Here is a 71,944-nt window from a genome sequence, read left to right as displayed (position 1 = left end):
GATTCTGGGTAGCACACAAATGACCCCTTGCAGAGTTGGGGACATTCTTGAAGGGGCCTCGCCCAGGGCCAGCCTGCATTTCTCCTTTCCTTTGCCTCACACAACAATGCTGGCATTTACCGTCTCCTTTTTACCAGGAGGATGATGCGGCCCATGTTTGGCTGGAAGATCATGCATTTTAGATGCTCTCTCCTGAGTGGGTAGGGTTAGTATAGACGTCCTGCCCCTTTGGGAGCCCCCATCCGTGGGATGCTTCAGCAGGGCAGTCTTCACTCATCCATCAGACTTACCCACTAGTATCAGCTTAGAACCTTGAGGCCACTGTGCTCAGTTCCTTGATTGCGTGCAAAATTGTTTTTTGTGCAAGACTGGTTTAAAATGCAAGATCACAGGGGTGCCTGGGTGTCTCAGTGAGTTAAGTGTCTGACTCTTGATTTCTGCCTAGGTCAGAATCTCACAGTTCATGGGACTGAGCCCAGTGTCTGGCTCTGCACTGACAGTGAGGAGCCTGCTTGGGGTTCTCTCTCTTTCCCTCTCTCTCTGCCCTTCCCCTGCTCCTGTGTGCTCTCTCTCCCTCCTTCTCCCTCTTTCTCAAGTTAAATTAAAAAACTTAAAAAAAAAAAAGCAAGACCACAAAAGCACAATGATACCCCTTCACACCCACTAGGACGGCTATAATCAAAAAGGCAGATAATAACAAGTGTCGACAGAGACGTGGAGAAACTGGAACCCTCCTACACTGTGGGTAGGAATGTAAAATGACAAAGTCACTTTGGAGAATAGCTTGGCGGCTCCTAAAATGGTTAGGTATAAGTTACCATATGACTAAGAAATCCCATTCCTGGGTATATCCACAATAGAAATGAAAACATATTTCCTCACAAAAACTTATCACTATGGTTTACAGCAGTGTTTTTCACAATAGACAAAAATGGAAACCACTTGTATGTTCATCGACTGATTATAATGTAGTCTATCTATCCAATGGCATATTATTTAGCAATAAAAAGGCATGGGGTACTGAGGCATGCTATAGCATGGACGGACCTTGAAATATTGTGCTAACCACATGTTGTATGATTCCACTTGTAGAAAATGTAGTCCAGGAAAGACTGATACATAGAGACAGGAGGTAGATGACTGGTTGCTAGGCACTGGGAAGAAATGGGGAGTGATTGCTAACAGTTCTAGGATTTCTTTGTGGGGTGAAGAAAATGTTCCAAAACTGATTGAACAACTCTGCGAATATACCAAAAATCTTTGGATTGTACACTTCAAATAAGTGTGTGGTAGATAAGTTGTATCTGGCCAGGTACAATGACTAATTGGAAATATCCAGGTCCCTGGGGACTGATCTCTCCTTTTTAGAATTTAGGTTACAGGGGAGGAAGATGAGGGGACCACAGAAACATGGCCACTTTGCCTCAGGGAAATCTTGCATAGAATTTATCTGGAGAATCAGAGAAAAGAAGGGGGATATTGAGGAAAATTATCCCAGGGCGCTTGACTGGCTCAGTCGGAAGAGTGTGCAACTCTTGATCCCGGGGTTGTGAGTTCAAGCCCCCTGTTGGGTGTAGAGGTTGCCTAAAAATAAAACCTTAAAAAGAAAACAGGAGAAAAGAAAAATGATCCCAAAGTTGGAAATGAGGCAAAAGGAGAAGTCCACGCCCTTGTATTACAGACTGGAACGCTGTCTAACAGACCACCCCGAGATTATTTTGTTACCTAATCCCGCTGATTGATCCAAACTTCTGTTTGCTTTGGGGATGTACCTCTGCTTGATTTGAACTTTCCTTTTTCCCGGGGCCCTGATTCTATAAGGTTTGGTCGAATTTTGTTTGGTAGAGATGCAAATGATTTTTGTCAATAAGAAAAGATAACTTAGGGGCGCCTGGGTGGCTCAGTCGGTTAAGCATCTGACTTCTGCTCAGGTCAGATCTCATGGTTGGTGCGTTCGAGCCCCACATCAGGCTCTGTGCTGACAGCTCAGACCCTGGAGCCTGTTTCGGATTCTGTGTCTCCCCCTCTCTCTGCCCTTCCCCCACTCATGCTCTGTCTCTGTCTCAAAAATCAATAAACTATAAAAAATTGAAAAAAAAAAGAAAAGATAACTTAACAGGTTACAGTTTTCTTACCCTGTAGGATATGAGTCAGTTTTGCCTCTAACCTAGCATGCTGATTTTAGTATGTTTTCCCTGATGGACTGTAGAACCTCTTTTCCTCCTTTGGACCGGTTTTTACCATTCTGCTGATTCCCTCGTTAACAAGTTAAATGTATCTGGGGTACGTGCTTGTTTGCAGGAGTGCCGTGTTTTTAACAATCTTTAAGTTATACTTTTGACAGGGAACAGAGGTCATTTGTTGTATTTCAACAATGGTATAGGCAAAAGATCTCTTTATCTGCAATCAGAACCCTCTGGATGCACAAATAAGGAGCAATTACAAAGGACTCCAGTACTTAAGCAAGAAGATATATTACAATGTATCATATTTTTTAAAGGGGGTTTTGCTTAAAAATATTTGCACACACATAGGTTTATAGACATATATACGATCTACACAGAGGGAGAGAGAGAGAAAAAGACTGAAAGGCTGTCAAAATAATCACTAAAATTTTGTTATCAGTGATTATGGAAGGGCTCCAGAGGGAATATTTTAATTCCCTTCCCTGTGCTTTTCTGTATTTTCCAATTTTTAACAATAAATATGTATTACATTTGGAAGTTTCTCAAAATTCTATTTAAAAGCATTTTTTTTAATGTTTATTTACTTTTGAGAGAGAGAGACAGAGTGTGAGCAAGGGAGGGGCAGAGACAGAAGGAGACACAGAATCTGAAGCAGGCTCCAGGCTCTGAGCTGTCAGCACAGAGCCCGATGTGGGCCTTGAGCCCACGAACCGTGATATCATGACCTGAGCTGAAGTCGGACGCTTAACTGACTGAGCCACCTAAGTACCCCTCAAAATTCTTTATAAGGATAGCAGCAAATACACTTGATGGAGGGGGGGGTGAGAAATCTGGGAGTAAGAAAAATTAACCCAGGGCGGCTGGGTGGCTCAGTCGGTTAAGCATTTGACTCTTGATCTCAGTTCAGCTTGTGATCTCGCGGTTTGTGAGGTTGAGCCCTGAGTCAGGCTTCATGCTGACAAGGTGGAGTCTGCTTAGGATTCTCTCCCCCCCACCCCCCACCCGCCCTCTGACCTTCCTCTGTGTGCTCTCTCTCTTTCAAAATAAATAAATAAATAAATAAATAAATAAATAAATAAACTAAAAAAAAAAAGGAATGAAAAGGAGAGTTAACCCTACCTGGACACTCAGGGAATGGCATGCTGGGACCATACATCTCTCCTAGAAAAACCTAGGTAATGATTTGTAAGGGAAGCAAAGGGCGAAGATCCAACTCACCAGGTTACAGGCTGCCAAGAGCACTTTAGATCAGTTTATAACAGTGGTTTTCAACTTGGAGTGATCTTGCCCTGGGAGACATTAGGCAAAGTCTGGAGACATTTTGGATTGTCACCACGTGGGGAGGTGGTGCTACTGGTATCTAGTGGGTAGAGGCCAGGATGTCACTAAGCATCCTATAATGCACAGGACAGCCCACAACAGAGAATTATCTAGTCCAAAATGTCAGTAATGCCCAAATTGAGAAATCCTGGTTTTTAGCAATAAAGCCAAGGGGAAAAAGACAGAATCTGAAGTATGCATGCCGTAATGATCATTATGTACATATATGTGGAGTCAAGGATCTGGTTAAAGCTCTGTACACCTCATCCTCACCAGCCAAACCCTGTCTCTGACCTTGGGGTACTCCCTTGGGGAGTCATCCTGTCCCTCTGGGATAAAGAGTGAGGGATAGGTACTTCCCCCCCCCCCCTTTTCTCTCCTCTGGGATAGAATTCCTATTCCTCCCATGGAATGTTACCAGCTATTTTAAAGAATGAGGCAGATCTATATATATTGACATTGAAAAATGTCCAGAATATATTAAGTGAGAAAAGCTAATTCCCCAACAATTATAGTACTATCCATTTTTGTAAAAGTAAACTATACAAAGATTTACTAACACTTGCTTATGTGCATAATGAGGCATTATTGCAGTGATTTCTATTAGGGGAAAATATGGAAACATGGCACTTTTAGTTAATAGATTGAGGGGTACTTGAGTGGCTCGGTGGGTTGAGGTGGGTTGAGGCTCCAATTCTTTTTTGTTTTTTAATTTTTTAATGTTTTATTTGTTTTTGAGAGAAAGAGATAGAGACAGTGTGAGCAGGGGAGGGTCAGAGAGAGAGGGAGACACAGAATCCGAAGCAGGCTCCAGGCTCTGAGCTGTCAGCACAGAGCCGGACGCGGGGCTCGAACCCACGAACCGCGAGATCATGACCTAAGCGAAAGTCGGACGCTTAACCGACTAAGCCACCCAGGCGCCCCGCAAGCCTCCAATTCTTGATCTCACCTCACTTATTGATCTCAGGGTTGTGGGTTCAGAGCCCATGTTGGGCACCATGCTGAGTTTGAAGCCTATTCAAAAAAATAATAGGGGCACCTGGGTGGCCCAGTCAGTGAAGCATTCAACTCTTGATCTTGGCTCAGGTCATAATCTCATGGTTTGTGAGTGGTGCCCCACGTTGGGCGCTGTGCTGTCAGCACAGAGCCTGAACAGGACTCTGTCTCTCCCTCTCCTGGCCCCTCCTCTGCTTGCTCTGTCTCTCAAAATAAATAAACTTAAAAAAATGATTGAGGATATAGATTTTCCTTTGCCCCCTCCCCAAAGTCCTACCAAAATCAGAGTAAATGAACCAAAGAGTATTAGCTCAGAAAAGAACCAAAAAGAACAGGAGAGAAGGCAATAGCAGATGAGAGGTGTTGACAGTTGGGGGAGGTGGAGAGGAGAGGAGTTAGTAGAGTTGAAAATGCCTGCGGGGGGTGGGGGGGGGCGGCTACCACTCGCCCTCGGGCTGGGTGCACTGCCCAGCCTGCACGTCTGCGCGTGGGGGCCTCCCAAGACACAGGGCCACAACCCAAAACTGCCAGAATAGAGAGTGACATGCGGGAGGTGGGGAACGGCCGCCAACAGAAGCCGGGCTAGAACCCTGCGGGAGAAGCGGTGAGGCCGCTGCGGCAAGGGCAGGGGGCAGGCCGTACTTTCGAGAGGGCCACAGCGGCATCTCCCGTGCACCTGTGTTCCACTGTGTGCCTGTGACGCCCTTCCTCCTGAGAGACGGGGCCTATGTCCCCTCCCCTTGGCAGAGGAAGGCTTGCGACTTGCTTGTAACAACAGAATGCAGGGGCAGTGACACTGTGGAAGGTGTGAAGCTGGGACTCCTGGCCGGAAACCTAAGCCATGTGACTGTGCTGAGACCACCATGCTGTGAGGAAGCCCATAGGGAAGCGGCCCGGTGACGAGAGAGACAGAGAGAGAGATGGAGAGAGACAAGGCAGTAGATGCCTGGCCCTTCTTATTCCAGCTTCGATCACCTTCTGGCTGCAACCTCATGAGAGATTCCAAGCCAGAAATGCCCATTCTGAGCCTTTCCAAAATCCTTCAGCCACAGAAACCACTAGAGATGAAGAAGAAGAAGAAGAAGAAGAAGAAGAAGAAGAAGAAGAAGAAGAAGAAGAAGAAGGAGAAGATTGTTGTTTTGATTAGTTTGGGGTAATGTCTGACTTATCTCAAGGCCCCTTTCAGATCTAGGGCAGCCAATAAATTACCTCTTCCCAACCCTGGCAGAAGTTTGTTCTACAGAACAATGGGACAAGGGGCCTCTGGATCTAAGGACACTAGGCATAGCAGAAGGCAGGAGAGACACTACCTAAAACCAGGGATGTTATGTGAAAAGTCTGTACTGACCAGGAAGAACTCTTCTCCTCTGTCCCCCTGGCTCTAAGGATTCTGCCAGTTGGGCATGTGTTCTCATCACAGTGGGAAACTGGAGATCTGTGGAGAAACCCCAGGAAAGTAAACAGTAGATATTATGGGGCAAGGCAGGAGTGAACCTTTTTATTTTATTTTATTTTATTTTATTTTATTTTATTTTATTTTATTTTATTTTATTTTATATGTATGCATTTATTTATTTAAATGCTGATTTATTTTTGAGAGAGAGAGCACACATGTGCAAGTGAGGGAGGGGCAAAGAGAGAGGGAGACCAGGGATCCAAAGCGGGCTCCACACTGACAGCAGAGAGCCTGATGTGGGGCTTGAACTCATGAACCGTGAGATCATGACTTGGGCTGAAGTTAGATGCTCAAACGGCTGAGCCATCTAGGCGCCCCAGAAATGAAACTTTTTAAACAGATGTTAGAACTCACTATAATTAATACCCATAGAGAGATAATGAGGTATCACATCCATGAAACACAAATAAGATTCTATTTAAAAAGGAAAAAAAAGGAGTGTTTTGGTTTAGATTTTCCCAGATTCCCATTTCTGAGATAATGATTCCAGTGCAAGTGATTTTTGGCAGGTGATCCTGGAAAATATGGGTCAAGGAGTTGGGAAGTGAGGCAGGGAATGGAAAGAAGCCAACAAAAGGTGTGTTACCCTAGCCAGTTATCACTGTGGGCACCTGGAGCTTGACATTTCTGGAAAACCCTAGGAGCCGGTAATAGAACATGCCTCAGAGGTATCCCAGCCAGTGCACTAGGGTCCACTAACTGCCTCCAGTGGGGAGTGACCTCCTAACTTCCAGCTTGTCCAGCACTCAGGCTGAGGATGCTGGTTGGAAGAAAATAGCTCTTCGGCAGAGCTGCATAGATATGTGTAGTAAGCAGCTGGGGGCAGCACTCAAGGGCAAATGCCAAGCAAGGACCTATGCCAACAGTGTTTGCTGCAAGAAGCATTCAGAAAACAAGAAAGAGCTATTGTAAATTAAAAATGTAAGAGCAGAAATAAAACATTCAATGGAAATTTGACAAGGAAAAAGTTGAAGATAACCTGATTTAATCGATCTGGGATGGAGGCTGGGCTTCAGGATTATTTAAAGCTCCCTGAGTGATTTAAAAGCTCCCCGGGGGCAGTTAAAGTTAAGAACCACTGCTTGGCAAGAAAAAATATAAAATCACAGTGATGTAAACAGAGAGTACTGATTTTAAAAAGTTTTGTTTAAATATTTATTTGCTTTGGAGAGAGGGAGAGAGACAGAGACAGAGACAGAGACAGAGTGTGAGAGGGGGAGGGGCAGACAGAGAGGGAGACCCAGAAGCTGAAGCAGGCTTCGGGCTCTGAGCTGTCAGAACAGAGCCCGACACAGCTTGAACCCATGAACCTTGAGATCATGACCTGAGCCAAAGTTGGATGCCCAACCAACTGAGCCACCCAGATGCCCCACGAATACTGACTTAACTAGAAAATTGTCATGTAATTATATAGGAAGAATGGAGAGAGGGGAGGGAAGTGCATGGGTCTGGTGTGTATAAAACTGCCTCAATAGGAAGTCAGTAGATCATGTCTCAGGTTGATAAATCAAGAAATAGCACAGGGTTCCTGGGTGGCTTAGTCCATTAAGTGTCTGACTCTTGATTTCGGTTCAGGTCATGATCTCATGGTTGTGAGATGGATCCCCTCATAAGGTTCTGTGCTGGGCATGGAGCTTGCCTAAGATTATCTCTCCCCTTCTCTGTGCCCCTCACCCCTAAAAAACAAAAAGAAAGAGCATATGAACATTTTATTCAGAAATATAGAGGTAAATGCTAGAAGAAACAACTGAAAGAATAGTAATTTTTTGAGAAGCAGGACTCGGGTGTGTGTGTGTGTCTGTGTGTCTGTGTGTGTTGCATTACTGACATTTGCTAGAAACCTTGTAATATTATTTGATTTTTAATACCACAAACATGCATGCATTTGACCAAAATTTTAAAATTTTCAAAAAATTTTTAAAAAACAAAAAAGATTGTTTTTATAAAGAGACAGAAGAAAAACTAGAGAGCAACCTAACCATCCATCAATAGGGAAAAGCTAAATACTTTGTAATGTGTTCATTTAATGGACCACAATGCTATGCTTAGAATGAGGTGGCTGTATACATCCTAACATAAATGAATTTTCAAGACTTAGTATGACCGTAGTAGGCAAACAATGGATGTGATATGCCAGCATTTACATAAACCACATGCTCACAAACTAGAGCTATTGATTCCCCATGGAAATAGAAACATGTGCAATTAAAAACACACAGAGCAAGGTGGGGGAGAATATACTCAGAAGAGACAATAGGCATAACCCATGGGCTGCGGTGAGAGTGGACTCAGAAGATAAAATCAAGGCAGATTTTGTACTGTTTCATTTTTTCCCCACAGAAAATAAATTTTTGTATTACTTGTAAAATTAGATTAAATTTTTAAAACTGAACATTCATCAAGAAACTAAGACAAGTCACAGATTGGGAGAAAATATTTGCAAAAGGCCTATTTGATAAGGCACTGTTATACAAAGCGCTATACAAAGAACACTTAAAACTCACCAATATGAAAACAAACATCCCAATTGGAAAATGGGCCAAAGACCGTCACAGATATCTCACCATGGAAGATAGTCATAGGGCAAACAAACATGAAAGTTGCTCCACATAATATATCACCAGGGAAATGCAAATTAAAACAACAATGAGAAACCATTACCCACATTTTAGAGAGGCCAAGTTCTAGAACACTGACAGCACCAGATGCTGCAGGTGACGTGGGGCAATGGGAAATTCATTCATTGCCGGCAGGAATATGGAATAGGACAGTCACTTTGGAAGACAGTTTTACTATTTCTTACAAAACTAAGCATGCCCTTATCATGTGATCCAGCAATCACACTCCTTGATATTTACGCATGGGAGCTGAAAGTTTATATCCACATCCATGGATGTACATGGATGTTTAGAGCAGCTTTATTCATGATTGCCGAAGCTTGGGAGCAACAGAGGCATCCTTCAGTATGCAGGTGGATAAATGGTGGTCCTTCCAAACAATGGAATATCATTCAAAGTTGAAAAGAAATGGGCTATCAAGCCATGCAAAAACACGGAAGACCCTCGTATGCAGATTAGTAAGTGAAAGCAGCCAATCTGAAAAGGCTACCCACTGTATATAATTCCAACTATATGACATTCTGGAAAAGGCAAAACTGTGGAGACAGTAAAAGGATCGATGGTTGCCAGGAGTTGGGTGTGAAGAGAGGGGGTGAATAGGTGGAGTGCAAAGAATTTTTAGAGCAGTCAGAATACTCTATGTGGCACCAGAATGATGGATACATGTCACTGTACATTTGTCCAAATCCATGGAATGCCCAATACCAAGAGTGAACTGTAATGTAAACTATGGACTTTGGGTGAGTATGACGTGTAAATGTTGGCTCATCAGCTCTAATAAATGCGCTACCCTGGAGGGGGACGTTGGTAATGGAGTGGGCTGTGCATGTGGCCCGGGGCCAGGAAGTATACGGTAAGTCTCTATACCTTCCCTTCAGTTTTGCTGTAAACCCAAAACTACTCTTTAAAAAAATGAAGTCCTACTAAAGAAAATTGAATGCGCATTATACAGAATCTGGAATGTTCCACACCAAGCTATTAATAATGGATTCCTCTAGGGCATGGATTGAGTTGAAGGGCAGAGAGGAAGGGAAAGCTTTCTCTTTCCTCTCTGTCATTCAGTAACAACTGACAAAAACTATGATAGCATGAAGGACTTTTCAATAGAATGGGGTTCTGGGTCCTGGTAGTTTTGTCTGGCAAGCATTTTCTGCTTTCGACAGAGGAGGAGGGTGAGGGTTCCAGCTTGGCAGGGGTGAGGCCCAGCTCTGGAGGGATCTGGTAGAACCAGCTGTGACATCAGAAGGGCATGTTGACAGGGTGACTCACTTGTCGCGGGGGGGGTGGGGTGGGGGGGTGGAGATGGCTCTCTCCTCTTCTTCCATGTGAGCTGGTGCGCTGCCATTGGGGCTGGAGCCTGCAGAGCGCCCTGTTTCGACAGTCCTAAAAGAGGAGTTCTTTCCAAATCAATAGCAGCGGGGACTCTTTCAATCCAGGCCTTTACACAAAGCTATCTTGGAGCCAGCCTGGGTTGGAGGGGTAGGGGGGCTTATTGATCAATCCAGATCCATTGATTAGAGCAAAGGAAGAAGAGGAGGGATGGAGGAGGACTAGGGATGAGTCTTGAAAATAGGGATCTGGGGCACTTGGGTGGCTCAGACGGTTGAGCGTCTGGCTTCGGCTCAGGGCATGATCTCACGGTCTGTGGGTTCTGTGGGTTCGGGCCCTATGTGGGGCTCTGTGCTGACAGCTCAGAGCCTGGAGCCTGCTTCGGATTCAGTGTCTCCCTCTCTCTCTCTGCCCCTCCCCTGCTCGTACTCTGTCTCTCTCAAAAATAAAAAAAATGAGCATAAAAAATTTTTAAAAAAGAAGAAAATGGGGATCTGAGCACTCTCGGCCCTACATGTTTGGGGGGGCAGTTTGGAGATGGCAAATGCTTTTGATCATCCGTTGAGCTTTGTTAGTGACCTTTTATTTAAAAAAGCTTTTAAGTATAGCAATTTTCTTATTTGGCCCTCAGGACCACCTGTAAGGTAAATGGGAACTGAGTGTAAATAGCCCCGTTTTCCAGATGAGGAGACTGAGATCTTAAAAGATTAGCCACTCATCTGAAGGGCAAGATAGTAGCTGAGTGCAGGGTCCTCTCAGCTGACACCACAGGCCCTTTTTGCTTTTTTGTCTGCCACAGGGTCACTCCTTAAGACACAAGAAAGACACCTCTGTCCTGAGAAAATGGTTTCCCTCCTCGGGATCCAATGTTAGCTAAGCAGCCGGTGCTAGGCCAGCAGGAGCAGAGGGCCCCTAAGACAAGCTCTGCTCTGAGTGGGTCATTGCTCCTGCATCCACCCGGCATTGATGGAACACCCGCTCTTGGCTGGGCAGGGCGCCAATGCCCTACGTGCACAGTCTCATGTTAGTCTTACCACAAGCCTATAGTATAGGTGTTACCGTAGACAGGCTGGCCACGTGGGAAATTTTTGTAACCCTGTTTTTATGCTTCTTTATTTTACTTTTTAACATATAGGAATAACAACAGTTGGTCTTTCTTGATGACTGTTTGCCTCTGTTCCTTCAACATGTACTTTATGAGCACTTGATCTGGGCTGGTTTCTCCTATATGTGGGCATATGACAGTGGACAAAACGCAGTGTCCCTTGCTTCAAAGAGATTACAGTCTCCTGCTGGTGGGGTGGCACAGAGAGACCATAAACAGATATTATCACTCTTGATCTTCATGCCATCGCTGGTGATGGGGGTTGGGGGTGCAGGAGATTATCTCTAAAGTCATGCAGCAAGTGGCTGACAGAGGACTGAGATCTCCTGTGGCCAAGATGGAAACAAATGGAACCACAATGGGAAGGAAAGTGGTGCCTCTGAGGGCCCTAGAAGTCCCGAGGCCCCACAATGCACAGTAGGTAGAGAACTCCAGGCATCAGCCATCCCTCCCCATAGCCAATTTTATCCAATTCTGCTAGCAGCTCTATGGGAGAGGCAGGCAAGGGTTCTTCACTTAAGGGAAGTTCAGAGAAGTGGAGTCCCTAATTCAGGTCACACATAGTGGGAGATAGAAAAGCGAGGGGGTGGTTGGCCCTGGACTCCAAATCCAGTTCTCTTTCTCACTCTGTCAACTCAGTGGAACTCAGAGGAAGGAGGATGAAATTAGGACCAAGAGGGACCCTGGCCTCCCAGCCTGACGTCCCCACTATAGTCTCATGCTTTGGGATTGACACAGCACAATGACACTCACCTCTTTGTTGCCCTGTCTGGTCCTTCTTTTGTGGTTACTGAAGACCTCACCTGTGCTCCAGAGGTGAGCATATGCATGAGCAGAACACAGGTGACACATTCACCTGGGTTCCTGAGGAAAATATAATGAAGGGTCTTTTGACAAAGGTGAAGGCGGGAATCCAGGGAAGCCACCAAGAACTGGTGTAGTACTCTGCGCCTCCTGTGGCTAGGAGCCACCATCCCTCCTAGCCTAGAGAGGTAAGGAGATGGAATGACTGATTACTGGGTCCATGAGGAACAGTGTTATATGAAGATCCCAGCTCCTGACAAGGGACCTTCTGTGGACACGGACAGTTCATAGCAACCTGGGAGGGAAAGAGCTGGAAAATCCACTCCTGAGTGTAACATCTTCCTCTCCTCCAGTCTCTTGCATGTGCCTCCCATTTGCTAGCCCAACCTAAACCGAGAAGTCAATAGTGTCTGTTTTTGTGATCTGCGTGGGTTGGGCTCCCAAGGCACAGAGGAGAGTAGAAAGGTTGGAGAGTGGCCACAGAGGGGCAAATAGGAGAGATCTAGCACAGCATGTGACCCAAACAGGCCAATAGGCATCAGCCCTCGGACCTTTGCTAAAGCTACTAGGAAAGATACATGCTCTTTTCTGGGCTTGCTTAGCTGGTAGAATGTGAGGCTGGGGCCATTGATCATCTTGCTGCCCCATAAAAGTGAGGCTTTAAAGTGAAGCCAGTACAGGGGAAAACTGAGTCCAGAAGAGATGGAGGGTTTTGGTGGAGTAATTGTATCCCTGGATCGAGCCATGTCTGAAGGTTGAGAAAGGACCCTTGGAGCCAATGTGTCCTTACTTTGTGTAACCTGGTAGGAGTTGGGATTCTGTTACTCGTACTGGAAAGGGTCCCGAGTGACACAGGTGAAAGGGAGTGAAAGGTGTCTGGTGCACATGTGCCTGCAGGTGACCAGGACTGAAGATGGGCTGGAGTGGGCCATGATTTGTAGTTTGTGGGCACCAATCCTTGAGGGCCGGGGGAATCCTGAGGGCCCAATTTTAGTGGTGCACGTAGATTGGGAAGATGTCCCTGAAGGCAGCGACCTCTATGTGAAGTCAGGACACCAGCATAAAACTCTCACACGCTAGCTGCTGCTCCCTATAGATCAGATAGTGGCACCCTCTCCACAAGGCTCTGGGGGCAATACATCCCCATTTTACAGATGAGGAAACTGAGGCTAGAGATGTTAAGTCATTTGCCAGCACCAGGATTTGAATTCAAATAGCCTGGCTCTTCTTAACCACCTTTCCCACCCCACTGCCCTAAAACGTCCTCAAATAAAATGGAGTAAAATCCCAATCTATTCATATATAAGACAGTTATTAGCACAGCTGCTCTAGGGGTTGGGGGTTGAGGTCAGGGTTCAGGGAAGAAAGACCTGAGCTCCCTGGATTCACCATCCCACTGTGGGTCCCCCCCATTTAAACACTGTTGGTATAGGGCATTATGGAGCGTGCTGGGGAGGCATGGAGATGATTTGGACCCACATTCAGGAAGAACCTCAAAAGCAGACTTTTGATATAACTTTCTTATGAGGAGCACAATTATATTTGTATCATTCTTTTTCTTTTAAAACCATTCATTTGGAGGCACCTGAGTGGCTCAGTCGGTTAAGCATCCGACTCCTGATTTTGACTCAGGTCATGATCTCACTCACTGTTGGTGAGTTCAAGCTCTACAGCTGTCAGCTTACAGACTGCTTGGGATTCAATCTCTCCCTCTCTCTCTGCCCCTCCCCCCTCAAAAAGAAATAAACATTTTTTTAAAAAGACTTTAAAATCATTTAAAAAATAAATAAAACCGTTGATCTGTTATGTGTATACCCTCAAAACATCTACTATAATGTTTGTAAACCTCCCCGTACCCCTTTTGGGCATTTCTCCTCCTCCTCCACCTTTTCCTTCTTCCTCTCCTCCATTGTTTTTTAAATTTAAAGTATAATTTCTCCACTAAAAGAAACTAGGGTTGTTTGGAAAATTGGCTGATTCCAGATTTGGGTAAGGGAAATACACATGAACATCTAGTTTGCCGGAAAGTAAGCAAACACACAGAAAGTGGTGGAATCACATCAACGAATAAAGGAACCAGCTTTAAGGAGCTCCCATTGGCCAAGACTGGTATAATTTGAGCATCAAATTAAAGAATAATAGTAAAGGATTACAATTCAGAATAAAATAAGAATCCATGAGTTCATATTGATGTAAGTAAATAAAGTAGAATCCAGACTAATAAACCTAAAACGAACGGTGGAATTAGAAAAATCGCCGTTTGGCAGCTATCATAGTAACAATCTATTCAGGCAAGAATTACCAATGAATACTAAAAGTGGTGGGTGAGGTCTGATGGGAAACAGGATATTTATATAGATTTAAAAGTATCTCCCTACAAGATACTTATAAACAACAAAGAGAAAAACACTAATTTTACAGCTGAGAAACTTGGCAGGCACCACCTTAACCAAGTGATCAAAGTTGAAACCAGATGATACCAAACACCTCCTGACAAGTTGCCCTGAGAATGACACATCACTTCTGTGATACTCCTGCCCAAGATGCAGAACTGGAACGTCACCATGACGTAACGTAGGACAAGCCCAAATTGTGGAGCACTGTTCAAACTAGCCGGCCTTTATTCTTCACAAATGTCAAGGTCAGGAAAGACAAAGACTAAGACACTGTTTTAGATGGAAGGAAACTAAAGACACGTGACCATTTAATGCAATTGTGGACCAGAAAAATGCATGTTGTTATTTTTCTATGAAAGGCATTAGTGGGACAACTGAGAAAATTTAGGTTAGATCTCTATGTTAGATATCAATATGAAATCAATACTTATGTCTTAATTTTTATAATCATACAAGAAAATATTCTTGCTTTTAGGAAATTCACACTGAAGCATTTAGGGATAAAGGGGCACATTAGATCTGCAACTACTCTCAAATGTTTAAGAAAAAAGGAAGCATCTGGGTAAGGGATATAGATGAACATCTAATATATATGTACGTATAAACAGAGAATGATAAAGCAAATGTAGTAAAATATTAACCTATAGGGAATGTAGAAAGTCTGTGTAAAAGGTATATGACAATTCTTTATTAATATTTTGCAATTGAAATTATTTCAAAATAAAAAATTTAAGATAGCACAGTATTAAAAATATACCTCTTGGGCTGGGATTATTAACGTGATCTCCAAAGGGGTAATTTATGATCTGAGGCTAACATGGGAAAATTCATTATACATATTATTTTATCAGATAAAATAAGTAAATCATTGGCATGTTAACTTATTTGCAGGCTACTACTAATCATAAATAAGTATGATTCTAAAACCCTGAATTGTAGCATACATACAATAAAGTATAATTCTGCATTATACATCACATGCATACATAAACATACATATTTAAATTTTGCAAGCTCTGGTACCATTGATGTTCACTCATTTAATCTGTTCAGGAAATCAGGGGAGGTGAGCATCATTAACTTGTTTTACAGAAAAGGAAACAGAGGAAAATCACAAATAAGCAAAGGGTAGAATCCAGATTCAAACCATTGTCTTTTGAATTCCTAGACCAGTGGGTTTTTTTTGTTTCTTTTTAAAGTTTATTTATTTATTTTTGAGAGAGAGCACATTCATGTGTATGCACACAAGTGGGGAAGGGGCAGAGAGAGAAGGAGAGAGAGAATCTCAAGCCGACTCGGTGCTGTCAGTGCAGAGTCCAATGCTGTAGGGGTTTAATCTCATGAACCGTGAAATCATGACCCGAGCTGAAATCAAGAGTCAGACAATTAACCGATGGAGCCACCCAGACGTCCCCCAAGGCCTGTGTTTTTAAGTACTCTGCCACACCAATCATTGATGCTACTGCCGTCAACAAACATCAAATGGAATATCAGTTACTATAGCTCCTGTGCTTCAATTTCTATCTGTAAAATGGGATCATAATAACACGTGCTTACTGAGTTAAGACCTGTCAGGTGCTCGGAACCATGCCTACAACATAGTAAATGTTCATGTGTGAATTATGAGTATTTACTGTGCGTAAAGCACGGGGATCACCATGAAATCTAAAATGCCATTCTTCACTCTGGGGCTACTTCCCACAAAGGCAAAGAGCCACCATGGACAACTCATGCTGAGGACCAGCCACAGACCTCTGGTCCATAGAACCAGACAGAGGGATGCTTTGGAAGGAGTGACCTTGGCTAGCAGGACGCTGAGGGGGGCATGCCAGCATTGCTCCTTGGCCCGGGAGTACCAGCTGCTCCTATCTGATAGAAGTCCTCTGGAGGACTACCCAGGCAACCTAGAGCATGTGCAATGGCCACCCCCCACCTACATGTCTCGTCTGCTACCATCAGTGCAATGGGCTTTGTGAACAAGACTTGTCCTTTTACCCTGGGGCTCTCTATCAGGCCCAGTCAGGGTCCAACCTGGAAAAGGAAATCATTCCAAAGCATCTAAAAAGGGTATGATCACAGGGAATTGACTGGATGCATAGATGGTGGAAGAGAGGGGAAGCCTAAGAGCCACTGAGTGTAAAAAGCCACTGCTACCGGTCAGCTGGAGGGGCAGGAGAGCACATGATGTTACTGGAGCCCAAAGGCCAGGGTCACCTGCAGAAGCTGGAACCACAACAGGCCTGGCTTGTGGGAGCTGGAGCCATGGGAGACACATGGCCACAACCAGGCAGAGAGAGGGAAGAAGCCCCCACCCCCATTTTTTTCCCTTTCTCCTATCTGCTGAGCCCCAGCCCGGGCCCACCAGCTGACACAGGAGACTGGGAAATGCAGCTTGAAAGGCTCCCTAGGCTACTCCTGCCCTCCCCTTACAATGCGTTCAAGGCAAAGGAGAAAAGGAGAGGGATGGAGAAGAGATAGATCTCAGGGCACACAAGGCCAGGACTAGCCCATGGCACTTCCACCGTGGTCTTCTGATAGCTCATTCAGTGCCTGGCACAGACCCAGGCTTCCTAAATGTATGTGAATAAATGATTGACTGTCTGGAAGGAGGTCATAGTGTCCCATGTCACAGATTGTTTTAAAAAGTGAACACCTGGTGTCATCACTCTGGAAAGCTGTTTGACAGTATCTACTAGCTAGCAATTGCACTTCTACCTACATATATATGTGACAGAAATGTGTACGTATGTTCACGAGAAGACATTTCCTAGAATGTTCATAGTAACACTTATTACAATGCCTCATACTGGAAACTCCCCAAAAGCTCATCACCTGTGGAATGGACAAACACAATGCAATACTGGATAGCCATGAGAATTGACAATCTGATTACCCCCGTCAATGTAGATGACTCCCATCAACGTGATGGTGACTGAAGGAAACCAGACACAAAAGAGCACATGGGCTGCATGATTTCATCTGTATAAATAGAAACAGAGGCAACACTCATGTCTGCTTCAGAAGTCAGGGTCATGGTTACTCTGCAAGGTGGTGGTGACAGTTAGGGAGTATTTGGAGGGCTTCTGGGGTGCTGGTAATGCTCTGTTTCTTCGGCCTTGTGTTGGTTACATAAGTGGGTTCAGTTTTCGAAATTTTGTCGAGCTGTGCATTTATGATGTGTGCACAGCTTCCTGTGATATTCTTTAACAAAAAGTTTACTTTAAAGAAAGTGATCCAGTCGGGGCGCCAGGGTGGCTCAGTTGGTTAAGCGTCTGACTTCAGCTCAGGTCATGATCTCGTGGTCCATGGGTTCAAGTCCCACATCGGGCTCTGTGCTGACAGCTCAGAGCCTGGAATCTTTCAGATTCTGTGTCTCCCTCTCTCTCTGCCCCTCCCCAGCTCATGCTCTGTCTCTCTCTGTCTCAAAAATAAATAAACATTAAAAAAATTTTTGAAAAAGTGATCCAGTGAACAAACACTAATTTGAAAAGATATTTGTACCCTGATGTTTATCGCAGCATTATTTACAATAGCCAAATTATAGAAGCAACCCAAGTGTCCATTGATAAGATAGAGGATGTGATATATGTACATATATACATACGTACATACATATATATGTATATATACATACACATATGTGTCTGTATAGTGGAATATTACTCAGCCATAAAAAAGAATGAAATCTTGCCATTTACAACAACATGGATGGATTTAGAGAGTATAATGCTAAATGAAATAAGTCAGTCAGAGAAAGAAAAGTACCATGTGATTTCACTCATATATGGAATTTAAGAAAGAAAATAAACAAACACAGAAAAAGAGAGAGAAACAAAAGAACAGGCTCTTACCTATAGAGAACAAACTGGTGGTTGCCAGAGGGGAGGTGAGTGGGGGGGAGGGGTGAAGTAGGTGAAGGGGATTAAGAGCACACTTATTACCATGATGACCACTGAGTAAAGCTTAGAATTGTTGAATCACTATATTGTACATCTGAAACTAATATAATGATGTGTGTTAATTATACTCGAATTTTTTTTTAAGTGAATACCCTAAAGGACTATTTTCTTTCTCCATTTCCTGCTTCATTCATCTCAGCTTGGGAAGTTTCCTTGGAAACTGGATGAAGGAGGAGGCTGGGCTTGGGTTTATGCTCAAAGATGAGACAAAAACAAGACCAAAGGCCTGTGCACCTTTTAGGTGTCAAGTCCTGTGCTCTTACTGGACTACTCTTCTGACCACCTCAGTTGCACGTGCATGCACACACACACACCTCTAGGGGCAGCACTACGATAATGAGAAATGAGGTGACTTCAAGTCACACAACTAGGAATGGTCTGAGACTAGGTTTGAACTCAGGTCATTGGCTCCAGAGTCCAGACTCCTAACCCTTTTCTTCCTCCATGATCCTGGGAGGGCAGGTAGCACAGTCATGCGGACTGTCCTGGGCCTTCGCGATATGCCTCTGATTCTGATTTTCAAAGTGGGGGCTACATTGTGAGTGAACTGGCCCCAGCTCTGATGCTTTGCCAGAGCTTTCTGTCTCTGCCTCTGCCTCACTCTGGCTGGGACAAAATGTACAGTTTCTGTACATTTTATAAGACACCAAAGATATCTGGTCATGCCTGATGTCCCCTTTTGCTTCTGGATAAGATCAAAGGCCTTTTGTCCTGACCTGGGGATCAGGCCTAGCTGGGGGTCCCTGAAACTGAGAAGGGGGTTGCGTTCAACATGGACACCAAGAAGAGACATCTAATAACAGCTCACATTAGAAAGGGAGGTCAAAGAGAGCCCCCAGAGGGCAAGGAGGAAAACCAGAAGGTGAACCTTAGCAATGACCTTCTCTGTTTTGTTCTTCTGTGAAGGTGAAGCATAGACTGACCTTCCTTCAGTTCCCCAGACATGCTCACTCTCCCCCCTGAGCCTTTGCACAAGCTCTCTCCTCTCCCAATGCTACTCTTCCCTTGGTCTTTGCTTGGGGGCTAAGGTTGTGGTTGACTTTGGACTAATTAGCCTGACCCACAGGCATTTGAATCCTATTCAGTCTTCACATCTCAGCTTCGATCTCCCTTGCTCCAGAAAACCCGTTATGACCCCTTGAAATCTAAACACCTTGTATTTCTCTCTTATAGCACTTATCACACTGGATTATACAAGTGTTTATATCAGATTGGATGGTTCATGTGAGCAGGTACACGAGCCTTGCTGCTCACTACTGCATCCTCAGGGCTAAGCACATAGCAGGTGCTCAACAAATATTTGTTGAAAGAATGGAGGAAAGTGCCCTGGCAGCCATCAGATGATCCACCTTGCAGGGCTGGTGCCTCTCCTATAACTTGCAAATAGTCACTTGCCAGCAAGCTCAAGTTCCTGTCTCTGATTTTTGACCATTTTCCCATTTGTGAAAGAAGAAGGCAGGCATTTCTTTTGAAGCTTAATACTGTTTGAAGCTTAACACTTTGGGTGGATCTGACCGTATTGTTCTTATGTCAAAATGCAAAGTGCTGGGGCACCTGGGTGGCTCAGACGGTTAAGCATCCGACTTCTGCTCAGGTCATGATCTCACAGCCCATGGGTTCGAGCCCCGCATCAGGCTCTGTGCTGACAGCTCAGAGCCTGGAGCCTGCTTCAGCTTCTGTATCTCCCTCTGTCTCTCCCCTCCCCTGCTCACTCTCTGTCTCTGTCTCTCAAAATAAAATAAAGACATAAAAAATTTTTTTTAAAAAATGCAAAGTGCTGTAAGAATGCCAGGCAGGGGGCAGCATCCACATGGAGATACTGGAAGCTATCAGAAGTGGTTCAGAAAAGTGGAAGGAGAAGGTGACCTCTAGACTTTAAGACTCTCTGAGACCCTTGCTGTTTGTAGCTGTGTGGATTAACAGAGGCACATTCTCCTCATTTCTCAGAGAAGAAATGTCTCCCTCTACAGCAGGGTTTCTCAACCTCAGCACTACTGACATTTTGGGCCAGATAATTCTTTGTTGTAGTGGGCTGTCCTGTGCACTGAAGGTTTAGCGGGCTGAATGCTGTCCCCTCAAATTCAAGTCCACCTAGAATCTCAGAATGTGACCTTGTTTGAAGTAAGGATCTTGAAGATGTAATTAGTTAAGGATGTTGAGATGAAATCATCTTGGATTTAGGGGTGGCCATCAATCTGATGGCTGTTGTTCTCATAAGAAAAGCAGAGGACACACGAAGATACAAGAAAGAAGGCCATGTGAAGATGGAGGCAGAGACTGGAGTGAAAGAGCTACAAGCCAAGGAAGGGTTGTGATAGAGCTACAAGCCACCACAACCTAGGAAGCATTGTTCCCTAGAGCCTTCAGAAGGAGTATGGCCTTGCTTACACGTTGATTTTGGACTTCTAGCCTCCAGAATCATGAGACAATAAATTATTGTTTCCAGCCACCTGTGTGTGGTTAATTTGTTACGGCAGCTCTGGGGAACAAATACAAACACCACCATTGGCTTCTGTTCTCTAGATGCCAATAACACCCCCCTCAGTTAAAATAAGCAAAAATATCTCCAGACATTGCCAAACTTTCCCTGGGGGCTATTTTATCCCCCTCCACCACTGAGAACTGCTGCTCCAACAGGCAGATACAATGAGAGGGCAGAGCAAAGCAGGATGAACCTGGATTTGAATTTCAGCCCCAGAATACCTATGTAATTTGGGGAAAGTTGCTTAACTTCTCTAAACATCAGTTTCCTCACAAGTAAAATGGGGGTTAAGAAGGTACCTGTATCTCACAGAACCATCAAACTGATGCAATGAGAGAATGTGTAGAACGTGCTTAGCACAACGTCTGGCACATAGCTAGCAATCAATAAATAGTAACTGAAACGATAATTGTTATAAGTGTTTTCATTAAGCAATAATATTACCTAATTGGTAATACATATATTAAGAAATAATAATGGCAATTATCATCACTATTATTTAAGGCCTGCAAGCTGAGTCATTTTTTTACTTAATAATCTACTGCAGGTTGTTGTTAAACTGGAGCAGTGGCTCCTTCCAGATGGAGGAGGTCCCACCTTGATGTCATGCTCTCCAAACTATTACTTTCTCTTACTCCATTTCATTTCAGCCTGATCACAAACTTGTAAGATGCATAGGGTAGTCGCCTAAAATATGCCATCCTCATTTTATGAGGAGTTTATCAACACTGAGTGACTTATCCAAGTTAAGTGGCCAGTAGCCAAACCAGCCTGGAACCCTAGACCGCTAAAACACTCTGCTCCTGACACTCCCCCCCACCACCTCTAATTCATTCCCTTTCCCACTTCTTTTAGTTTTCTAGTAATATATCCACAACAAAGCCTAACTCTTAGAAAAGGAACTGATGGACTACAGTTTGAGTGACTTCATATGCAACAGTAGTCTCTCCCAAGGATAACTGCACAGCAACCCTCTCTGGCTACCGGGCAGAGAGTTTGTGGAGCTGAGATGAACTGTTCAGGTAGGTGGAGTCCAGATGTATTTATTAGCAAGGGTCCTGCAGGAAACAGAATTCCACTCAGTTCAACAGAATAGACCTTAGTCAAGGGATTATTTACACTTACATGGACAGAGCTAAGGAAACCAATAAAGATGATGAGGTATCCAGGGACCAGCAGCATTCTAGGTATGACGGGAAGGGGAGGGATGGTGAAAACAGTATCTATTGATGGCTGGTGCTCTGATCGAGAGAACACCAGACAGGAGGTGTGGTCATGGAGGGGTTATGCCCCACCAGGACTATGGTGCCAAAGCAGGAAAGCAGCAGTGAAGAAATCCCCTGGACTCTCTCTCCCCACCCTCTGGTCTCCTTTAGGGGTCTTTCATTGGCTGAAGCCAGCAGGAAGTCAGCCAGCAAGGGATCCTGGGAAATGGAGTCCATGGGCACTATACTCCCTGGGCATAGAGGAGCAAGGGATCTGGTTGATGGAGTATGAGATACACTAGCACAAAGATGGAAGGGTGGTGATGTGAAGGGGGCAGAGGGAGAATCAACAAGCAGTACACGAGAGAACTTGATGTGATGGCGGGCTGTATTTGTGTGAAGTCTTCGGCCATGAGCAGGAAGTCTGAATGTACTGACCCCACCCTTTGTATCCTAGTTCTTATTTCAAAACCAACAAATTTTGCTTGCTAAATTGCCAGGACTCAATAGGGGCCAAGAAGAAGGAGATCTTCTTGAAAGATTGTTGAATCTAGTAATTTATGTTCTCTGAAAACAAGCTGTCCAGATAACCGGTGCTCACAAGGGGTGTGATGAAAGCAGAGACTATGTGTTTTAATTGGCTTTTCAAAGGGCATGAATGTCGGGGGTGGGGTGGGGATGTGGGTGTGCAGGCAGTGCCAGTGAAGTTGGCAGTCAGAGGACTGAGGCTGGCTGTGCTCTTGTGAAGAAGCAAATACTTTCTGAGACCAGCTACACCCACCCATCCTGGGGAGAGGAACCTACTGTCATCTTACAGGCAAGGCTGGATTCTGGATTATAAATGGAAGGAGGTCAAAGGGGCAGTGCATGGAAGATTATCTTTGCAAACAGTCTCCACCTTTCCTTCCTTACCAGCCCACCTCAGAGAAGGATTCAACGTCTGACTTAAGCCCAGGAGAGGGAGGAATGCCCATTAGACTTAACTTTCCTCTCTAGTGTCTGGATATTCTCAGCTTGGTGCTAGCTCAATGGCCTCCCTGCTGGTCCCCAAGATTTACTGTCCCTTTGCAGTTGGGTGTGAAGACAGTGGCGATGCACTGTCAGAACTAGACCAAAATGACATCTCCTGCCACCTCTCTTCTATACCTCCTCCTGCCTTAGTGCATCTTCCCAGCTATCCATGAGATAGGTATTTATCCTATTTGTTCACCTTTCTCTGGAGGAAGAGACTTTGGGACAGAGCTGATGAGAGACTTGCACAGAGGCACTCATACAACAAAAGAATGACTACGCCCAGATTCCAACCTGAGTCTGTTTGATCCCAGAACCTGAGTTCTTAAACTCTGCATAGTCCTGCCTGCCTTCACATTCTTGAAATTATTATTTTTTTAATATATATTATTTATTTGAGAAAGAGAGAGTGTGTGATCCAGGGAAAGGGGCAGAGAGAGAGAGAGAGAGAGAGAGAGAGGGAAAGAGAGAGAGAGAAAGAAAGAGAGAGAGAAAGAGAGAGAGAGACTCTTCAGCAGGCTCCACACTCATCATGGAGTCCCATGCAGGATTCAATCCCACGACCCTGAGATCATGGCCAGAGGTGAAATCAAGAGTTGGATGCTCAACTGACTGAGCCACCCAGGCGCTCTATATTTAACAAATACCTGTGGGGCATCTGTTTTAGGCACTAGAGATAAAGCCATGTGCAAAACAAGTTCCTTGCCCTCTTGGAGCTTACGTTTTAGTTGGTGGGGGAGGGGTGGGACTGGGGAGGAAAGACAGATAAACAAATTAATAAGTAAATTATATAGTAATTTACTTAAGCATTATGGGAAAAATAAAACATAGAGAATACCGAGAGTGGGATGGGACGGGGTAGGAACGAGGTTTAATTTTACCTATGGTGATTAAGGAAGTCTCATTGCAAAGATACTAATTTAAGCAAAGACCTGAAGGAGATGAAATACAAAAGGGGTGAAAATTTGTTGAATAGGTAGTGTTTTCTCCTCAACCCCCAGGTTTTACCGGAGGGTATAATTGACATGTAATAAATTGCAAAGTGAGGGGCCAACCACAATAATTCAGGCAAAAGATGATGGTAGCTTGGACGGGGTGGCCACAGTAATAAGAGTTCCAGATTCATTCTGAATGCAGAGTCGCTGAGATCTGCTCACAGATCCAACGCAGGGGTGAGGAAAAGAGGGGAGTCAAGGGTTAGTAAGGGATTACTCCCAGTTTTCTGGTCTGAGCCCCTAGAAGGATGGAGTTGCCAGTTACTGAGATGGAAAATGGGCCAAAAGCAGATTTGGAGGGAGGAGAAAAATCGGTAAGTTTAGTAGTCATGTGTTAAGTTTGACATGCGCACTGCACATCCAAGTGCAGCTACTGATTTGGTGCTCTGATGTATAAGGCTTGGGTTCTCTTCCTTGTTTTACAGCTTTATTGAGGTTAATTGACCTACAATACACTGCGTATACTTAAATATCAAACAGCATACTACCTAATAAGTTTTGAAATTTTTATGTGCCTTTAAAATTTAAAGCACTGATGGGGCGCCTGGGTGGCTTAGTCGGTTAAGCATCCGACTTTCGCTTAGGTCATGATCTCGCGGTTTGTGGGTTCGAGCCCCGCGTCGGGCTCTGTGCTGACTGCCAGCTCAGAGCCTGGAGCCTGTTTCAGTCTGTGACTCCCTCTCTCTCTGACCCTCCCATGCTCACGCTGTCTTGCTCGCTCTCCTAGAAATAAATTAAAAAAATAAAAATAAAAAAAAAAATTTAAAGCACTGATGAAACCCAAGTGTCCATTGACAGATGAGTGGATAAGCAAAATGTGGTGTGTACATACAATGGAATATCATTCAGCCTTAAACAGGAGGGAAACTCTCACCTGTGCTGTGTATGAATGAGCCCTGAGAACATTATGTTAAGTGTAAAAGCCAGTCACAAAAAGACAAATACTGTATGATTGAGTTTATATGAGGAATTTAAAGCAATCAAATTAATGGGGACAGCTGGGGGAAGGGGGCAATGGAGAACTATTGTTTAATGGGTACAGACTTTCAGTTTTGCAACATAAAAAAGCTCTGGAGATTGGTTGCACAGCATTGTGAATCTGCTAGATACCACTGAACCGTACACGTAAAAATGGTTAAGATGTTAAATTTTATGTTGTGTGTGTATGCATGTGTGTGTGTGTGTGTGTGTTTTACCACAATTTAAAAACTGTAATGCAGTGAAACAGAGTGAGAACAGCAAGGTATTTTTGTTTGGTAAGCGCAGATTTTAGTTCATATATGTACCGTGCTACTAAATTTGAATAATATCTTTAAGATTGAAATTTCTTATTTGTGTTAGTTCAGGTCCTCTAAGCCAAGATGGAATTAGATGTGAAGGGATTTATTTAATGGGGGAAATGCCTGTGATGGACAAAGGAGACGAAGCAGGAGTAGACGGGTCTGAGAGTGCTCAGACCATAACAGAGGTCTCACTTTTGGGAAGGAAGAGAGAGAAGTTTGGAGAGGAAATTTCCCAGACTATAGCATCTAACAACATCTCAGCCAGGCCAGTGGGGAGTCCTTAAGCCAAAGTTGCCCATTAGATGAGTCCCTGTAATCACTTCTCATCTGAGATCGCTTCTCCCTCCATACAAAACAGATGACCAGGTCCACCACTCATAGCTCTGCCCCTTGAAAAGATTTTCCTTTTCTTTTGTCGTTTGGGGCGTCCCACGAATGTGGTTGTAATACAGTCACTGTCTGTCCATTTTTTGTCTTGTACCCATATTCCAAATCAGCCCATCTCTAAACCAAGCTCAGGCTTTCCCTGCTCTTTTAGCCGATCATGACCCTGACCCCTCCCCTAATATGGTCATGAGTGTAAACTGGAGTGGGGATACTGGTGCAAGCATGGTGGCAATGACAAGCGGCTCTGGGCTTCCTGCTCATGAAGCTTACTCATGCTCTCTGGTCCTGCTGGGACTCCATCCTGGATGGCACATTTCCATTTTGCAATGAACTGGAGCTGGGCCTGTCCAACTTTATGACTCCGTGGGTCCAAGAGAACCCAGGTCATGATGAGCAGGGCTGAATGCATGCTTAAGCATCCCGCCTCTACCAGAGTCTTGTAACAGGCCAGGGGCTGTTTCTCAAAAGGCGTGAAATTTCCTGATGTGGACCGCATGGTCTTTTCCCAAAATCCCAGGTCCTGCGTTGTGGTTCTTCCACTAGATCTTGCTTCAGGCTTCACGCTGTATCTTTTCTCGCCACGGATCCCTCCAACACCATAAGGTGTGCCCTGTCACATAGCACAATTAACACGGCTGTTTACATCATAGTGTGGACCTGCTGCAGAGTCCTTTCTTGCTCCAGGCCCTCCTAGGGCTGCCATCCATTTGTATCACCTGACATATGAGCATGTTAAGTATTGCTTTTTTTTTTTAATGTTTATTTATTTATTTTTGAGAGACAGAGAGAGTGCAAGTGTTGGAGGGGCAGAGAGAAAGGGGGAGAGAGGATCCAAAGCAGGTTTCATGCTGTCAGGGCAGAGCCCGACACTGGGCTCAAACTCATAAATTGTGAGATCAGGACCTAAGCCGAAGTCGGTCACTTAACCGACTGAGCCACCCAGGCGCCCCAATATTAAGTGTTTCTAAATGTGGTCTGCATTGCTCCTAGAGTGCAGAGAGGTCTACCAGTAGAGAGGAGAAGGTGATGGCAGGGCTCAGCCTCCTGCTGTCATCTCCAGTAATTCCGCTCTGGCCCCAAATTTGTGCACCTAACCCCAAAACACAAAAGCCTTTCTTTGGAGGTTGGTGACTATGTGTTGATGCTGACAAAGGCACGTCCCTCGGTGGGGGAAGGTGGCTGACTTTCACTTCAAGCAGTTTATTGCAGCTTGTTTTCTAACCACATCCAGCACTCGCCCCCACCTCAGAGGAGAAGTCTGCCCATTCTGCTGTTTGCCCTGTTCCATCCTGATGGGAACAGACAGGAAGCTACCCTGTGTCCTGCCTATCCTTGCCATGACACACATCAGTGTAGAAGTTGACAGCATGAACTTTGGGTTGTGCCAGAGCTTGATTCCATTCCTCCGTGACCACGGACAACTGATCAAAGCCACCCTATTGCTCAGTTCCCCATCTGTAAAATGAAGACACTAATACCAATTTCATAAGACTGTTTTGAGGATTAAATGAGATGATGAGTATGAAATGTTTGAAGAGAGACATAATTGCTATCCTCACTCCACTTACAACAGCTGGTTTAAGGGCTCTTTCCTTCTCATGTAACTGGAAGCGAGAGCTGGAATTGCCGGCTCCATACATTCCCCCAGGATATGTAATAGGTGTTCAGTGCCTGTTTAGGGATGTCTCTTGAGTTTATACCAATTAATAATCAGCTAGGTTTTTTCCTTCTAGGAATGCAGGATATCGGTGTCTGAGAGAAACTGCAGTTAGTGTGTATGAAGCACCAGATGGTGAACAGAGTAGGGGACTCACAGTGAGGTAGGGGAAGAAGCTCTGACAAACCGAGTGAACTTTCTGGGTCTGTTTCCTCTATTTGGAGAATAAACAAAATAATAGCTAAGGTTACAAGGTTGTTGCAAGGATTTTCATAAACTATGCTTAACATGGTGCCAAGGGCACAGCAAGTGCCCTGCAAACAGTAGCTGCTATTATCAGCATGTTACGAACGATTGTTGAGGAAGTAAGTGACTGCGCTCTGTTCCGCGGGGAGCCAGGCGGTGTGGGGGGTGGGGCGCTGGGCGGGGCCTCTGGAAGCCACGCCCCGCACGCACGCGTCCTGTCGCTCCGGCAACGCACTCTGGAGGTCGCAGCCCGCGCGTGACTCTGCCGCTAGCACAGGGCGCCCTTGGCCTCACTGAGCAGTGGCAAAGGCCACTTGGACAGAGTGATGAGTTTTGAGGACTCTGAGACCCCTGCCACCGAGTTGCAGGCCGGGGAGGAGAATGAGCTGCCCATTATCCAGCTATGTGGGCTGGTAGAAGAGCTCAGGTATGGCCGGCCGGCTGGCTTCTGGGGGTTCAGAGGTCAAGTGTAGGACTTCTTGGCCTCACAGCTTATCCTTCTAGAAGCTGAACAGATGTTATCTATATGTCTATAAACAGTGTAGGTCAGAACTGAGGTAATGTTACTAATAGCTACCACTTTTTGAATGCTTGTTACGTGCAGACTGTTTTGCACGTATGACCTTCTATAATGGCACAGTGACCCTCACACCTAGGGAGCGGTGAGGAAACAGAGACACGGAGGTTAAGTCACATTCCCGAGGTCACGCAGCGAGTCAGTGGTGGTGCTGGGATTCAGACTCAGGTGCCACCCCACAGCCTACCTGGGAACATGACATGAAAGAAAAAAGGCGCTTTGATTTCTTGGGCTTTCCCGTGAGCCTTTTCTTTTACTCTTAAAATTCAGCCCACAGGAAGTTGCTCAGTAATATATGAAAATATCTAAGGTGTTCATATGTATATATGATTCTCTCTCTCTCTCTCTCTCTCAAAAATAAATAAATAATTTTTTTAAAAAAAACTGAGAAACATAAACCAAAGGGAGCATCTAAAGATTGTGGATATATAGTAACTTCACACACGTAGTTATTCAGAAGGAATTTTACAAATGGGTTAGAAGATACTTGAAGGTGGGATTTGTAGCTTCATCTCAGCAACAATTTTCAACATAATCTCTGTTCTTTCAATTTTGTGGCTCATTAGACAGATAGTTTTTTTCATCTTTATTTTTTTTATAATTTTTTAACGTTTTATTTATTTCTGAGAGAGAGATTGACAGCGTGAGCAGGGGATGGTTAGAGGGAGAGGGAGACACAGCATCTGAAGCAGGCTCCAGGCTCTGAGCTGTCAGCACAGAGCCCAATGCGGCCCGATCCCACGAACTGTGAGATCATGACCTGAGCTGAAGTCGGACGCTTAACCCACTGAGCCACCCAGGCGCCGCTATTTATTTATGTTTTGAGAGAAGAGAAAGAGAGTGTGAGAGGAGCTGAGAGAGAGGAAGAGAGAGAATCTCAAGCAGGCTCTGCACTATCAGCACAGAGCCTGACATGGTGCCGGATTGTAAGAACCGTGGGATTCTGACCTGAGCAAAAATCAAGAGTCAGACACTTAACTGACTGAACCACCCAGGTGCCCTGCATTAAGCAGAATTTGTTTTAAAAAACACAAATACTTAAGTAGCACTTACCATGTGCCAGGCATTGTTCTAAAGCCTTTGCATTCCTTATTGCAACCTTAAATAATGATGAGTGCTGTTATCATTTCCATTTTACAAATGGGAAAATTGAGGCAGCAAGAGGTTAAGTATCTTCGAGAAGGTCGTGTGTAGCTATTACGTTAAAAAGTAGTGATTTAGGGTTTAAACTTATTAGTAGAACTTATTCAGGTGCCTCTGTCTTGCAGTTATGGAAACTCTGTTCTGAAAACTGAGACAGAGATGTTTGAGAAATATTATAAAAAACTGGAGCCCACGGATCAGCGATATCCACGGTTATCAGACGTTAAAATAACGGGAGCAGAATTTGCACAGGTATGCTGAGGAATCCTTCTAAGAATTCTTTTATTCTCCTTGTCCCTGTAGATTCAGGGTGTATATCTGCCTTTGGCGTGCCCTCTTTGGCCGAGTGGCATATGATTTTCTCCCTGTTCTACTTTTGATACTTCCCTCCTTCCCAGGGTTTCTCTTTCACGTGACTGTGAAGGGAATCAGGTTCAATTAATAGTGGAATTGACTCTCCCAGAATAACTTTGTTTGAAATAATTCTCTTAAATTGGGATGCTCCAATGTTTACAAGGCCCATCTAGTCGTATACAGGAGTGAGGTGGGTCGGCTGTGGGCACAAGGGAGTCCTTCCTTTGTCTAAAAGATCCAACCAGGTGGCCTGGTTTGGCTGGAGCAGCTGATTTTACAAGAGAAGCTGAAAATCTCGATTATTTTGGTGGAATCTCCTGATTTTCAAATGTGGGTAATTAATTTTTGAAAATTTAAAACTGTATGTAGATCTGTCTTTGAAAGGGCCAAACAATCTCACCTTTGGGCCCACACGTTCCCTGGGCCATCTGCTGGTGACCTTTGGCTTCAATGTGTAGGAAATCAAAATATTTTTGTCTATTTGGCTTTATGCTGAATACTGCACCCCCAGATGCATTCTTTCTTCTGTGTTCAGTTTAGGAAGCACTGAGCTCTGGGTTTCCCCTGAGGCTGACTTGAATGCTAGTCTAGAGCAGGTTCAGTCTTTCCACCCTCAGGATACTTTCCCTTATTTATATTTTGATTCATTATTATCACGCAGAGGCCTTTGAATTTTTTAGCACAGGGCCTTAGGTTGATGTGGGAAACAAACATCATCGCAGGCCTCATATCCTAAATCCTTTCACATTGAGATTGTTCTCCCTGGCTGCTCTTCAGGGTCATTTCTAGCCAGTTTGAGTGGTCATTTTGATGCCCAACTTGAGCATCAGTTCCTACTTGACGATGGCCCTATGTTTCCTGCATTACAGTTACGAGGCAGGCGCAAATCCAGATCCCGCATGGGTACGGACCGTGTGATAGGCCTTAGCTGCGACCAAAAATGTGAGCTTGTGCTAAAGGAGCTGGAGGACACGAAGGATGAAATGAGGCACATGAGAGCAAATGCCGAACGAGATCTGCAGCATCATGAGGTAAGGCCCTTTCTCTGCAGCCCATCCTACTTGGCCTCCCCGCTTTCACCTCTTCGAGAAGTACCCATAGTATGTTCATATCACTGGTGTTACTTTGAAAGAAACACAGGTAGGAGAAGACAATTTTAAGACCGACTTTTAAGGAACTTCTCACCTGCTTCAGGAGACAACAAATTTTAAACTTAAAAAATTTTTTTTAAATTTTTATTTATTTTTGAGAGAGAGAGAAAGAGAGAGCGAGCGAGCACAAGTGGGGGAGGGGCAGAGAGAGGGGGACACAGAATCCAAAGCAGGCTCCAGGCTCTGAGCTGTCAGCACAAAGTCCGATGCGGGGTTCAAACCCACGAACCATGAGATCATAACCTGGGCTGAAGTCCAATGCTTAACTGACTGAGCCACCCAGATGCCCCAAAGTGGAAAATTTCAAAAATGTACACACACAGAGACTAGTGCAATGTGCTTAACAGCCACATGCAACAGTCATCAACATATGGCCACCCTTGTTTCCTCCGTGTCCCTACCAGCTTCTCCTTTGTGACAGGCCACTGAGCTATTGTGAACTGATAATACTTATCGCTTCATTTATCTATAGATATTTCAGTGTAAGATATGAATTGTTTTTAAAAAACAACCATAATAACCATAAGTGCCCTTAAAAATATATAATAATTCCTTAATAATATATGGAGTTTGAGGTTTAAGTCAATGGATTGGATGAAAAATCCTTTAAATCACCTCCTGTGTGCAGCGTACATGACCATGGTCCATGTCTGGTTGGAGAGCAAAATGGTCAGTTTTCCTCCAGAGAAGAAACATCAGTGTTAGTTCGGTTGGACATGGGATGTAGTTGTTGGCTTGCATCAGAGAGCAATACTGTATGAAAAAGAGATATTTCTGTTCTATTTCTAAATTTTTTTATTTCTATTTTTTTAATTTTATTTTTATTTATTTATAAAATACTTTTTTTCAAAAAGCTTTTTCTTTATTTTGAGAGAGAGATAGAGAGGGCACAAGTGAGAAAGGGTTAGAGAGACAGAGGGAGAGAGAGAATCCCAAGCAGGCTCTGCACTATCAGCGCAGAGCCCTATACAAGGCTCTAACTCACGAACTGTGAGATCAAGAGTCAGACAAAATCAAGAGTCAGACACTTAACTGACTGAGTCGCCCAGGCACCCCTATTTTTATTTTTTTTTGAGAGAGAGTACATGTGTGCAAGTGGGTCAGAGGCAGAGAAAGAGGGAGAGTCTCCACGCCCAGCACAGGAAGCCTGATGTGGGGCTTGATCTTACAAGCATGAGTTCATGAGCTGAACCTAAATCAAGAGTCAGACTCTTAACTAACTGAGCCACCCCAGGTGCCCCAAGCTTTTCCTTCCTCCCCTCCCTTCCTCCCTCTCTCCTTCCTTCCTTCCTTCCTTCCTTCCTTCCTTCCTTCCTTCCTTCCTTCGAGAGAGAGAGAAGGCACAAGTGAGTGAGGGACAGAGAGAGAGTGAGACAGAATCCCACAGAGAGAGAGAAACAGGGCTCTCCCGATGCAGGGCTCGAACTCACAAGTTGTGAGATCATGACCTGAGCTGAAGTCAGATAGATGCTTATTCAACTGAGCCATCTAGGTGCCCCACATTTTTCTGTCTCTACATGTGAGCACACATAGACTCACACTCATTGCCTCCAGAAGGACAGATCAGTAGACTCATGTCTTTATTGATGGAATTATTTGTACCATGTAAACCTATCCTTTCCTCACTCTCTCCCTTCCTCTTGCCTTCCCCCCACTCTCCTTCTTTCTCTTTCCAAACACGCATTTTTGAATGTTAACTTGCTAATGTGGGCTGGAGTGGCCAAAGGAGACTTTTTCGAGGAGATGGGACTATACACAGGGCTTGGCATGGCCTTGGAGAATGATGAGGAATGGAGAACAGGGTATCCTAGGTAAGGTGAATGACATGAGCTAGGAATTGGAGGTGGAAATGAACCTGGCACATTCAAGACATTGAGGGGACAGGTGTGATTAGAGAAGAGGGGGCTTTGGGGGCTGTATGAGGAAATCGGGCCGAGCAGGGCTGGGAGACCTTGAGAGCCAGGCAGCAGAGTTTATCTTTGATGTCTTAGAAAGCAGGACCCCAAGAAGGATGGCTGAGCAGGAGGGTGACATGTTGAGAGTGGCATCGAAGGTGGACTGATGTTCTGGCACGTGAAGATGACGGGGAGGGCAGGGGACGGCCCATGAAGGAAGATGCTTTCGCTTCTTGGTGCCCCGGGACAAAGCCTGAATTAAGGTGATTTGCTCTGCAGCTACAGATACCCTTTTATTCTTTCAAATTGTGTGTGTGTGTGTGTGTGTGTGTGTGTGTGTGTGTGTGTCAAAGATATCTGTATTGTAGCAAAATTTGAATGCACAGGTAAGCTGAAGGAACATTTGTAAACATCCAGTGTTACCTACTTGAGGTAATTGGTGTTGGTTCTTGTGTTTATCACCTAGAGTTTAGATTATTTTCTAGGCATATATGAATTTCTTTATAAAAAGTATATTATTCTGTAAACTGTATTTTGCACTTACTGTCTTTCCATGTCAATACATATATTCATTTATAATATCTTTTTTCAAAATTTTCAGATTTTCTTTTTCTTTTTTTTTTTTTAAATGTTTTATTTATTTCTAGGAGAGAGAGAGAGAGAGACAGTGTGAGCAGGGGAGGGTCAGAGAGAGAGGGAGTCATAGACTGAAACAGGCTCCAGGCTCTGAGCTGGCAGTCAGCACAGAGCCCGACGCGGGGCTCCAACCCACGAACCGTGAGATCGTGACCTAAGCGAAAGTCGGACGCTTAACCGACTAAGCCACCCAGGCGCCCCAAGAGTTTCAAATTACCATTACAAAAGTATATGGTAGGAGTGTTTGTCTTCCTAATAGTCCATCTCTTCAGATGTGACTGTGGCTGATGTTTTGGTGTATATCCTTCCAGATGTTTTTATATCCTATCCTATCACTATATATTAATGTGATTATTTTTAATGGATAAATAATATTTCCAATATGGAAATATGTATGTACAGAGATACCGGAGGCACTGTTTTTGTTCACCCCCTTTTTATGGACACCCCCTTTTTTAAGATCTTTTTATTTTTTTAATGTTTATTTCTGAGAGAGAGAGACACAGAGTGACAGAGCATGAACAGGAGAGGGGCAGAGAGAGAGAGGGAGACAGAGAATCTGAAGCAGGTTCCAGGCTCTCAGTTGTCAGCATAGAGCCTGATGTGGGGCTGGAACTCACAGCCTGTAAGATCATGACCTGAGTTGAAGTTGGACGCTTAACCAACTGAGCCACCCAAGTACCCCAGAGGCCTGCTTTTTAATAATAACATTGATATAATCAAATTTGTATCTTGCAGATCTGTCTCTAAGACTAAGAAGAAACATGTATTAGGATACAAAGAAGTCTGGGAACCTAGGTTTCCTGAGAGGGAGATACCCTTGAGGATTTTTGGAAACTGTTCTTTTTTTGTTCTGACTCCTCCAGGCAATCATTGAGGAAGCTGAAATAAGATGGGTTGAAATCAAGAGAGCAGTGCATGAGTTTAAAAAAGATATTCTAAAAACCATATCCAAGAAGAAAGGGAGTATTTTGGCCACTCAGAAAGTGATGAAGTACATTGAAGACATGAACCTCCGGAGGGTGAGTTGACAGGAGGCTGGGGCTTAGAAAGGGAGAAGAGATTCATAAGATAATGTTAGAATGATCCATGTGAAGCCATCCCACTCCATTTGGTCCACCTTACCACCTTAACATAAATGCTGTCCACATGTGCAGACTTATTTATTATTTTATAGCTTATTGTCAAGTTGGTTTCCATATAAAACCCAGTGCTCATCCCAACAAATGCCCTCCTCCATGCCCGTCACCCCTCTACCCCTCTCCCCACCCCCATCAGCCCTCGGTTTGTTCTCAGCATTCAAGAGTCTCTCATGGTTTGTCTCCCTCCCTCTCCCCCACTATTTCACCCCTTCTTCTCCCCCACGGTCCTCCGTTAAGTTCCTCCTAATCCTATACGTGCAAACATATGGTATCTGTCCTTCTCTGCCTGACTTATTTCGCTCAGCATAACACCCTCAAGTTCTATCCATGTTGCTACAAATGGCCAGACTTCATTCTTTCTCATTGCCATGTAGTCTTCCATTGTATAGAAAAACCACATCTTTTTTTTTTTGATGATTCTGTAAAATAAGTTTTGTTTTTATTTATTTATTTTTTTACAAATAGTTTATTGTCAAATTGGTTTCCATATAACACCCAGTGCTCATCCCCACACGTGCCCTCCTCCATGCCCATCTCCCCCCACATCCGTCAGTCCTCAGTTTGTTTCTCAGCATTCAAGAGTCTCTCATGGTTTGCCTCTCTCCCTTTCCCCCACCATTTCCCCCTTCTTCTCCCCCTAGTTCCTCCGTTAAGTTCCTCCTAATCCTCCTATACGTGCAAACATATGATATTTGTCCTTCTCTGCCTGACTTATTTCGCTCAGCATAACACCCTCAAGGTCCATCCATGTTGCTACACATGGCCAGATTTCATTGTTTCTCATTGCCATGTAGTATTCCATGGTATAGATAAACCACATCTTCTTGATCCATTCATCTGTTGATGGACACTTAGGCTCTTTCCATGTTTTAGCTATTGTGGAGAGTGCTGCTATGAACATTGGGGTACATGTGCTCCTATGCCTCAGCATTTCTGTATCCCTTGGGTAAATTCCTAGCAGTGCTATTGCTGGGTCATAGGGGAGTTCTATTGTTAGTTTCCTGAGGAACCTCCACACTGTTTTCCAGAGGGGCTGTACCAGTTTACATTCCCACCAACAGTGTAGGAGGGTGCCCGTTTCTCCACATCCTCGCCAGCATCTAGAGTTCTCTGATTTGCTCATTTTAGCCACTCTGACTGGCGTGAGGTGGTATCTCAGTGTGGTTTTGATTTGTATTTCCCTGATGAGGAGGGATGCTGAGCATCGTTTCATGTGTCTGTTGGCCATCTGGATGTCCTCTTTGGAGAAGTGTCTGTTCATATCTTCTGCCCATTTCTTCACTGGGCTGTTTGTTTTTCAGGTGTGAGTTTGGTGAGTTCCTTATAGATTTTGAATATTAACCCTTTATCTGATATGTCATTTGCAACTATCTTTTCCCATTCCGTTGGTTGCCTATTAGTTTTGTGGGTTGTTTCCTTTGCTGTGCAGAAGCTTTTAATCTTGATGAGGTCCCAATCGTTTATTTTTGCTCTTGATTCCCTTGCTTTTGGGGATGTGTCAAGTAAGAAGTTGCTGTGGTGGTCAAGGAGGTTGTTTCCTGCTTTCTCCTCTAGGGTGTTGATAGTTTCCTGTCTCACCTTCAGGTCCTTTATCCATTTTGAGTTTATTTTTGTGCAAAATCACATCTTCTTGATCCATTAGTCAGTTGATGGACACTTAGGCTCTTTCCATGATTTGGCCATTGTTGAAAGCGCTGCTATGAACTTAGGTGTACATGTGCCCCTATGTATCCCTTGGGTAAATTCCTAGCAGTCCCATTGCTGGGTCATAGGGGAGTTCTATTGTTAGTTTCCTGAGGAACCTCCACACTGTTTTCCAGAGGGGCTGCACCAGTTTGCATTCCCACCAACAGTGTAGGAGGGTGCCCGTTTCTCCACATCCTTGTCAGCATCTAGAGTTCTCTGATTTGCTCATTTTAGCCACTCTGACGCGTGAGGTAGTATCTCAGTGTGGTTTGATTTGTATTTCCCTGATGAGGGATGCTGAGCATCGCTTCATGTGTCTGTTGGCCATCTGGATGTCCTCTTTGGAGAAGTGTCTGTTCATATCTTCTGCCCATTTCTTCACTGGGCTGTTTGTTTTTCAGGTGTGAGTTTGGTGAGTTCCTTATAGATTTTGAATATTAACCCTTTATCTGATATGTCATTTGCAACTATCTTTTCCCATTCCGTTGGTTGCCTATTAGTTTTGTGGGTTGTTTCCTTTGCTGTGCAGAAGCTTTTAATCTTGATGAGGTCCCAATCGTTTATTTTTGCTCTTGATTCCCTTGCTTTTGGGGATGTGTCAAGTAAGAAGTTGCTGTGGTGGTCAAGGAGGTTGTTTCCTGCTTTCTCCTCTAGGGTGTTGATAGTTTCCTGTCTCACCTTCAGGTCCTTTATCCATTTTGAGTTTATTTTTGTGCAAAATCACATCTTCTTGATCCATTAGTCAGTTGATGGACACTTAGGCTCTTTCCATGATTTGGCCATTGTTGAAAGCGCTGCTATGAACTTAGGTGTACATGTGCCCCTATGTATCCCTTGGGTAAATTCCTAGCAGTCCCATTGCTGGGTCATAGGGGAGTTCTATTGTTAAGTTTTTGCGGAATCTCCACACTGTTTTCCAGAGGGGCTGCACCAGTTTACATTCCCACCAACAGTGGGGTTGGTCAGGGAGGGTCACATGTGCAGATTTATTGCATCACTCCTACTGTGTGTCTTAAAATGCAAGTTTATCAAGGCTAAAATCAGTCAGGCAGGATGAATATTAATAGTATCTCAGACGGATTTTTTTCTTTTTTATTGTTACTGTTTGTTTCAAGATTTGCTATGTTTTCTAGAGAGAGGTGGTGAGAGTCTGTCTAGTCAGGTAGTCTACCTAGTCGGGAACTCTTCAAGTTCCATTATTTATAAGGAGACATAAAATTATGTTCCTTCACTTTCAAAGATTTTGTAGCATGTCAAGCTTTGGATCCTGGGCATATGGAGGGTTATTATTCTTAATGTGTTATAAGTGATACAAAATTATGTAAACTACCAAGAGAATAAGAGACTCAAGAATTATAAAATCATTTGGTCAGGAATGGCCCCTGTACCCAAATGACATACCCAAATTATCTTGAATTTAAAAGCAATAGAAAATTTGCAGGAGCAGATCTGTTACCTCTGCTTCTTGGTCATGAGTGAAGTGATATAGCAATACCAGCTTGGGTAAAAAGACTTAAAAATATGTGACTGAATGTTAGGTCCAAGGTTTGGTTTGCAGTCCCAAACCTACCAACTTTTCAAACCAACCAGGCAGAAGAGAAGTGGATTAAAATTTACTTGTATTTTTTAGGACAGTATGAAGGATAAATTACGTTTGAAAAATGTTTCTCTCAAAGTGCAGAGGAAAAAGATGCTTTTACAATTGAGACAGGTATGTGGCTCTTCCTCCCTCCCTCCCTCCCTTCCTCCCTACCTTCCTACTTCCCTTCCTTCCCTCCTTCCCTCCTTCCTTCCTTGTTACTGTGATTTAACACTATAATGTGTTCCCAAAGATGTTCATGTCCTAATCCCTGGAATCTGTGAATCTGTTACCTCACACAGCAAAAAGATTTTGCAGATGTGATTAAGTCAAGGATCTTGAGATTTTCTTAAAATAATCTCCCCTTGGCTCAGAGGGACATTATCTTGGGTTATCTGAGTAGGTCTAGTGTAATCACAAAGGTCCTTATAAGAAGAAGACAGGAGAAAGATATATGTTAATGGAAGCAGGGATCAGAGTGGGGGAACTTTTAAGGTGGAGGAAGGGTCGTGGGCAAAAGAGTGCAGGCAGCCTCTCAAAGCTGGAACAGGCAAGGAAACAGATTCTCCTCGAGGGCCTCCGGGAGGCATGCAGCTCTGTCAGCACCTTGATTTTAGCCCAAACAACCATTTTGGTTTTACCTCATCTATCTTCTACCTCATGAGCAAGAAGATAATGGATTTCTGTTTTAAGCCACTAAGTCTGTGGTCATTTGTTACAGCAGTAATAATAGACTCATACAGTTACTGTGCTGGCAAATCCATAGACGTAGTTGGCTTGAACTTGAAAGACCCTCAGGACATAGTTGTCGACCCTTTTGGGGGACAAGGCTGGGGACACAGGTACAGTGTGCTTTGGTTGTCTTTGCGGCAGACTCTACAGGTTCCTGACTGAAGGCGTAAGGGAGACCTGCACAGGCTCTAGAATGTGAGTCCGTGGCTCTGTATGTTTTTAATTAACTCGAATATAGGCACTGATAGCCTGTGCATTAGAGGTGGCCACTGACACTGGCACGGAGGTGTACTGGCGAATGAACATGTCTGGGACTCTTGCCTAGTTGACTTGGTATCCCGAAAGACAACAAGCTGGAACAACTTTATCAACACCAAGTGATTGAGGACAAATGTAAGATCCTCCATTTTGATCCCCCAGGATACCTGCACAGGTACTGCAGGGCTTAGCAGACAGTGCCTGAAAACGTCAGCTCAGCTGGAGGTGACGCTGTGGCCTGGGGGACACCCAGGGAACTGCAGCGCCCCACAGAGAAAGCGGTGGGTTTGCTCCTCTCGTTCTGAGCAGCCCTCACCCAGAGCAGCACATCTCAGGGACAGCTGCACACCTGGAAGAACTGGTCATCTAGAGTCCCCCCCCCCCCCCCCCCCCCCCCCCCCCCCCCCCCCCCGCCCCCCCCCCCCCCCCCGCCCCCAGCCCAAGAGAGGGAGCTGGGAAGCAAGGGGAGCAGCAGAGGAGGGCCCGAGGAGAGCCAGGAGGGCCAGCTGGTCTCCAAGTGTGCGGGCAACTGTGGGAGGGAGAGAACACGCTGCCCTGGAGGTCCCCAGTGGGAGACGAGGGCCGGAGTGGCGGTGTCATTGAAGGAGATTTGAGACGAGTGTAAGAAAAAAATGCGGCCCCGGCTGCAGTGCCGAAAATAGACAGAAGCTGCTTCCAGATACAGTTCCTGGTATCCAAGCACCGTGCAATCTCAGATATCCTGAGGAGCCAACTGACGTGTGAGAGAGGGAGGAGGTGGAAGACTCTTAGCCTAAAAGCCACTGCTGCACAGGGCTGACACTGAGGTGGTCCTGCCACCAGGAGCTCACAGAGTAGCAGGGAGTGGGGATGCTAAGACTCTGGCATCCAGAGGCCCAGCAGGAGGGACTGGGGAGCCGCAGGAGGGAGTCTCCTGGTGTGGAAGACTGTTTAGGAGTGTTTGAGCTGGAGGATGGGTCATTACTAGGACTTAAGGAAATTGTTCTTGTTGCTTTGGGGGAAAGGGAAGAAGCCTCCTAGGAAGTAATAGAAGTGAGTAAAGTGTGGGGGTGAGAAACAGTTCCCTAATTTGGCTCAAGCCTACCACAAAGATAAGATGGCCTAGACCTGGTGGGGCAGGTAAGGTGGGCCAAGTCGGGGAGGGCACCCTCCCTAATACAACCACAGTGAAGAAATGTCATATGATCACAGGAGGGAAATTTATGGGCTGCTGCTCCTGGGTTCTCAGGTTAAAAACAACTTTTATATGGTCTCCTTCCTACTTTTCCTTCATAGGCCTGTTTACACACTACGTCTTATGGGAAGCCTTTACTGACCCAGGCTTCCATCCTTCTCTGGCCTGGCTGAGGGGCTGCTGGGTGCCCTCTGCCCCTCCCACTACACCACACAGTGACTTGTTTGTGAACCCTGGTTGCATGTATGCTCCTCGAGGCCAGGGAGTATTGTATTTATTCAAATCTCTACCCTAGTGCCTGTACCAAGCCTGGCACCAAGCAGATCCCCAGTCTGTATTTGTTGAATGACTAAATGATGACCAGTTCTCAAAATTTCATCCAGAATTGCAAGATGTGAGTCATATTTAGAAGTCACAACCTCACGTTGTTTTTTCTTCTTTCTGAGCTGTAGAAGGAAGAGGTGGGCGAGGCCCTCCATGATGTTGATTTTCAGCAGCTGAAGATTGAGAATGCTCAGTTTTTAGAGACCATTGAAGCAAAGAATCAAGAACTGATCCAGCTGAAGCTGGCATGTGGAAACACCCTGCAGATCCTCAATGCATACAAAGTAAGGTCTGCCCTGCTGCCCAGGTCCCTGAGGCCCCACACCCACCTTTCCAGCCACAGCCAGGCTCCCAGGCACCTCTGCAGTTTTACACAAGGCTTGGGTGTCCATCATTTACTGTTGCTCCCTGATTTCTCTTGACAAGCCATTTCTCCTGAAATACTCTGAATGTTCCCATAACTCCAGCTATGCACTGCAACCACCCAGAGGCCTTTTGCTTCTTTAAAAAATATACAAACACCCTAGTCCAGCCCTGGCCAATCGAATTAAGGGGTGAGGGCTGTGGGTCAATTTTTTTTAATGCCCCAGATGATTTTTATGCATCATGAGTTTTGAGAACTGACCACATTTAGAGCCCTGTTTAATTTAGGCCTATAATAAGCACTTGCCTACTTAAAACCCTCCAGAAGAAAACTCTCTTAGCTAAAAATCAGAAAACTAATACATAATTCCTCATCCACACAGAACCCTTTTGGAGAGAAAGAGGTACTATTAATAATTAAGCAGGGAGGCCATGAATGTCCAGTCACCCTGCTAGCAATTGTTTCATGCAGCAGTCAGCTAACTGGGCCAGTGTATCCTGCCCACTGGCCTGGGAGTGAAGAATGGTTTTTACAGAAGAACGTCCGTAACCAATGTGATAGATGACTCCATCTTTGAAACCCAATTAAGTAAAATTGGTTTCTCCTCCAGAAATTCCATTCTTCTCAGTAGACCTGTATTCCAACAATTACTTATTATATTTTAAATTTCATCAATAAAATATTTGTGAAATTTGTTTTTTCTTTTGTTAATATAAGTAATTACATTATATCCTCAATTTTGCCTCTTGGCCTGCAAAGGCTTGAATATTTGCTATCTGGGGCACCTGGGTGCCTCATTTGGTTGAGTGTTTGACTTGATTTTGGCCCAGGTCATAATCCCAGGTCATAGGATCAAGCCCTGTGTCAAGCTTCTCACTGAGCATGGAGCCTGCTTAAGACTCTCTCTCTCTCCCTTTGCCCTCTCCCCTACTCAGGCTCGCTCTCTCTCTCTCTCTCTAAAATAAAATTAAATTAAAATTTTTAAAAATTAAAATAAATAAATATTTGCTATCTGGCCTTTTACAGAGCAAAGCTGCTGACCCCTGGCTGAGTGCCCAGGTCATAGTGGTGTCTACAGGCTTTGGTAACTCACAGATGGTCTTCATTTGGCCCATACAGTGTCATTTTAAAGTGTAAATTTGGAAGTGTTTAGATTAGACTCTTATGTTTGCCCAACATTTTCCTTTTACAAATGAAAAACCTGAGGCCCAAAGAGAAAGTAATTGCCAGGCTCAAGCAACAAGTTTGTGACAGGGCTTGGACTCCGAGTCCGGTATGTGTCCCACCTAACCCAACTGCTTCCCCCTGGCATAAAGCTTACAGACAGCCTTGTGCTGGGTTTTGAAACTCATGTGTCATCCATCTGCAATAGATCATCCATTTTGATCCTATCTCATCAGCAGTTAGCTTATCTGATCACTGTTATTTCAAGATGAAGCCAATCCCCACGACTCCCAGGCCCCCATTGACTGGAAAGCTGGGTAGAACGTGGTTGCATCATATTGGATCTTGATTTTATCCCATGGAATCAACTTCAGGAGCACAGGGCCTGTCTGGACTTGTATAGAAAAGACAGGCGTTTGGAGTGGAGCTACTGGTTTATAAAATGAAACTAGCAGGTCCAGGGCCTGAGCTCTTTAGGACAAGTGTAAATGCAGAGGACAGACTGCTGTATACCCGTTCAGCAGCAACACAGGCCACAGTGAGTGGGATGGGAGCTATTCTGGTCAGAACCCTAGGGGCCATCATTCCTGCAGGCCTGTTTCAAATAATAGTAAACAGATAGTGGAGCTTGGGAAGAGGTGCCCACAGGAGTCCTATGGTGGACATGGCGACAGGTTGAGGGAGGAGCCTTCTTGTTTTCCCCATGTCTCAGTTAGGTCTCCTAGAGGAAATGGAGGCAGAATAACTGTTGAGTTTTGGAGTCAGACCCCACCTGAGTTCAAATGGGGATTCCACTGGGGACCGTGGGTATGACGCGTCACCTCCCAGAGACAGATATTTGCGACTCGCCACCGAGATAGAGCTCCGGCCCGTCTGCACTGTGTTCCTAGCACCAAAGCAAGTGCTTAGCCAGCATCGTCAAATGAGCTGCTAGCGATTCAGGTGTGTGTTTAGGGGACGGTGGGTGGGGGGTGGTGGTGGCAGGAGAGACCACTTTCGTATAAATATCAAACACCCAAGTGTAGGACCTTGTGAAAGCATGAGAATAACTATTACCAGTGTGCTCACTTCAGCAGCTCATATGCAGAATAACTGTTACCAAACATACCAAGGACCTGTGGCATGCCAGGCGCCGAGCTAAGTGCTGAGGGTGTGGATGTGAAGGAGATAAACATAGTCTCTTCTGTGAGTTTGGTCCATGAGCTTTAGCCAAAGGGATACCTTTTTCTCTGACTTTATGCCATCAAGTCCTTCCTCATAGAGTCTGGTAGAATATAAATGTATGATGACAGCTGTGATGTGTCATTCCTAATTGACTGTAAACTAGTGATCCCCATGTAAACTAGTGCCTTGTGGTAGGCAGAGCTCCAAGATGTCCCCCGACACTCCCCACAGCCCTAGTATGTATACCCCGTACAATCCCCAAGGCTGTGGGTGGGATGGATTCTATTATTAGGTTCTGTTCTGTTATGTGATTACATAATATGATATGGCATTGTTGACCCTAAAATAGGAAGATTATTGGGTGGGCCCAACCTCATCATATGAGTCCTTTGAAAGCAGAGAGTTTTGTCTGGAAGAGGAAGTCAGAGATTTGAAACACTGGAAAGAATTCTCTAAGCAAGAGGTTCTCCATGACTGGCTGAAGATAGAGGGAACTTGTGACTGCCAGGAAGAAAATGGAGACCGTAGACTTACAACTACAAGGAGATGCATTCATCCAACAGTCTGTGAGCTTGGAAGACCCCAGCTCCAGATGAGAGCCAGCCCTGGCCAACATCTTGATTTCAGCCCCACGGGACCCTACCTGGGCAGAGAATCGAGCCACCCTGTGCCTGGACTTCTGACCTATAGAAACTGAGATGATAAAAGGGTGTTGCTTTATGCCACAAAATTTGTGATAATTTGTTACACAGCAAGAGAGAGCAGATGTACCTTTTTAGAGGTAGCCACTTTAAGTGACTGGCATCCTGCTCAGCATCACAAATCACTGTCCTCACGCCTTCTTGAGGGCCCTGCCCCACCAGAGCCAGGCACTGCCTTACAGGTGCCCTTGCAGTTCGTCTGTGCCTGCCTGTCTCTCTGTACTGCGGGGTTAGTGCCTTCCCTCTGCTCTCCTTTTCTCCCCGCGACCTGCTGGTCTGCAGTGAAGTCCTACACTGCCCCCCTTCCCCACAGTGCACCCCCTCAGTCTGGTCTCTGCCCCATGGCACTTTCCTAGGCAGACCAACCACATGCACGAGGTGGAGCAGGAGATGAGCCTTAGGGAAGGGAGGTCTGGCAAGAAGAGGAACAAGGAGGGTGGCGGCCTCCAGTGCCCTGAGTCCCCCAGACACGTGGCTCCAGGCTTTTCTGCCAGGGCTGAGATTTGATACCTTGGGCATGGTGCCCCAGCACCCTCCTCTTCCAGACTTTTCCTTAGCGTGGCATGTTCTTCCCTCTCCTCTTACTTAGACATGCTTGACATAACCCTTCAGCTTACTTCCCAGCATCCTTTCCCCCAGGGAAACTCGACTGCTGTCCTCCCCTTCTTAGCGCTCGGACCAGTTGCAGTTTTATGTTGCTTCTTATGCTTCCATGGGGCACCATGGCCTAGGTGCTGGGTGAGTGGGGTCTCAGAGCTTGTTGAGGGATCCCCTCAGAGTCACTGGCTTCTGTCCCTCAGCTCCCTCTTCAGCCCAGCAGAGAGTATCCCAACTGCTCCAGGCTGACCCCTGCTGGGAGACAAAGGTGCAAGGGGGGCAAATCTGAGAAGCAGGGGCCTGGGGGGAGCTGGTGAAAGACAGCAGCAAGGGATGATGGGAAGCTGCAAGGCAGCCCGCACAGAATTTGGCGCCAGCAGGCCCAGTCTGGACAGGCATTAGAGACAGGGGTGAAGCCCATGGAGCCCTTGGGCCCAGAAGTCCTACTGCTGTGTCAAACCCTGGCTAACCTCTTATCTCTACCACCTTGGGCACATTTGTTTCATCCTCCTAAGAGTCCTTTCTTTCAGCTGTAGAGTGGGATAGCAGTGGCACCTGCCTCAGGGGGGAGTATCTCTCTCTCTTCATCTAGTAATGGCAGCTGTTTGTGTGAGTGTCTCCATGTGGCAGGCACTGTGCTCAGCACTTTACTGTGATTACCTCCCTTAACCCTCTCCACAGCCCTGTGAGGCGACAATGTTTAGAGAGGTTCCTGGACTTGCCCAAAGTTTCTTTTAGTAAATGGTGGGTGGGGCAGGGTTTGGGTCCTGGTGCATCTGGCCACTCTGCAGGTCTTCATCTCCCCCTACCATCTAGGCGCCGGCATTCTGAAGACCTGGGCCGCTGTGAGAAGGGCAGGCCGAGGTTCCTGGACGGTCTTTCTATTGTCCTGTTTAATAAGTGTCTGGTGGTTCTGAGCAATCCTCTTTGCTCAAGACCTGCCGTGTTGTTATATTTCAGAGCAAGCTACAGCGAGCGATGGAGACATCCGTCCGTCTGGACAAGGAGATCTTGCTGAGGAATGAGTTACTTGAAAAAATTGAAAGAGAAACCCTACAAGTAGAGGAGGTAGGAGAGGGTAAAATGTGCTTTTTCTGGTGTTTGTCTTTTTCTGTCTACAAGGGCTTGAGCCAATGTACACCACAATCCTTTTCTAGAAAAGCCTAGACCATAAGTCAAAAGAGCCCTGAGCCACTGAAAAGAGTAAATGGCACCAGGAGACTCACAGTTCAGTAGGATTGGCATTTTACTGCTAGGTTAGGGTCTAGAGTCAGAAATCATGTAGAAAGCATGGAATCATCTAGAAATCATGTAGAGCCCAAATAACACTCGAGAATTCCTTAAGTGACCCATGAAGTATCAGACTCAAAGTGTGTATAAAACCTCACAAAAAGTGTAGAATGCGTGTAATAATTGAATTGGTATGAGAAAAAGTACACATGCCAAAATACAGTGTTCTGTGTAAAGGAGAGAGAGTTCTTTAAACATGTAATTTTGACTTGGTACATGGGTTGCTGGGATGATGGTCACGGTGTGAAAAGATGTGAGCCCCTAACATCTACATTGTGATTTAGCACTCTCACTACTTTGCTGAGCACACAGTTGAATTTGGCAAGCTAAAAACACAAAGGATGTGACTCAGAGGACTTTTTTGGAAAGATGGGGGAGAGAGTATCAGCTTTGGTGTTGCCAGGTTCTAGCTTTGAATATGCATTTTAATTAAGACAGGCCTCAGTTTCCACATCTGTGAAATAGGTGTCACAACCCTTGTGGTGATCTATTAGAACCAGGATAGCAATGCTCTGTCAGCCTCATAACTAAGACAGTTAGTGATTAGTGACCTTGTCTTGAATGGAACAAATGTCCCCAGGAGTATGCATGGCCCCAAGCCTATCTATGATAGCTGAAAAGCCACAGGATGACTACATCTGACTCAGTTTTGTCATGCACCCACGTCATATTCTTGATGCAGAACCAACACCTGCAAAAAAAAAAAAAAAGCCTGTCTCAGTACAGAGTGGCCGGTAACAAAGTTAAAGGAGAAATCTGTATGCTTTCTCCGTGCAGAATTCCTGTGGTATTTATTTGTTTGGGTGGACATTTATTAGATTACAAGTAAAACATAGCATTGGTTTTTAAAAGCCTGGCATTCACTGCTTAGTATATTTTAGTTTTCTTGTTACCTTTTTAAAATTTTTTTGAATGTTTTTATTTATTTCTGAGAAAGGCAGCGTGAGCCAGGGGAGGGTCAGAGAGAGAGAGAGACACAGAATCGGAAGCAGGCTCCAGGCTCTGAGCTGTCAGTACAAACTGTGATGCGGGGCTTGAACCCACGAACTGTGAGATCATGACCTGAGCCGAAGTTGGACGCTTAACCGACTGAGCCACCCAGATGCCCCTCTTGTTACCTTTTTTAAAAAACAGTTTTGTATTGGGTTTTAATTCACATACCATATAATTTACTCATTTAAAGCACACATTTTAATGATTTGTACTGTGTTCACAGAATGGTGTAACCATCAGCACAATATTTGAGAACATTTTTGTCACCCTAGAAAGAAATCCTGTACCCATTAGAAATCCTTGTCCATGCCCCACCTCACCTCACTCCTGCCCTCCAGCCCCAGGTAAACATTAATCTACTTTCTGTCTCTGTGAATTTGCCTGTTCTGCACATTCTATGTATGTATATAGGCATTTGTGTATATTTTTGAGAGAGAGAAAGAGAGACTGAGTGCGAGCAGAGGAGGGGCAGAGAGAGAGGGAGACACAGAGTCCAAAGCAGACTCCAGACTCTGAGCTAGTTGTCAGCACAGAGCATGATGTGAGGCTTGAACCCACAAACCATGAGATCATGACCTGAGCTGAAGCCGGAAGCTTAACCTACTAAGCCACCCAGGCGTCCTTGGATAGAGATCATATAGTGTGTGGTCTTTCACAATTGGCCTCTTCAACAATATTTTCAAGATTCATGTGGTAGTATGTATCAGTACTTTGTTTCTTTTCATGGCTAAATAATATTTCTTTGTATGGATATAGACCACATTTTATCCATTCAGCATTTGAAGGGTTGTTTCCCATGGGTTATCTTTGGCTACTATGAATAATGCTGCTATGAACTTTCTCATACAAGTATTGTGTAAATGTATGTTTCCTTTTCTCTGGGACCTAGAGGTAAAAGTGCGATTGTGGGTTACATATGATGGCACCATGTTTAACATTTAGAGAAACTGCAAAGCTGGTTTTGAAAGGGGCTGCACCATCTTACCAACATTTCACCAACGTGTGAGGGTTCCGATTTCTGTACATCTTCACCAATACTTGTTACTCTCTGGGGTTTTTTGTTTGTTTGTTTTTTAATGGCCACCCTAGTGGATGTGAAGTGATACCTCATTGCAGTTTCGATTTGAATTTCCTTAATGACTAGTGACATTGAGCATCCCTTCATTTGCTTGTTGGCCGTGTGTCTTTTTGTGAGCAGTATCTAGTCAAGCCCTTTGCCCCTGAATAAGTTTTTAATTGAGTTATTTGTCTCTTTATAATTGAGTTGTAAGAATTCTTTATGTTTTCTGGATTCAAATACCTTGCTGGATATATGATTTGCAAATATTTTCTCCTGTTCTGTAGGTTTCCTTTTTACTCTCTGGTTTTTTTTTTTAAATTTTTAAACATTTATTCATTTTTGAAAGACAAGAGTATGAGTGAGGGAGGGGCAGAGAGAGAGAGCGAGCAAGTGAGAGAGAGAGACAGAATCCGAAGCAGGCTCCAGGCTCTGAGCTGTCAGCACAGAGCCCAATGTGGGGCTTGAATCACAAGCTGTGAGATCATGACCTGAGCTGAAGTCGGCCACTTAACCAACCGAGCCACCCAGGTGCCCCTCCTATTTACTCTCTTGATGGTGCTGTTTACAGTTTTTAATTTTAGTGAGCTCCAATTTATCTATCTCTTCTTTTGTACTTGAGCTCAGTGTCATATCTAACAAACCCCTACTTGCAGTGTCTGGGTGGCTTAGTCAGTTCAGAGTCTGATTCTTGATTTTGGCTCAGGTTATGATCTCAGGGTTGTGAGATTGAGCCCTGCTGGACCTCTTAAGATTCTCTCTCCTTCTCCCTCTGCTTCTCCCCTGTGTGCACACACACTCTCTCTCTCTGAAAAATAAAATAAAATAAAATAAAATAAAATAAAATAAAATAAAATAAAATAAAATAAAATAAAATAAAAACCATTACCTACTATCATGAAGCTTCAGGCCTATGTCTTCTGTTATGAGTTTTTAAAAATTTTTTAACGTTTCATTTATTTCTAAGAGAGAGAGAGGCAGCATGAGCAGGGGAGGGTCAGAGAGAGCGGAAGACAGAATCCAAAGCAGGCTCCAGGCTCTGAGCTAGCTGTCAGCACAGAGCCTGACGTGGGGCTTGAACCCCCGAACCATGAGATCATGACCTGAACCGAAGTCAGTCGCTTAACCTACTGAGCCACCCAGGCGCCCCTGTTATGAGTTTTATAGGTTTTACATTTAGGCCTATAATACATTTTGAGTTAATCTTGTAAATGTGAGGAAGGAGTCTAAAAGCTGCCAGAAGAAAGGAGATGAAGTATGTTCCTAGAATTTGTTGTATTAGCCTTCCTCTTTACCATAGTGCGCTTCTCTCCATCTCTTCCTGTGGATTTGAGTTACCATCTCATATTATTTCCTGACTCAAATACAGCTTTGTTTCACCCTGCCTTTGTGCTATTATTGTCAAATACATTACAATTTTATATATCACTAGGCCACAATAGAACTATATACATACAGCTTTATAAATTGCTTTTTAAATCTGTTAAGAGAAGGAGAATATGTCATTGTATTGTCCTTTATAATTACTTAGACGATTACCTTTACTTGTGCTATTTGTTTTCTTCACATGGATTTAAATTACTTTCTGGTGTCATTTGTTTTCAGCCCAAAGAACTTCCTCTAGTGTATCTTGTGGGGGGTGGAGTGATGCTAGCAATGAATTCTCTCGGTGTGTGTTTCTGGGAATGTTTATTTTTCATCTTAAAAAAATAAAATTTATTTTAAGACTATTTTAGAAAATTGTGAAGATTACAGAGTTTCCAAATATCTCATACCCAATTTTCCCTATTATTAACATCTTACAGTGGGATATTTATTAAAATTGATATACCATGATTTATACCTTATGTTTAATATTTATAATTAATATTATTCATATATCCTTGGTTTTTACCTAATGCCCTTTTCTGTTCCAGGAGCCAATCTCATTACATTACATTCAATGTCATGTCTCCTTAGGTTTTTCTTGGCTTTGACAGTTTCTCAGGCTTTCCTTGTTGTTGATGACCTTGACAGTTTGTGAAGTGGTTAAGTATTTTGTTGAATGTTTCTCTGTTAGGATTTGTCTGCTATCTTTCCTGTGAATAGACTGAGGTTAAATGGTTTTCGGGAGGAAGATCAGAGAGGTGAAGTGCCATTTTCATCACATGCTACCAAGGGAGCCCACTGTCAACACGATTTCCCACTGCTGATGTGAGCTTTGATCACCTGGCTGCTGTAATATTCTGTGGGATTCCCCACCGTACAGTTATTCTTCCCTCTAATATTCAGACCGTACTCCTTGGAAGGATATTCCAATATGTAGCCCACACTGAAGGAGTGGGGAGTTATAAACTATTTGGATCATCTGTCTAGGAGATTTGTCTATTCTCCTCCATTTGTTTTTTAAATCATTTATTTATATCAATGTCAATTCATGGATATTAATTTTAGTATATGTGCTGTCAAAGGGAGGATGGATATTAATTTTATATGTTGGGTTACAATCTAATATTATTTGTTTTATTACTCACATTGTTTCACCTTGGGCATTGGGAGCTCTTTCATTTGGCCTGTGTCCCTTTGACCTATCCCTATGTGTGTGTGTGTGTGTGTGTGTGTGTGTGTGTCTGTCTTAGCACTTTTGCTTTTCTGGGACTAGAAAATGCTTGAGATTCATCTCATATACTTTCTGCCTCAGCAGAATGGCTGGAATTAGACATTTCTCCAAGGAGTCTTGGTTCCTCTTATTTGAGAATCGCATTAGAAACTAAGGTTTGAGCGTGCTCATTGTTGGCTTTCATTTTTAAAGATAGTTTTGCTGGATAGGAGATTCTTGTTTGACAGTTTTGTTTTTTTTTCATTCAGCCCTTAGAGTATGTCATCCCGATGCCTTCGGCTTCCATTATTCCTGGTGAGAAGTCCACTATGGCTGTTATTTGTTTTCCTTTTTATGTGATTGCTTGTGTTTCCTTGCTCCTTCCAATGTGTTCTCTTTGCCTTGTCATTCAACATTTTGGGTTGAATGATGTGTTGGGGTTTGGATTTCTTTCCAATTTCTTACACAGAGTTTGTTGAGCTTCTTGGATATGTGGCTTAATATTTTTCATAAAAATATTTTTCATCACATTTTGGAAGTTTTCAGCCATTATTTCCTTGTGTATTTTTTCCTTTCTCTTTCTCCTCTCCTTCTAAAATTCCATTACATGTATGTTGGCACATTTAATGGTGTCCCACATTTCTCTGAGATTTAATTTTTCTTCTTTTTCCTTTCTTAAAAATAATTTTAAATGTTTATTTATTTTAAGAGAGAGAGATAGAGAACAGGGGAGGGGAAGAGAGAGAGCAAGACAGAATCTCAAGGAGGCTCCACACCCTCAGCCTGGAGACTGATGTGGGTCTCAAACCTGTGAACTGTGAGATCATGACCTGAGCCAAAATCAAGAGTCAGACAGTTTATTGACCAAGCCACCCAGGTGCTCCTCCTCTGTGTTTTTCATGTTGCATGATCTCTAATGATCTCTAATTCTTTGTTCTGCTCCCTTAAATCTGTTATCTCCTCCAGTGAATTTTTCATTTCAATTATTGTATTGAAAACATTCCAAATTTTCCATGTGTTTTTTTAAAAAATAATGTCTGCCTCTTTATAAATATTCTCTATTTGATGAAACATTATCATCATATATTCCCTTAATTCTTTAAAACTGATGGCCTTGGGGTGCCTGGGTGGCTCTGTCAGTTGAGCATCTGACTCTTGATTTTGGCTCAGGATCCCAGGGTCATGGGATAGAGCTCTGCTTAAGATTCTTTCTCTCTCCTTTTGCCCCTCTCCCCCACTTACGTGCTCTCTCTCTAAATTAAGAAAAATGGTTGCCTTGCTTCTTTGAACATATTTATAATAACTGCGTTGAAGACTTTGTCTGCTAAGTCCACCATCTGGACTCCCTCAAAGGTGGTTTATGTTGCCTGCTTTTTTCCCTTTGTGAGACACCCTCTCTTGTTTCTTTGCCTATCTTGTAATTTTTTTAAAAAATTATGTATTTATTTTTAGAGTGATGGCGGGCGGGCAGAGAAAGGGAGAGAGAGAATCCCAAGTAGGCTCCATTCTGTCAGTGCAGAGCTTCGTGCGGGTCTCTATCCCACAAATTGTGAGATATGACCTGAACTGAAATCAGGAGTCTGACACGTAACCGACTGAGCCACTCAGGAGCCCCCTGTCTTGCAGTTTTTGTTGAAAACTAGACATTTCAGATTATCTGAATTATAGCAATACTGGATACTTATTCCACCCACCTCTTGCTTATTTAGTGATTTGGCGGGACTATTAGAAATAGACACTACAGGGTCACCTGGGTGGCTCAGTTGTTTAAGCGTCCAACTTTGGCTCAGGTTATGATCTCACGGTTCATGGGTTCGAGCCCTGTGTCGGGCTCTGTGCTAACAGCTAGCTCAGAGCCTGGAGCCTGTTTCAGATTCTATATCGCCCTCTTTCTCTGACCCTCCCCTGCTCACACTGTCTCTCTCTCTCTCTCTCTCTCTCTGTCTCAGAAATAAAGCATTTTAAAAAATTAAAAACAAAAATAGACTCTACAGTCTACTTCTCCTACTGTTAGTGACCCCTGGCATTGCTTCTTAAAGAGGGAAGCCTTGATTGTGGATAACAGTGTCCCTGACAGCCAGGAATGATTGGTGTTTTAGCCAAGTTCTCTTTGACTCCCCTTCATCTTCCAGCTAAGCATCTGGCTGGTCTGCTTCTATTGGGATCATACCCAGCTGTGAGCCTCCATTAATTACTAGCTGATTGCTCTGTTGCTTTCACCAACACTCTGGGACATTAATTGCCACACATTCTGATCTAGTCAAAGTCAGGCCCCTTTGTGGGGACCTCTTTGGCAGTCTTTGAGGTTTGCTTCGATCCCATGAAGCCTCTTAATGGTCTCCTTCACTGGTTCTGTTAAACATCCAGCTGGTCTTTTGTTGCTTGTTGCTACTATTATCATGGAACTTCCAGCTGTCTCCTAATTGCTTACCCCAAAGATCTCCATTGTTTTCCACAAAGTATGTAGGCATGAACTCCCTGCACTGTGTTCCAAATTCAGTCAGTCCCTTCAGGCAGCACTCTGGAGCTCTCTATTTCACATGCTCTCCCCTTGAGCAAAACTTCTACACTGCTGCATGGACCTAGGGGTAGGAACAGTGGCCTGCCTGTCTTGTGACACCCTGCTCTACATACAGGTGGGGTGCTGGGTAGAACTGCAGCTCCTGGCCTTCTCAGCACGTTCCTCATAGCAGTAGAACTTATTTTTAATGCCTTGGTTCTTGCTCCTTCATTATATGTCATCTTAGGAACTCTTTAATCATCGTCCTCGCAAGAGTGCCTACTGATGGTCCAGGTACATGTTTCAATCTCCCCACAGACACACGATAGTCATAGCGGATAGTCACTGTATGCTGCCTGACACGTTTTTATCGCATTCTGACAAGTTGATTAAAAAATACTTTTATTGATTTGCTTCAGAGTGAATTAAAACAGCGCTTCTCAAACTAGAAGGTGCAAACCAATCTCCTGGGAATCTTGTTAAAATGCAGATTCTGGTTGGGTAGGCCTAAGAGTCTTCATTTTTACCCAGCTCCCAGGTGATGCCAGCGCCATAGATTGTACTTCGTGAAGCAAGGGATTAAAAGACAATGCTAAGCTAGGAAGATTCAACATCATAAAAATGTTAGCTCTGTTTAAACTGATCTGTGAAATCATGGCTTTCCAATTAAAATAACAAGATTCTTTTAAAGGACTTAAGTAAATTGGCCCAAAAATTCTTTTGGAAGATTAAATAAGAATATCTCCCAAATTCTTAAGTAAATGGGTGGACTAGCCCTACCAGATACTGAAACATGGTATGAAATTACAGTATTAAAAACAAGCTCATGAATAAATTGGAAGATCTAAGAAAAAATATAAGTCCTATGATGAGCCCCATTTCAGATCACATATATGTCATATATTATCAAGTATCTGATGAAGTTTTGAGATTGATGCATCTAGTTTATGATAAAGATATCTTTGCAGGGAGGCACAGCCAGATTATTCAATAAATGATTTGGGATGGTGAGGTAGCCATTTAAGAAGAAACAAAGTTATGGTGAAATTAATCCAGAGGTATCAGAGATTTAAGTATAAGTGATAAAAACATTAAAAGTCCTAAACTTAATAGTGGGAACATTTTTAATTATAATCCTGGAGTGGGGAGGACTTTTGAAGTATGAAACCCAGAAACCATGAAATCAATAAAGTGATAAAAATGAAGTTTTTCCTGTGCAACAAAAATCATCATATACAAAGGCATAAAAATAAATAGCCAGAAAAATGTGTTGATTTATATCACAGGGAGTTAATTTTATTAAAATATAAATATATTTTACAAATAAGAAAAAATCTAACAAAAAAGTAGAAAAAATGGGCAAAAGTTTTAACCAGTTAACAGAAAAGCAAAAAAATCTCAAACATATGAAAGATGTTCTACCTCATGCATAAGGAATGCAAAATAAAGCCATAATGAGATACCAATTCCCCCCTCCAAGATTAACAAAGATAAAACATTTGGTAAGACTGTTGAGAGAGTGGGGAAAACACAGGCCATCTCAAACACTGCTGCAGAGGCAAAATTGGCTTGATTGTTCTAGAAGGTGATGTAGCACTCTTTACCAGACGTACATATCTGCTCAGGGCAGGGCTTCTCCACCTGGACACCACTGACGCTTTAGGTCCGACAATCCTTGTGGGGGCTGACCTGTGCCCTGTAAGGTGTTTAGTAGCATTCCTGGCCTCTACCTACCAGGTGCCAGAAGCACCTCCTGGGTTTTGACAACCAGGAATGTGTCCAGGTATTGCCAGATGTCTCCTGGGGGCAAAATTGCCATCTCAAAACAGACAGTTTCACTTTCAGTAATTCATCCTACTGATATACTTGTATATTTACAGTATGGCCCATACCGGGAAGATTAGTAATGACAGCATTGTTTATGGGAACAGCAGAAGTTCGAGAAACTAAGTGACTTTTTTGTGAGGACGGCTATACAATGGAAAATGATGCAGCTGTTATAAAGAATGAGTCGTTTTTGTACGCACTGATATAGGAAGAGCTTCAGTATTTATTAAGCGAAAGAAAGTTGGAAGAGGAAAAGTGAATAGCAGTGGCTATTCTTTGGGCAAAAAAGGGAAATATGTAGTTTATATGAGTGTAGATCTCTAGAAGAATGCACAAAACCTAAAAACAGTGCATTCTTCTGGGACGGGAACTGTTGGCCAGGCAGTGGCCGAGTAGGATGGGAGATGGTCACTCTGAACTTCTATACCATTTGAATTGAATGTATTACCTATTCAAAACAATTGTTAAAGCAATAAAAGAACATTGCTGATTCAAAGAATCCACTCAAAGAGAAAAATGCTAGTTACTTTTACTGTATGATAATTTCTTTTAATTAAAAAAAAATTTTTTTTTCCCTGAGAGAGAGACAGCATGAGCAGGGGAGGGTCAGAGAGAGAGGGAGACACAGAATCTGAAACAGGCTCCAGGCTCTGAGCTGTCAGCACAGAGTCGATGCGGGGCTAGAACCCAAGAACCGTGAGATCATGACCTGAGCCGAAGTTGGACGCTTAACTGACTCAGCCACCCAGGCATCCTTTTGTATGATAATTTCAGAAATAAAATTTAAAAAGAGATTCCTCAAAACATTGACTATTGACCCAGCAGTTCTCCTTCCGGGTATATACCCAGTATAACTGAAGCATGAACTTGAACAGATGCTTGGCCACTTATATTCATAGCAACATTGTCCATGATAGCCAATGGGAGGAAGCCACCCAAGAGTCCACAGACAGATGAATGGAGAAGCAAAATGTCATGTATACATACAGCGGAACATAATTCAGCCTTTGATGGGAAGGAAATTCTGCATATACTACTACATAGATGAACACTGAAGATATTGTACTCAGTGCAATAAGCCAGTCATGAAAGGACGAAGATCACCTTTATATGAGGTACCTGAGTAGTCACATTCATACAGACAGAAAGTAGACTGGATGTTGCTGGGGCCTTGGGGGAAGTAGTCATGCGGAGTGTAGAGGTTTAATTTTGCAAGATAAAAAAAGTTCTGGAGATGGATGGTGAATGTACTGAGTGCCACACAACTGCACACTTAAAAATGGTTAAAATGGGCAATTTTATGTTATGTATACTTTACAAAAAGATAGGAAGGTGAGTTGAGACTGATCAAACCAAAATATGCTTAAATACATAGTTTTCCCCCAGAAAACCCACCAAACCTAAAAAATCAAAATGAAGACATATTCCTTAATGAAGAAAGAAGGAAGGCAGGGAAAAATACTGTTTTAGACTGCACTTAGTGTTGCTTAACTGGATGAAAATATCACCAGTTGTAAAAAAATAATAATCAGAATCAGAATCTTGCGATTCTTCCCACTCCTTTGAAAATTTCAACATTATTTTGAGAACTACATTGAAACTGGGGAGAGACGCCAGGACCAGTAAGTCCAGTAAAAGCCAGAACCGCCAGGGATGCCTGTTTGATTGGTCCTTCCCAACCCAGGACCGGGCCAGGGCCGAGGCCGTCAACAAGAGGCTCCGCAGACAGCTGGCCGAGTTCCGAGCACCTCAGGTGATCTTGTACGTCCGGGAGAAGATCCTAACTGGGGACCTGGAGAAGACTGTCAAGATGTGGGAAAGGAAAGTGGAGATTGCAGAGGTAAGTCTCAGAGAACCCCAAGATGGGCAGCCTTTCACGTCCTTCGCATTTTTGCCTAGGGTTTTGTTTTTCAAGCTAAGTGAGCCGGTGTTCGGACAGGTGATGTCTGAGAGAGATCTGGGCAGTCACTTCAAGTCTTTAAGGAAAATGAAGGATTTTCCTTTTTTCAAGTTCCCTTTTCAGTGTTAGGGACAAGAAGAGACTCTGTAGTAATGGTGTGTTTTAGTTGCTTGTTTTCTCAGTGAATTTTGGAAGCTTTTGAATCCCTTCCCCACCGTCGGTGATACAGTGATTGCTACTTTATACATGGAGAAGCCAGTTTTTTTAAAAAATTAGATAATGGATTTTTAATATCACTCAGAACTTGATACCATGCATTTACATAGTTGCCCTGGGTCTTTCATTTTGAGAACCCCGCAGTCTTTTCCTGGGACACAGTGTGCTCAGAGCAGCCTTGCCCCAGGTGAGCGCCGGGAGAAATGGGAAACAAAATGGGAATCCTGAGAAAGAGGAAAGCCCCCGGGCTGCCACAGGCCCCTTGCAGGCTGAGGACACCTGAGACATCAGTTAGAGTAGCTTAAAAACCCAGTCAGGGCCTTTGGGAAGCCTGGTGTGTTCACATCTAGACCTGGGCTCCACTTCCCACAGGACTTTCTCCTGCCTTTCCCGTGGTCCCTTAGTAACCGAGGGTGAATTAAGATCTGAACTTGGGCCCATCAGATTTGGAGCCGGGAAGTAGCAGAGAAGCAGGGCAGGAGCCTGTAACTTCTCACTTCACTGGACAGAAACCAGCTGTCTGGAAGACTCTTCCAGACTGGCACCGCCTCACACGGAGTCACCTGCCTGGCCACAGGGCTGGGTGTGGGTTGCGTTCTGAAAAAAGTCACAATCGCTTTTTCCCAAATGACCTTCTCCCCCCATCCCCTTTTTCCTTTTTGCAGATGTCCTTAAAAGGCTACCGCAAGGCTTGGAATAAAATGAAAACCACCAATGAGCATTTGCAGGCAATTTGCCCCCCTGGGAAATAGCCAGAGGGAGGCCACAGCTGCAGACCAGCGTGATCCATTAAAGTAATCAGCTCCTTTCCAGTCAAGGGGTCCTCTCACTGCTCCCTGTGCTGCTCGGTGCCCCCCAACTCTCCAGCCATGCTGATGCGGCCCTTCCCAGGCCACATTTGCCCGTGGGGAGTGTTTTCACAGCCTGGCCCCTGCAACGTTAACACTGAAAGAACCACAGGGCACTCTAATGGTTTGACACTTGTTAGCCCACATTTAGTTCACAGGCACAAATGAAAGTGACCTTCCCGCATGTGGGAGTGGGACAGAGGAGGGAGAGCCAGCCCGCTGTGCGCCCTGGGCCTATCCATGGCAGCCAAGGTGTGTATCTAGCAAAAACAGACACCATTAAACAGACAGCAGAACAGAATGGTGACTGCCCAGCACTCAGCATTCTGAGCTTACTCTTCAGTTGGGAGGGTTAAGTCCTAGACTAGCTACCATTGCAAAAGAAAACAAGCACAAAGAAAAACAAGATAATTTCTTGGGACTGATGTGACCTGTTCTGACCCGAAATAGGCCCTCTACTCTCCCCAGAGTCCCTGCCATAATAGTCATAGTACATGGGTGGTTCGGCCACAGCAGAAGACCTGCCTAATTCCTTTAACCTTTTCCCCCTGATGTCCAGACTCTTTCTAGAGCTGTTTGCTGGCAACGAATGTATGGTGGCCTTTTTTTGTCCTTGCGAGTATGCTTGCGACCATTCACCTTGGCCCAGCCCAGAATGTTTTCTTTGTGTAATGGTGAAATGTGCTTTGTAGTTGGGCAAAAGCAGCGAATTCTCCCAGTGGTGGAAAGAAGACAGTGGTCGGCTGGTTTTCTTAGTCTTGGACATAATCCAATCGCTGTAGTCTTCCACCTTGATGTACATAAAAAAGCCAGGGCATTTGTCACCACCATGGGTCAAGATTCCTCTCAGCACCCACAGATTCAGTTGCTGTAGCTGGCATACCATGGGGTTTCCTGGGTCCCCCTGTGACAAAGGACAGAAGGCTTCAGGTCTTAGGAAAACTCATTTTCTTTTTAAATATATCCTTGTGCAATTTACTGTTTGTTCCAGAAATGTTTTACACTGGTTCTTACTGGAGAGGGGGTAAATTATAGGATACTATTTCCAATCTAGGCAGCCACCACCACAAATTCTAACAAGATGAATTTTTCTTTTATTGTGCAGATTATTTACAGGCTTCTGCTGTTTGCCTTTAGCTTCCTGGTTCCCATTTCATTTTCATGCCCCTTTGACTGAATCCTCACCCTCTCTTGGTTTCTCATCCCTCCAATGTTGAGAGAGAGAGGAAGATACATATATATATATATATATATTATAAGATATATATATATATTTCTTTCTAGCCTGGAATGCTCACATTTTCCCTTCTCCTATTTTGTTTCCATCCTCAATTTAAGCTGCTGCCTCTGTCCCGCACTCCTGCCAGGGTCAGCGTCACACTTCCCGGGGAGCACCCACCAGGCGGGGTTCACGGCTTTCCCACCTGGCAGCTGCCCGTCAGTGCACCTGCTCACCAGCCCTGCCCATGCTCCCAGCCTTCCTCTGGGACTCGGGAGTTCCACCACACAGACCTCACTCCCTTCAGGGGAGGGCACAGAAGCTTTGCACGCCTACCTAGATGTGTGCCCTGGGCGAGTTAGCGACTTCTCTCTGAGTAAAGTGCAGAGCCCTAACACAGTGCCTGGCACACAGTACACCCTTAATAAAGAATTAGCTACTATTATCCTGGTGTCTATAAAAGGCCATCACTTTTATGTGAAAAGTTGAGAAATACGGGAATAGCAACAAGGCAACTGCTAGGTATAATTTACCTTAACTTCTCCGGCCCCAAGCCTCCCCTTAAGGGAATACCTGACCCCATTCCAAACCTGTGGTCCATCTTGCCCCAAGAAGGGTTGTCATTCAAAGGCTGGCCAGCCCCTTAGACCTACGTGGCCCACCTGTGTAGCAGGACTGGGCAAACACACGGTGCTCTCGCTGCCCTGTATGCCATGGAGCAAAGGACAGAAATTTCATCGCCAGGCCTGGCTGGCTGTGCTAGGACTGTTGATCGGGCCTGCATCTGCCCCCTGTCATGTGTGCCTGGGGCAGAGAGGCCATCTGGCCAAGCGTGGCATGCTCAGTTCCACCCCCAATTTGCTTTAACTATGGTTCCATAGCTGGAGGAAGAAAAATAGTGCAATTTAGGATGAATTGTTGATGAATGGATGATTGTACAGTAGACCTCCCCGGCTATTGCATTGTTTTGCAAGGTGCCACTCTGCCTGGGTGTAGAATACACAGCTTATCCCCTTCCTCATAAAGCGTAAAAGACCCAACTTCTGAAGCCCAAGCAGCTGAGAGAGAAGTACCCGGTATTCCTCTGGAGCAGCCCCAGCTTAAAGGGGCTCTTTTACTGTGTGATCCTTAACCTTGACATTGAACAAAAGCCTTACCAGTGTGGGGAAAGGAGGTGGAGTGGGTTCAGAGTGATTCTGCTTTTGTTGGGTTTCTGGGAACCCATTAGTCAGATATCGGATTTAGGTGGTTTATTCTTCATATTTGAAGTATGGCTTTGAGGACCTCTGGACTCTAGGACATATTTCCAAGAGAGGAAAGGATCCTAGGTAGACAAGTCACCATTTATTTTTCTGAGCCAGTTTGTGAGCACAGTTTAACTGTGCTACAGTTAAAAACCAGTCTACACTTTGCAGGTAGATTTGAAGAGGTGATTATGTAGAGTAGAAGCAGCTTACCATATCCCACTGAATCTAAGATGCTCTTGAAAAATTAACATCTTTTGGGGCACCTGAGTGGCTCAGTTGGTTAAGCTTCTGACTGATTTCAGCTCAGGTCATGATCTCACAGTTCGTGGGATCAAGGCCCCACTTCTGTGCTGTCAGCACAGAGCCTGCTTGAGATTCTCTGTCTCCCTCTCTGGCCCTCCATCACTCACACTCTCACTCTCTCAAAATAAATAAGCTTAAAAAAAATTAACTTCTTTGGAATGATATACATCTTCTAATTGGTTGATATCAGAGTTTAACTGGCAGCATTTTCTCTCTCTTGGTATTCTACACAATAATGGTGCATTCCACAACTGACAGCATCTTAGAGTTGATGAAATATGGTGCTGGATTGAGGGACTGCCTCAATGATCTAACTTAAAAAGTTGCTAGTCTTCCACCTGCTAGCATGCAGTACAAAGTGAACACTCAATAAATGTTGAACCAGCTTTGGAAGGGCAAACTTAACTGCGTAAAGAAAGGCAGTCCTTCATGGATTTGCAATAAAATTACTTTTAGAAAGAATTGTCCACATATGTGTATTCTTCCCCCTTTCTCTAAAATACTTTCCCTAGATCATCTGGACAAAAAATGTTCCCCATCAGGGAATCCTGAAAGTTACTTTGAAGGAGAGTAGAGATTAGAAGTAGTAGAGAGTAGACATTTTGCAGTAGAGGAGACAGACTGCCTGGAAACCTGGTAGACCTGAATTCTCGTCCTTACTATAACATTTATTAACTGCATGATCCCTATAAGCCCCCATCTTCTATGGGTGTGGACAAGAGGGAGACTGGACCAGGGGCTTGTCGGTTCCACACATTTTGCTGAGGTAGTAAGACAGCCACATCTGTACAGCCCTCATCTGATTGGAGGGCAGGGCTTATTACAGAAAAAGAGCCAAAAAACCCCAATAACTGATGAGCAATAGCATCAGAGTCTAGATTCCACAGAAGCTGAATACAGTGACACCCACCCTGTAGACATGCTCAAAGTATACATGGTTTGGACTCACACTTGCAGACTTCTAGCCAGTGAAAAACCTCCTATGACTTAGACATGCTTAATCGTGTCACATTGAAAATAGTGACTGTTTAGTCCACTTGGTAGATTTTTATTGAATATCTGCTATTTGCCAAGTACCATTCACCTCAGAGACAGCCATGAATCCGAAGTGACAGTCCCTACCAATCCCTCACAGAGTTCACCGCGCAATGAGAAAGAGTCCCAAGACTCCCTTGAAGTGACCACTGCTTACTCTCCGCCTTTAGCTTTTACTCCATTATGTTCTTACCAAACAGACAGCATCGGTTTCCTGCTCTATGTGATTGCCACATCCTGTTTTCTTGAGTTTGTGTAAGGGACACATGTTGATGTCTTTCACGGAGATTTTCCTCAGAATACTCATCGTCATGTGATTTCCTGTCTGGACCATGCAACAAAGAGCCAAGAATTATTAATGAGAAGACATTGCCTGTGTTAACTACAACTCACGTATCCAGATGGGAATGAGTAGAAAATATTCTGATAAACTTCCCTGTTCTCATAGAAATCAGAAACTGTGTCTGAGTTGTTCTGAAAACTACCTTTGCTTTGAACTTGAATATGAAAATAGGGAACATATTCAAACTTCTTCCACATCGACAGAGAATACATTTCCTTGCTCATTTCCCAAGAATAAAAGAAAACAAGGATGGCTTGGCCAGGAGGGCAATCAGCTTCAGTTCAGGGAATAATGTCCCCTGACCTCTCCCTTCAGGCCTTGCCCTCCCTTCAAACTGTTTACTGACTGTGCTCTTCTAATTTGGGTGTAGACCTAAAAGAAATAGGACCAAATGTAAGAATGGGCACAGAAAGACAAGCATTGGGAATCCTGACTGATTACACAAGGGTTCCAGCCCAACTCTAGAATCTTGAGCGATGGGAATTATGAAGATAAACCCTAGAGCAGTTCATCCAAGTCGCCCCCACTGCTCGCACACACACAGCCTCCTCTAGGAGAAGGAAGGCATTAACTGCAGACGTGGGATTCCATCCTGCCACCCAGCAGTTCCGCAAGGCTGGTGGCTTATGCAGCTTTCTGCCAAGGAAGCAGATGGGTCCGACCAAGTTGCTGAACCGCATCGCTGTGTCTGTCTTCAGGAGAGCTACATTATTGTTCATGGTCTCATTATTAAAATCCTCATGGATGATGATGGTGTTGACTGGATACTCTTCATGAGCAATCACTTTGGCATCCATCTTAGCTATGCCAACCATAACAATGGTGTCCTTCCTAGAGAAAAAGCAAGGGACTCTTTAGAAGCCAAGGCGGCATGAAAACTTCACACCTTCCTTTTCATATTTACTATTGGGGGGAGGGGGTTGGAACACTCATCCAACTCATTTTTCCTGGGCTACTTTTCACTCACCCCTTTGGACCCAGTCCCCAGGAAATCTTTTCTGAACTCCTAGGCTCATGTCCTCCTTTGTGAGCCCATAGCATCTTGGGAATTCCTCTATCTTAATGTCATTTGTCCCACCACCCAAAGATAATCTGTTATGGCTATCTTTTTTTCATGCTTTTTCCATAGTTTTGGGTTTTTTGGCTTTTTATAGTCATAGTTACACCAAAGATGTAACCTTGACTCTTGATTTCAGAACTTAACATTTTAATAGAAACAGCTTTTCATATTACATACTCTGTAAATACTCTTTAGAGAAATTCTGATTATAATAGTGATGGAGTTCATTTGGTTGTTTTCCTTTCTCCCCTTGGGGACCACCCAAGGGACTAAAAGAATGAGAAACAAATGCTGAAAAAAACACCGTAAAACGAAGAGACACTAGAGAATCCAAACCTCAGAATCAGAGGCAGTGCTGACAACAGCAGTAAAAGATGGCAGGAGCACAGGTGTTCTAGATGGTACCTACCCCCACAAAGTCAGGAAAAGCTGGTCAAACATGCTTCTCAGCAAAGAAGTAGAAAGAAAATAAACAAAACCAGCACCAAAATAACAGCCAAATTGGAAGCTGCATAAAGAAGAATAGAGAACACAGAAAATACAATAAGGGGCACAGGGCAGAGGACTGAGAAAAGTAACCAGACTAAAATGGACATTAACAAAGATTTTTTAAAGGAGAGAGAGGGGAATGACAAATATGGCAATCAATGGAGAGCCAGCAGATCACAAAGAAAGTAACCCAAATAAGACAGAAAAAAGATTTTAGGATCTAATTTTGGGAAGTTTTCTGGAAATAAGCCTTTGCTCTGCAGTTTGGAAGTGTACTCCACACCCTAGGGAAAAAGCAATACAGAATGGTCAACATGGAAACATATCCTTGTCAGCTCCCAGCAGGAAACAGATGGCACACTCAAGGTAAGTTGGGGAAAGTTTAAGGGATTCTTTACAGTGGTCTTGGAAGGATGTAGAGACATCTCAAAGAATAGTTCAGTACCTGGGTGTCACGTGGCAAATGCTCGGTAACAACAGGGTGCCGGTGTGCCTCTGGGTACTAGAGGGGAGGGAGTGGTCAGAGCAGAGGGAGTGGGTCACTTGGCTGGAGGGGGCAGCCAGGCTGCAGCACCCCTCTGGGGAATAAGGACCCTGCTCTCGCCCTCCCACTTCCTCTGGTCTCTTGCCAGTACTCCCCTTGGCCTAACCTGGCTGGAACCTTGGAGATAAGAGTAACATTGGTGTAACCCACACAGGTCAGCCTCCTGGGACCCAGAGGGTAGAAGAGAGTAGAGAGTAGATGGGAGAGATGCTGCATTGTTAGGAAAGTTGCTGGACTTCTGTGACAAAGAAGGAATCCTTGGTCATCCAAACAAAACCAGAGTAAGTCATCTTGAGTTTGGCCATGTAATTTGTTGCCTAACCCAGGGAACTTGAGAGAGTGAAAGGGGACACTCAACAGCAGGACCTGTGTGAACCAGACCTCTCCCAGGGGCACTGGGATGAGTGGTCCTGTACCTAGAGAGGAAAAGAGCAGATTGGCCTCAGGCTTCTCCTCAGCTAGACTTAACACCAGAAGCCTTGGTGGTTGGGAGGTGGGGGCTGTGGTGGTAATGCCTGTTAAGTCTCAAAAAGAAAGAAGGCATGATCCATGAATTCTACACTTGTCATTCAGGCTTAAGGCCAGCACATTTGGGAGTATGCAAAACCCAAGGAAATATGGTTCTTTGAGCCCTTTAAGAATTGACATACTTGAAGACAAATTTTAGCCAATTCTAGTGTCGAATGGAGAAAATCCAGCAAAAGGACCGTCAGTAAGTGTGGAGTTCGTTATAACATTGGACTAAAATTAAAACCTTTTTAGTTTAGGTTAGAGTCAAAATGTAAACTCTGGCAGTAATCACATGGTATAACTGAAGCTAAAAAGAAAGTCGGAACGTAGGTATATATGTCAGTTTTCTCATCTTTTAAAGGAATCTAAACATACTTGTTTATAGCTAATATGTAAAATAATAAGGATGTGCAAATATATATGTGAATCAAGGTAAACAGTAAAGCATGTGTATGTTAAAATTGTGTGGCTGAGAAGGAGGGAAGTAGTAAAAGGACAGAACTTTTGCCATTGACCACAGTAGGCCTCTAAAGAGGACAGTCCAGGGGGATCTGGGTGGCTCAGTCACTTAAGCATCTGACTTTGGTTTAGGTCATGATCTAAGGGTTTGTGAATTCAAGCCCCGCGTCAGGCTCTGTGCTGACAGTGCAGAGCCTGGAGCCTGCTTTGGATTCCGTGTCTTGTTCTCTCTCTGCCTCTTCCCGCTTGTGCTCTCTCTCTCTCAAAAATAAACATTAAATAATAATAATGATAATAAAGAGAACAGTCCAGAAAGAAACTGAGGATGTTGTTGTCTTCCATGAAATTATAACTCTAAGGTGAACACCAGAACAAAAACTAAAACTTTCCAAAGAGACATTCAAAACAAAACAAAGGCCATAATAATGAAAAGACAAACAAGAAGCCACAAAAGCAGAAAACATAACCTAAAATGAAAACAAGAAGCAAGGGTTTCATTCAGAACATCACTTTAGAGCAGAAGAACATGAAGTAAGACAGAAAGGCTCTTAATGATGAGAAAGAATTCAGTCTACAGTGAAGACCTTGTCATAAACATCTGCAGCATGTGACATAATGTTTATAAAGGAAACACACCAGGAAATAGGGGAAAGAACCAGAAGCTTGTTCATGATACATTTTAACTCCCCTCTTTCAGCCTAGGAAAGATCAGAGAGAATCCCTCCCCCAATTTTATATATTAAATTGTACACTGAAGACAGAGAATGAAACTTTTAATTTTAGCTGTGAGAAACATTCACATGGCTCACATATAGTAGACCGCAAGGACAACCCCAACAAATTTCTAAATAGATATGATCATCATGTAGTATAACTCAAATTGAGATAAGGGCAGAAAACAAAACAAACCAAACACCCCACTGCTTGGGTATTTTAAAACTCTGTCTTTAATAAAACCCTGAGGCAAAGGGAAAATCAAAACTAAAATAGATAGACCAGATAGAAAATAACAATAATGACAACACTACACAGAAAGCAGAATCTCTCTGGAAGGCTAGTTGGCAATAGTTACTGAGATTCAGCCCAGTCTGTCCACTCCTGGGTTATTCATGCTATAGCATATTGCACATGTATGAAATAATATATGGAAAAGTATGTCTACTTGCAGCAGCTTTTGGTACTAGGAAAAGATCGGAAGCAACCCAAATTTCCATTATTAGAGGACTGTGTAATTATGATAGGTCCATCCTGGGATACTGTGCAGCTGGTAAGTGTGGGAGTTCTCTCTGTAATGATTAAGAAAAGGTGGCTCAACATTCCTGATAGAGTGAAAAAGCTAAGAGTGTAATGCTGTGTATGGTACACTATCAGTTGTATCAGGGGCTGTTATAGACTGAATTGTCATGCCAAATTTGTAGGTGAAGTCTTGCAAAGTCCTAGCCCTAGAGGTGGCTGTGTTTGGATATAGGGCCTGTAAGGATGTTATTAAGATTAAATGAGGTGGTAAGGGTGGGACCCTAACCCAAAAGGACTGGCGTCCTTGTAAGAGGAGGGAGAGACATCAGGAGTGCACAGGCTAAGGAAAGGCTATGTGAAGACAGGCAGCGATCTTCAAGCCAAAGAGAGTCCTCAGGAGAAACCAGTCCTGCTGACACCTTGATCTTGGACTTCTGGCCTCTAAAAGGTGAGAAATAAATTTCTGTTGTCTAAGCCACCCTGTGTGTGGGATTTTGTCATGGCAGTCCTAGCAGATTAATACAAGAGGGAAGGAAAAATCTGTCTCTGTCAATAGATACAAGAATCAATATAGATAGACCTATAGATATATAGATATCCATAAATGCATTGAGTAATTAAGGAAGAATATTTAAGAAACTGATGGCAGAATACGGCTTAAGGGAGGGAGTTAGTGTCTGAAGCCAGGGGAAAGGAGCTGCTTTTCATTATATACCTTTTGGTTTCCCCTGAACATTATACTATGTACATGTATTTTCATTTAAATGCATGCATTTTCAGAGTGCCTAGGTGGCTCAGTCTGTTAAGTGTCTAACTCCTGATTTCAGCTCAGGTCATGATCCTAGGGTCGTGGGATGGAGCCCCATATCGGGCTCCATGCTGAGCATGGAGCCTGCTTAATTAAGATTCTCTCTCTTTCTCAGCCTAAGTGTCCATCAACGGACGAATGGATCAAGAAGATGTGGTTTATCTATACCATGGAATACTACATGGCAATGAGAAACAATGAAATCTGGCCTTGTGTAGCAACATGGATGGACCTTGAGGGTGTTATGCTTAGCGAAATAAGTCAGGCAGAGAAGGACATATATCATATGTTTGCACTTATAGGAGGATTAGGAGGAACTTAACGGAGGACCGTGGGGGAGAAGAAGGGGTGAAATAGTGGGGGAGAGGGAGAGAGGCAAACCATGAGAGACTCTTGAATGCTGAGAACAAACTGAGGACTGATGGATGTTGGGGGGGAGGGGGGATATGGGCATGGAGGAGGGCACTTGTGGGGATGAGCACTGGGTGTTATATGGAAACCAATTTGACAATAAACTATTTGTAAAAAAAAAATTCTCTTTCTCTCTCCCTCTGCCCCTCTCCCCCACTTGTGCTCTCTCTCTCTCTAAAATAGAAATAAATAAATATACATATTTTCAAATAAAAATATAAGTTATAGGTTTAAAAATTCAGCATCTCCACAATATTCTATCAATGGTTTATATTATTACTTATTTGGGTAATTATAGTAATTATAATCTCTCCCCCCATGCTCTGTATGCATATATATACATATATACACATATAAGGTATATAAGTAGTACATATAGAGATATATACATAATTATATATATTAATTTATATGCTGTATATTATATGCTATACATACATGAGTGAGTAACTGTACTATAATTTATTTACCCATGATAATTGGTCAATACATTTCAAGTGTTTTGTGTATATTTAACCATCTTATGAACAACTTTGTGCATAAAACTTTTCCAGTGGTTGAAATTATTTCATTAATGTTGATTCTCAAAAGTGAAATTTTGGGGTCAAAAAGTAAGATGTTTTACAAAACAATTATTCCTTTAATAACATTTGAGCGGTTTTTTTTCCTGGTTTACAAGGATGCATACATTTAGTGCATAGAATTTGGAGAATACAGAAAAGTTCAAAGAAGAAAATAGAAATCAGGTGCATGCTGAGCATCCAGAAATAAGTGCTCGTAAAATGTTTGCATATTTCCTTCATGTTTTCTCTATGCACATATGTCTGTAGCAGACACGTTGTTAAGGTTTGAAGTTAAGTGTTTTAAGGTACAGGCTCCTATCAATTCACTTAACAAGATTCGAATAAGGACCTCTAAGTATCAAGAGTCAGTGCTCGTATTGCAGTAAAATGGGAATGGGTATCCTTCCTGTGCAGGATGGAGGAACAGTCACCTCACCTTGTAATTGTGCAGCTGACAGTCCCCACAGCAGAGAACACACTGGACAGCAGGACTTTGGCAGCTGGTGATTCCAGGACCCCAAGAGGCATGACAGGGCAAGCGCGGTTGCCCCGTCACCAACACTCTACCTTCCCTGTCTCCCCAGGCTGAGCCGGAAAGGGGCCCTCCACCCCCACCGCAGGGAGCTGTGTAGGCCCCAGAGGCAGGGGGTACTGGCCTGTTCTGCAAGGCGGACGCGATGCTGATGATCCAGAACTCACTGAGGATGCTGCCGAAAGCCAGGTGGGTGTACTGGGAATCCTGCAGCGACACCACCCACGGGAATTCCTTGTCTTTGACCAAACCCTCCTCGGAAGTTTCCATAACGTTGATTTTCTGGATGCCACAACCTGCAGAGAGGGTGTGTGGGGGCCTCACTGCTGCGGCAAGGAGTGGGTGGCCTGTGGCCACCACTGCGGAGTCAGACCTCAGGACCCCTCTCCTGCTGGGTCCCCCCCACTCCTTCCGGCTCTCCATCTTGGTCACCACGAGCTCTACCACCCCCATTTCTTTTCCCAGTGGGTCATCTTCTCCATAAAAGATGCTTGATGGCCTCTTGGAAGCTAAAAATAACCCCTTAGACTATGGATAATCCCTCTCATCTATTGGGCACTTAGCAGTACACTCGAGGCCGTATCTGAAAGCGGTTCTCAAAGTGTGGTCTGGGACCTCTGGGAGTCCTCAGGTTAAAACGGGTTAAAACTCTTTTCATAAGAATACTAAGACAGTCTTTGCTTTCTCACCTTCGTTCTCTCACTCATCTGCGAGTGGAATTTTCCAGAGGATACATGATGTCATCACTGTGATGGCTACCAGCAATGTGTGAACCTGTATATCCTTGCGTTTTTAATTTTTCCCAGTTTTTAATTTCTGATAGGGTAAATTTGGAAAGATATAGCTTCACAGCAAAAATTATTTGGGGGCCCTCCATAATTTTTAAGAGTGTAGAAAAGTTGGAGCACTGCTGATATGTACGACTTCATGGTACAGAGCCAGAATTCAAACTTCATACACCTTCAGTCCCTCACAGTCGCTGTTCCAGCCACATTTCACATCCTCAGATTTGCCCTTGCTGTTCCCTGCCTGGGCAGTTAGACATGCGTGGCTGCCCCGTGTTTGTTTTGTTTGCCAGTGTATCCCTACGGGTCCATAGTAAGTGCTCAATAAATCATCTGGTCAATGAGCAAAAGCATTTTGCTTTATCAGGCGCTCCCTGAAGTCCAGTCCTCAAGGGGTTAAAAGGTCCCACCAGGTTGAGGCTGATTCTGGCCCATTCGAGCCTGCTTGGCCTTTGCCTTTCTAGGCCCTCAAGTGAGTTGCCTCCAACTGGACAGTCTCTTGGGTCTGGACATTTGTTTCAAATGAGAGTAAAATGTTGATGCATGTTTTAAATAAACATTCTCCCCTTGCCCATCCTGGTTTTGCCCAAGATGCTGTATCACCCTGTATTGAAAAATAAGTCTTTATTCAGAGAATCATGGAAAGTGTAAGAAAAATAGAGCAGGCAGGACCCTTGAAACTCAGAGCCCCAAACGGAGTGAGCTAAGCCTCCTACTTTGCAGGCACCGTTATGGATGGCAAACGCATGGGCTGTCTCGCTGTCTGTGGCTGCTGATCCCCTCCCTGTCCTGACAGCCCTCATGGCCAGGGGTGCCTGGCTCTTCCTCAGTAGTCAGAGTGGAGTGCAGGGATGCTCAGCCTGGCTGCACATTCCGTCCACCCGCTGCCCAGCAGTCCCCGGCCCTTGGGGACAGGGCCTGGGCACTGGCATTTTAAAAAGCCTCCCCAGGTAATTTCTAATGTGTATTCAGGTTTGAGACCTACTAGTGTTTGGGGAAGGCCCTGGATGCACTGTCCCTCATACCGTTGGCCCCTATCCTGTGAGGACTGGGAAAAGCCACTTCACCTCTCTGGACCTTAGTTTCCTCTTTTGAAATGTGGGGTAACACACCTCTTGGAGTTGTAAAGATCATATAAGGTGAGATTATGGGAAGGTGGTTTGCAAACTGTACCCTCATGACTGATAATGCTAATGGATGATTCCTTTTTTTTTTTTAAATGTAAACCACTACTCTGGTTGCTGTTTATAAATCCCAAACCACAAGTACCCAGTACTTGTTTCTAAATCAGTGGTCCTTGGGGCCCCTGAGTGGCTCAGTAGGTTAAGCATCCAAATCTTTATTTGGTCTCAGGTCACCATCAGGTTAGGGTTTGTGAGTTTGAGTCCCACATCGGGCTCTGTGCTTACAGTGCAGAGGCTGCTTGCAATTCTCTCTTCCTCTCTCTGCTTTTCCCCAACTCATGCTTTCTCTCTCTCAAAATACATAAATAAACTTAAAAAAAATCTGTGGTCCTGGGTGGTAGGTGTCACATGGTGGGCACCACTATCCAGGTGTGGGTCAGATCATGGGTGGCTCCGTTTTCAGCCATTTATTCAATTCATGGGACATGGGCAATCTATAGTGAACAAGGCACTAACCAATCTTCCCCAAATCAAAAAAGCCTACTGGTGGGTGATGACTTTTGCTTTCTCGAAGCTTGAGCTGACTAGTTTATAAAGCCCTTGGAAGGCCAGGATACAATAAGGAAATTTGAGCTAGAGATGAAAGGTTTGCCCTGGGTCACTTGCCTGAGGCTATTTAAGAGGGAGGAGAGACCCCTTCTGTTTTGTGGGTACCCCTTGGTCTCTTTGGGGCTGCAAAGTGGTGGAGTCCTCCCTTTGATGTGTGCTGTGGGGGTGTTGGATGCTCCGTCCTGTCTCCCATCTGACTCCAGGAAGATTGGACAGAGGTAACTGGGATGGCAGCCAGACAGGAGAAGCTCACTGTGGTCAGGGGCCACCTCTCCACCTGCCCCTTCCTAGTCTGAGATTTTGGTTCTGGATGACCTGGAGGTCAGGGAAGGACTGAGGCCCAAGCAGGCTCCAAGGGACCTTCTTGCTCCTGGGACCAGGAATTGAGGGTCAGTTGGTTTAATGATAAAAGGTTTCTTTGGAACCACAATGCTTAAACAGAAACAAGGGGAGGGCCTGGTTCCCAAGTGCACCAGATGCGCCACAGGCCTCCACCTAGGCCTGGGGAGGACCTCCCCCATCTGATGGTTCTGGGGCATGAGCCCCAGGAAGAGCAGGTGGGGGTTCTGAGTGGGCTGTCCCGTAACCTGAGGCTTGCTCTCCTCATGGCACTGTCACCCGAGGGCCAGCTCTGAAGTCAGACTGCTGAAGCCAGTTTTTCCTGCACCCATGGCCCACACTCCCTTTCTTTGCCTGACTCCCACCACCAACACCTGCTCTCCGAGCAGAGTGCGAGTCCCCTTCCCCCTGAGTCCCTCTCTGGACATGAAGGGCCATGTACAGGATTCCTGGACAGTTCCCCTGCCATGTCACAGGATCTGCTGACAATGTCCCAGAAAAGAGGAGCACACTCACTGGCAGAAGAATGGGAGACATAGAGCAGTATCAAGAGCATCCGTCTCATCTCTGCCATCCCCAGAGCGAACCGCAGCAGACACCATGGGCAGCTGTGAAAACACGACATCCCAACGCACAGGCTTTCCCTCTCCTCCCCGAAGTGGCGATCCCCCCACCGCATCAGAGGCCCTGCCTCTTTCCTTTCCCCTGACAGAGCTTGCAAGACCTGGGAAACAGACCTGTCACGTCCCAGTTGCTCAGTTCTGCGCAGTGAAGGGCTCAGGGACCAGCTGTCCAGCACCAATATGGTTAGGATTGGGAAGAGAGCCCACGGAGAGGAGGCAGCCCCTGTGTGTCAGTTTTCTGCTCGATCCAGCCAGGGTCCCCAAGCTTCCCAGAGAGCTGGGTCTCAGAGGAGGGTTGTCTTTTGACTCATGGAATCTGACCCCTTTCTTAACTCTGTAGCCATAAAATGCTGGTGAAAGTAAAAGCAGGGTTTACTGCAAGCCCATCCCTGGCTCTGCCCGCCTTGCCAGACTCAGCTG

The 71,944-nt window shown here is 44.3% G+C and overlaps 2 protein-coding genes across 2 annotated transcripts; one reads left to right on the top strand and one right to left on the bottom strand.

Moving 5' to 3' along the window:
* The first annotated feature begins 27,682 nt into the window (after positions 1-27,682).
* CCDC113 (coiled-coil domain containing 113) lies at positions 27,683-57,254 on the top strand. Its single transcript, XM_039232661.1, has 9 exons — positions 27,683-27,862; positions 29,281-29,407; positions 30,379-30,540; positions 34,058-34,213; positions 37,650-37,730; positions 40,215-40,370; positions 45,037-45,144; positions 56,006-56,161; positions 57,103-57,254. The coding sequence occupies exons 1-9, from the start codon at positions 27,762-27,764 to the stop codon at positions 57,187-57,189; spliced, it is 1,134 nt and encodes a 377-aa protein (XP_039088592.1). The 5' UTR covers positions 27,683-27,761; the 3' UTR covers positions 57,190-57,254.
* Positions 57,255-57,649: 395 nt separating this feature from the next.
* Positions 57,650-71,506, bottom strand: PRSS54 (serine protease 54). Its single transcript, XM_039232579.1, is given in 6 exon segments — positions 57,650-58,189; positions 61,283-61,414; positions 62,005-62,263; positions 68,169-68,340; positions 71,418-71,466; positions 71,468-71,506. Coding segments are annotated over 6 exon segments (1,188 nt in total). The 5' UTR covers positions 71,504-71,506.
* Between the last annotated feature and the right edge of the window lie 438 nt (positions 71,507-71,944).

Source organism: Hyaena hyaena, unplaced genomic scaffold, assembly GCF_003009895.1.
Source record: "Hyaena hyaena isolate Hyena2069 unplaced genomic scaffold, ASM300989v1 scaffold_68, whole genome shotgun sequence".
NCBI classification, from domain to species: domain Eukaryota; kingdom Metazoa; phylum Chordata; class Mammalia; order Carnivora; family Hyaenidae; genus Hyaena; species Hyaena hyaena.
Note: the sequence above shows the minus strand (reverse complement) of the source record. Positions and strands in the feature narration are given on the sequence as shown.

What these genes read in the sequence shown, in the direction of transcription:
- CCDC113 (XM_039232661.1), top strand. Translation starts at nt 27,762, where the DNA reads ATGAGTTTTGAGGACTCTGAGACCCCTGCCACCGAGTTGCAGGCCGGG. An exon ending in AGATCCTCAATGCATACAAA is followed by an intron (nt 40,371 to 45,036) that starts GTAAGGTCTGCC and finishes GTTATATTTCAG; the next exon opens with AGCAAGCTACAGCGAGCGAT. An exon ending in GGAAAGTGGAGATTGCAGAG is followed by an intron (nt 56,162 to 57,102) that starts GTAAGTCTCAGA and finishes TCCTTTTTGCAG; the next exon opens with ATGTCCTTAAAAGGCTACCG.